At 45.1% G+C, this 72,089-nt stretch overlaps 2 protein-coding genes across 5 annotated transcripts; one reads left to right on the top strand and one right to left on the bottom strand.

Annotated features, from left to right (window-relative positions):
- The first annotated feature begins 24,382 nt into the window (after positions 1-24,382).
- LOC116988262 lies at positions 24,383-34,038 on the top strand. Its single transcript, XM_033044807.1, has 4 exons — positions 24,383-24,440; positions 26,554-27,327; positions 28,733-28,857; positions 33,891-34,038. Exons 1-4 carry the CDS (start codon positions 24,411-24,413, stop codon positions 33,964-33,966), a joined length of 1,005 nt encoding a protein of 334 aa, XP_032900698.1. The 5' UTR covers positions 24,383-24,410; the 3' UTR covers positions 33,967-34,038.
- A 3,035-nt stretch (positions 34,039-37,073) lies between these two features.
- rbbp4 (RB binding protein 4, chromatin remodeling factor) lies at positions 37,074-71,713 on the bottom strand. Of its 4 annotated transcripts, none has more exons than XM_033044803.1 (14): positions 71,581-71,713; positions 68,649-68,789; positions 68,595-68,596; positions 57,230-57,377; positions 55,468-55,613; positions 54,758-54,931; positions 51,658-51,773; positions 49,716-49,876; positions 47,680-47,806; positions 46,637-46,714; positions 45,777-45,853; positions 42,815-42,872; positions 40,184-40,294; positions 37,074-37,656 (listed from the first exon to the last, which is right to left on the bottom strand). In XM_033044803.1, the coding sequence occupies exons 2-14, from the start codon at positions 68,666-68,668 to the stop codon at positions 37,591-37,593; spliced, it is 1,284 nt and encodes a 427-aa protein (XP_032900694.1). In that variant the 5' UTR covers positions 68,669-68,789; positions 71,581-71,713; the 3' UTR covers positions 37,074-37,590. The 4 variants fall into 4 exon arrangements, with proteins under 4 accessions (XP_032900694.1, XP_032900695.1, XP_032900691.1 ...); XM_033044804.1 differs by lacking the exon at positions 71,581-71,713 and adding an exon at positions 69,284-69,840; XM_033044800.1 differs by lacking the exon at positions 68,595-68,596.
- Between the last annotated feature and the right edge of the window lie 376 nt (positions 71,714-72,089).

Genomic DNA, 72,089 nt, shown 5'->3' with positions numbered 1-72,089 from the left:
GAATCGGTAGTAAAGAAAGCAAACTCAATGCTAGCATTTATTTCAAGAGGGCTTGTATACAAAAGCAGGGATGTAATGCGGAGGCTCTATAAGGCACTGGTCAAGACCGCATTTGGAATATTGTGCGCAATTTTGTGCACCATATCTGAGAAAGGATGTGCTGGCTCTGGAGAGGGTCCAGAGGAGGTTTACAAGAATTCCCTGGAATGAGTAGGTTATCCTATGATGAGCGTTTGTCGGCACTGGGCCTGTACTCGCTGGAGATTAGAAGAATGAGGGGGACCTCATTGAAACATACAGAATAGTGAAAGGCTTGGATAGAGTGGATTTGGAGAGGATGTCTCCACTAGTGGGAGAGTCTAGGACCAGAGGTCACAGCTTCAGAATTAAAGGACGTTCTTTTAGGAAGATGAGGATAAATGTCTTTAGCCTGCGGGTGGTGAATCTGTGGAATTATTTGCCACAGAAGGCTGTGAAGGGCAATTAGTGGATATATTTAATGCAGAGATAGATAAATTCTTGATTAGTATGGGTGTCAGAGGTTATGAGAAGGCAAGCGAATGGGGTTAGGAGAGAGAGATAGATCAGCCATGATTGAATGGTAGTAGACTTAATGGGTCAAATGTCTTAATTCTACTCCTTATGACTTATGACAGCGTGAGAAGACATTTCTTCACCCAGAGGAGTGAATCCTGGGGGTCTGAGCACTGTTGCTTGCTGCATCTAGTCGAGACTGAGAGTGATAAATGTTTGAACATTAAATGAATGGATGCAGGACTGGAGCAGAAAAGCTGAGGGAGAGGGTTAGGAAGGGCCGAGGGGTAGAGTGGCTTCACCCCTCTGCTTCTTCCCCTGTCCTGATTATGCCACTATGTCATCAGAGTGACTGCTCCCCTGATCATTTGGATCAATATACGAGGAAATATCAGCAATTTCATTCCCCATTGACACATTTCCTTAGTGCTTCCGTTACTTGCTCCGACAGGGGGTACACACCTGGTGGCTTCAAACCAACTCAAACTGACACGGGAGCTTCAATAATTCTTGCTGCATCCCAGTTAACAAATTGACATCCAAGAGATGAAGATTGGCCTTTCCTTGCACCAACTAAGTCACGATTCAGTGCCCAGTTGTGAGCCGCCCCCAGCTGGTGGAAAGAGTGACACGTGGGACTTTTGGAGGTTTAACCCGGGATCAAGGTAACAATGTCACCAACTCCACGGGAGCAGTAATTCAGCTCTGACTGTCATCTCCATGTAGTGGCTGCCCAGGTATAGGCATGCAGGTGAGTTTGGTGGGAACTGCCCTCATCTCCTCACCTGATGCATGACCTGAACAAAAGGTAAATCATTCTCATTGTAGGTGCCAGTGGCAGCGAGCTGCGGTACAGACAAGAAAGCTTCCACAGCCCAGCTCACAGCTCCTACATAATGCAACCCGATGGAATGGGGATAGGCAGCAGGCCCGGCCAGGCAGCATCCATGGGGATAGGAGCAGCATCCATGGGGCTAGTCAGCATCCATGGGGCTAGTCAGCATCCATGGGGCTAGTCAGCATCCATGGGGCCAGTCAGCATCCATGGGGATAGGATGAACATTGAGATGAGATGAGAAGAACTTTTTTCACACAGAGAGTGGTGAATCTCTGGAACTCCCTGCCACAGAGGGTAGTCGAGGCCAGTTCATTGGCTATATTTAAGAGGGAGTTAGATGTGGCCCTTGTGGCTAAGGGGATCAGAGGGTATGGAGAGAAGGCAGGTACGGGATACTGAGTTGGATGATCAGCCATGATCATATTGAATGGCGGTGCAGGCTCGAAGGGCCGAATGGCCTACTCCTGCACCTAATTTCTATGTTTCTATGTTTCTATGTTTCATCAGGAATGGAAAAGCATTTTCCAGTTCTGACCAATATCACTGACAACAGCCTGATCTGCTGACAAACTCCAGTGACTTCTAGAAAGGTCTTTATTATCATGCTGTGAAAATCACCCAGAAAACACCGCACGGTACAGCATAGGAACAGGCCATTCGGCCCATCATGTCTATGCTGTCCATCAGGCCAAAGTAAAGTACAAATCTGCCTGTACATGGTATGTATCTTCATGTGGCTGAATAAATAAGAGAAATGTATAACATTACTCTTGTATCTACTTCCACCATTCCCAGCCACTGCACTCTCTGCAAAAACCTTGCCTCATAAACCTCCCTTAAACTTTCCACCTCTCACCTTAAACCTATGCCCTCTATTGTTTAACATTTTCACCCTTGGAAAAAGGTTCTGACAGTTTACCCTATTGATAGAATCACAGCATGGAAACAGGCCCTTCAGTCCAAATCATCCTTGCTGTCCAAGATGCCCCATCTACGCTGGTTCCATTTGCTTTCATTTGGCCCACATCCCTCCAAACCTCTCCTATCTGTGTACCTGACCAACTATTTATTTAATGTTTGTTATATACCTGCCTCAACCACAACCATATACCACCGACCTATGTGTGAAAATGTTGCCCTTCAGGTTCATATTAAATCTTTCCTCTCTCACCTTACACCAATTGCGCCTGTTTCTTGGGGAAAAGACCGTGAATTCACCCTAACTATTCCCCTCATGGTTGTATATATCTCTATAATATTACCCCTCAGGCTTCTGCACTCCATGGAATAAAATCCTAGCCTGCCCAATCTCTCTCTTTTAAACTTGAGTCTTGGCAACACCCTTGTCAATCTTCTCAGCACCCATTCCTTATTAATGTCACTTCCTAAAGCAGTAAACACAAGTGCAACCTCGCCAACATCCTCCACAACAGTAACAACGTTCCAACTTCTCTCCTCAATTCCCTGACTGATGCTTCTCTTAATTTAATAAACTTGTACCGGGTCTCCCATCAGCCTCCTTCTGCAAGAGTTGCAGTGTCACCAAGGGTGGTCGTGAGATTACACACCAGGCCCAGCCCAGCCTGGGCGGCAGAGAGAATTACAACCAATGACAATGCAAACACTCACTTCCTTTAACTCTTTATTCACTTGATGTAAACCTTGTGTTGATTCATGGCTTCAATAAAAACAGCCCTGAGATGCGTCCGACATCAGTCACGGGACGAGACAGTATTTTTGTGTACCTTTAATCAAATCTCTGCTGACAATCACACACATATGGGCCAGACGCGGGCAGGTGGGACTAGTGTAGATGGCGCATGTAGGTGAGTGTGCACAGGTTGGGCCGAAGGGCATGTTCGAAGCGCTGTGTGACTCTGTCTCTCTAAGTGTGGGTCTGTCTTATCTCTGATCACTGGGCAGTTCACAGCTGAAGTCGGAACTAGTCAATAACCACAGAATATCCGTGTGAAACATCAGGCTCGGCTCGGCTTCATTCATTCCCTGTAAACAACATCCCAACCCACCTCCCACCCCTCTCCCAGAGACATCCGTGGCAGTGAAGGGTCTTGAACCACTTGCTGCTCTGCTCCAGTTTTGCCCAGAGACCATGTTGACAGACACATCTACATCAGCGCCGGGAACCTAGGACAGAGGTGGGACCCCACACCGGGCTGGGACCCCCCCCCCCCCCCCCCCCCCCCACACACACACACTCTGGACATTGCAGGTGGACATGTCCCCTTCTGAGGGCCACACATCTCACACCAACCTCTGCAAGTGAGGGACCTCTCGCGGTTTGAAGCCGCCCACAAGGTCGTCAGGACCTTGGAATTCCTGTGTCTGACCCTGACACTGAGAAGCTGCCGGTACCAACTCTCTGATCACTCATCCGATGCCAACAGCCAATGTCAGAACTTTCAAGTTGCCTCACCTGAACTCTGTGACCTTTTTCTCTGCCTGGACCCTGAGTTGTTCCCTTCACTCTTTGACCTCTTATTCTTGCGGCCGGACAGACGCAGCCAACTCAGTGCCCTCAGTAACGAACTCGGCTTGGACTTTTTCTTCTGTTTCAACACGGCCTCCACGCCGGAGAGGTCATCCATGGCGCTGACCGTTCACCTGGAGCTGCTGGACTTTGTTCAGTCGCACACACAGCCGTACATGTAGAACAGGTCCAGGCGCAATCTGAAACACTTTCCACATCGGGTGGGTTGGTGAACGATCACAGTTTCAACAGTCACCGATCAACTTCTGACTTGCCCGGCAGCTCATAGTCGATGTCGCATTAAGGTCCACACAGTCCAGCACAACTCAGAGGTGACCTGTTCACCACACAACGTGGGCAATCGAAAATACCTGGAAAATTCCACTCCGCCTCCATTTAACAGCTCATCCTCACTGGAGAAACGGCAGGAATGTCAGCGGCGTTTGCTGACTCACTTTAATGGGACAGTGTTAGCTCTAACTCCACCCTGCAAACAGTCAGCTCTTCTGCCGCCTTTTACCAGACTCGGCCACGCTCCATAGTATTGGTTGGATTATTTCCTGATCTTCTACATGAGCTGGAGAGGTCCAGCCTGTTTCTCTGCTTTAGTGAAGCAGCCGCCTGACTGGCTGGCTGGCACTCCTCTCGCCTGAAACCTGACACCCGTCCACTGCGAGGTTATATAGATGTTCCCAGCCGTTGCCAAACAGCCTTTAGCAGTGAAATACTGAAACACTCAGTGGGCAGATAAGTCTGATATTTGTTGTGTGTGTCCAAGGTCCCTCTGAAAATCTACACTTCCCCCTAACCTTTGCCCTGTCAATGCATTTCTGTGCTCACATTGAAACATCGTGAGTAAGGAGCAGAAACAATGTCTATTTTCACACAGAGAGTGGTGAATCTCTGGAATTGTCTGCCACAGAAGGTAGTTGAGGCCAGTTCATTGGCTATATTTAAGAGGGAGTTAGATGTGGCCCTTGTGGTTAAAGGGATCAGGGGGTATGGAAAGAAGGCAGGTACAGGATACTGAGTTGGATGATCAGCAATGATCATATTGAATGGCGGTGCAGGCTCGAAGGGCCGAATGGCCTACTCCTGCACCTATTTTCTATGTTTCTATCCCTTCAACTCCACACATTCTTTCCTTTGTAATAAACTAAGTGCTAACTCCGACCCCCCCCCCCCCCCCCCCCCCCCTTCATGTGAAAGACAGGTTAATTCCGTGCACCTTGTGTCCAGATACCCAGTATACACCCCCCACCCTAACTGGTCTGTAATTCCCCGTTTTCTCTCTCGCTCCTTTCTTGAAAAGTGAGATAACATTAGCTATCCTCCAATCCACAGGAACTGATCCTGAATCTATTGAACATTGGAAAATGATCACCAATGCGTCCACTATTTCCACGAATTGAAGGCAACATCTCCAAGTTTGCGGATGACACTAAGCTGGGGGGCAGTGTTAGCTGTGAGGAGGATGCTAGGAGACTGCAAGGTGACTTGGATAGGCTGGGTGAGTGGGCAAATGTTTGGCAGATGCAGTATAATGTGGATAAATGTGAGGTTATCCATTTTGGTGGCAAAAACAGGAAAGCAGACTATTATCTAAATGGTGGCCGACTAGGAAAAGGGGAGATGCAGCGAGACCTGGGTGTCATGGTACACCAGTCATTGAAAGTGGGCATGCAGGTGCAGCAGGCAGTGAAGAAAGCGAATGGTATGTTAGCTTTCATAGCAAAAGGATTTGAGTATAGGAGCAGGGAGGTTCTACTGCAGTTGTACAGGGTCTTGGTGAGACCACACCTGGAGTATTGCGTACAGTTTTGGTCTCCAAATCTGAGGAAGGACATTATTGCCATAGAGGGAGTGCAGAGAAGGTTCACCAGACTGATTCCTGGGATGTCAGGACTGTCTTATGAAGAAAGACTGGATAGACTTGGTTTATACTCTCTAGAATTTAGGAGATTGAGAGGGGATCTTATAGAAACTTACAAAATTCTTAAGGGGTTGGACAGGCTAGATGCAGGAAGATTGCTCCCGATGTTGGGGAAGTCCAGGACAAGGGGTCACAGCTTAAGGATAAGGGGGAAATCCTTTAAAACCGAGATGAGAAGAACTTTTTTCACACAGAGAGTGGTGAATCTCTGGAACTCCCTGCCACAAAGGGTAGTCGAGGCCAGTTCATTGGCTATATTTAAGAGGGAGTTAGATGTGGCCCTTGTGGCTAGTGGGATCAGAGGGTATGGAGAGAAGGCAGGTACGGGATACTGAGTTGGATGATCAGCCATGAACATATTGAATGGCGGTGCAGGCTCGAAGGGCCGAATGGCCTACTCCTGCACCTAATTTCTATGTTTCTATGTTTCTATGTTTCCAGAGCCAACTCCCTGAGGACCCTGGGATGCAGTCCATCAGGCCCTGGGGATTTATCATCCTTCAGTCCCATTAGCCTACTCAATATTATTTCTCGCCTAATAGAAACATAGAAAATAGGTGCAGGAGTAGGCCATTCGGCCTGCACCGCCATTCAATATGATCATGGCTGATCATCCAACTCAGTATCCTGTACCCGCCTTCTCTCCATACCCCCCGATCCATTTAGCCACAAGGGCCACATCTAACTTCCTCTTAAATATAGCCAATTAACTGGCCTCAACTACCTTCTGTGGCAGAGAATTCCAGAGATTCACCACTCTGTGTGAAAAATGTTTTCCTCATATCGGTCCTAAAAGATTTCCCCCTTATCCTTAAACTGTGACCCCTTGTTCTGGACTTCCCCAACATCGGGAACAATCTTCCTGCATCAACCCCTTAAGAATTTTGTAAGTTTCTATAAGATCCCCCCTCAATCTTCTAAATTCTAGCGAGTACAAACCGAGTCTATCCAGTCTTTCTTCATATGAAAGTCCCGACATCCCAGGAATCAGTCTGGTGAACCTTCTCTGTACTCCCTCTATGGCAAGAATGTCCTTCCTCAGATTAGGAGACCAAAACTACGCAATACTCCAGGTGTGGTCTCACCAAGACCCTGTACAACTGTAGTAGAACCTCCCTGCTCCTATACTCAAATTCTTTTGCTATGAATGCTAACATACCAATTGCATTCTTCACTGCCTGCTGCACCTGCATGCCTACTTTTAATGACTGGTGTACCATGACACCCAGGTCTCGTTGCATCTCCCCTTTTCCTAATCAGCCACCATTCAGATAATAGTCTTCTTTCCTGTTTTTGCCACCAAAGTGGATAACCTCACATTTATCCACATTATACTGCATCTGCCATGCATTTGCCCACTCACCCAGCCTATCCAAGTCACCTTGCAGCCTCCTAGCATCCTCCTCACAGCTAACACTGCCCCCCAGCTTTGTGTCACCCGCAAACGTGGAGATGTTGCATTCAATTCCCTCGTCCAAATCATTAATATATATTGTAAATAGCTGGGTCCCAGCACTGAGCCTTGCGGTACCCCACTAGTCACTGCCTGCCATTGTGAAAAGGACCCGTTTACTCCTACTCTTTGCTTCCTGTCTGCCAGCCAGTTCTCTATCCACATCAATACTGAACCCCCAATACCGTGTGCTTTAAGTTTGTATACTAATCTCTTATGTGGGACCTTGTCTAAAGCCTTCTGAAAGTCCAGATATAACACATCCACTGGTTCTCCCTTATCCACTCTACTAGTTACATCCTCGAAAAATTCTATAAGATTCGTCAGACATGATTTACCTTTCACAAATCCATGCTGACTTTGTCCAATGATTTCACCACTTTCCAAATGTGCTGCTATCCCATCTTTAATAACTGATTCTAGCAGTTTCCCCACTACCGACGTTAGACTAACTAGTCTGTAATTCCCCGTTTTCTCTCTCCCTCCCTTTTTAAAAAGTGGGGTTACATTAGCTACCCTCCAATCCTCAGGAACTACTCCAGAATCTAAAGAGAAATTTTCTAATGAAAATTTATTTCAGTTCCTCTTAGATCCTCTGTCCTCCAGTACTTCTGGGAGATTGTTTGTGTCTTCCTTAGTGAAGACAGATCCGAAGTACCTATTCAACTCTTCTGCCATTTCCTTGTTCCCCATAATAATTTCACCTGTGTCTGCCTTCAAGGGACCCACATTTGACTTTGCTACTCTTTTTCCCTTAGCATGTCTAAAGAAGCTTTTACTGTCCTTCTTTATATTCCTGGCCAGCTTCTCTTCATACTTCATCTTTTCAGCCCGTATTGCCCGTTTTGTTTCCTTCTGTTGTCCTATGAAAGTTTCCCAATCCTCTGGCTTCCGGCTACTCTTTGCTGTGTTATATATATTTTCTTTTAGTTTTATTCTATCCCTAACTTCCCTAGTCAGCCACAGTTGCCTCCTACTCCCCTTAGAATCCTTCTTCCTTTTTGGAATGAAATGATCCTGCGTCTTCCGGATTATGCCCAGAAATTCCTGCCATTGCTGTTCCACCGTCATTCCTGCTAGGATCCATTTCCAGTCTACCTTGGCCAGCTCCCCTCTCATGCCTTCATAATCCTCTTTGTTCAGCAGCATCACTGCCACTTCTGATTTAACCTTCTCCTACTCAGGTTGGGTAACACCCCCCCCCCCCCCCCCCCCCCCTCCCCCACCACAACCTTGTTCACCTGACTGATCCTAAGCTAACCATGACGCACCCTGGGTCGGTACTGGCCAATACAATGATGAACCAAATGAAGACTGACACAAAATGCTGGAGTAACTCAGCGGGACAGGCAGCATCTCTGGAGAGAAGGAATTGGTGATGTTTTGGGTCGAGACCCTTCTTCAGACTGAGAGTCAGGGGAGAGGAAAACTAGAGATATGGAAGGGTAAGGTGTGAACCAAATGAAAGTGGCTGCAACCTGCGACACTCGGGCGACCAGAGTAATTGTCCTTAACCACGTTGGGACCCTGCATCTAATGTCCAACTCTGACACAACGTAGACCCAATCCCTTCATCAGCACCCACCCAAAAGCCTCACCCTAACCCCTATCACCCAACCATAACCTCTGACCATTAGGATCCTACCCTCCGTCCTATCCGCAATAGCAACCCCGATGTTGGCTTCAGTTTTCTGGACAGGCTGGGTGTGATCTCCCAGCAGCAGATGGGGTTCTCTGGGTGATAGAGGAATATAAAATCACCAGGGGTGTAGACAGGATAGACTGCAGGAAACTTCCCCAGATCAGAGGTCACAGATTTAGAGAATGAGGGTAGGGGGTAGAAGGGATCTGAATGGTCACATGGGGAGTGGTGGGAACACACTGGCAGAGGGGGTGGCGGAGGCAGCTTGTCTACATGAACATTTCAAACACTTAGACATGGAAAGTGACAGATGAGGTGCCGGAAAATGGGATTAATATGATGGATGCCCTGTGGATGGCATCGATGCAGTGGGCTGAATGGCCTCTATCCCTGCTGCATGACTGGCCAGGGTGTCAGCTTGCCCGATGGCAAGTGGGCCCCTGTTAAATGATAGCATTGTAGTTGTGGGTGGGCCCCCTTTGTCTCCTGGCAACCAATATTTTTAGACCCAGTCCGCCACTGTTGGTCGGCATGAACGATCTGGGCCGAATCGTCTGTGTCCTCGTTGTGTGACTCTATGACAGAGTCAAAACAAGAACTTTCCTGAGACGAGTCAAAACATCATAGGGCCATTTGCTCTGTTCACCATCAGCAGCTGACTGTAGCCCAACCCCAGTCACAGCTCCCCACAACAGCTGACTGAACCCCAGTCTCTGCTCCATCGAGGGGTTTTGGGTGGAATGTGGGCTTATTCAGGAGCAGTTCAGTTAAACAACTAAATACACATCAATTTTAAACTGTGTCAGGTGAGTTATTGTGTCAATGGCTGTATGACTATGAACCCAGATCTCATGCAGAGCAAAAGTCCCATTGAGCAGCTGTCAGAACATTGGTGGGGAGCTGGTCTGAGCCACATTTGGAGTATTGTGTGCAGTTTTGGTCTCCTAATTTAAGGAAGGACATTCTTGCTATTGAGGGAGTGCAGCGTAGGTTCACCAGGTTAATTCCCGGGATGGTGGGACTGTCATATGATGAAAGAATGGAGATGCTGGGCTTGTATTCACTGGAATTTAGAAGGATGAGAGGCAATCTTATAGAAACATATAAAACTAATAAGGGATTTGACACGCTAGAGGCAGGAAACATGTTCTCGATGTTGGGGGAGGCCAGAACCAGGGGCCACAGTTTAAGAATAAAGGAGGTACACAAAATTGCTGGAGGAATTCAGCGGGTGCAGCAGCATCTATGGAGCGAAGGAAATAGGCGACGTTTCGGGCCGAAACCCTTCTTCAGACTGATGGGGGGTGGGGAAAGAAAGAAGGAAAAAGGGAGGGGGAGGAGCCCGAGGGCGGGCGGATGGGAGGGTGGGAGGAGACAGCTAGAGGGTGAAGGAAGGGGAGGGGACAGCACAGGCTAGCCAAATTGGGGGAATTCAATGTTGATGCCATAAGGGCGCAAGGAACCCAGACGGAATATGAGGTGCTGTTCCTCCAATAAAGGGGTCGGCCATTTAGAACTGAGATGAGGAAAACGTTTTCACACAGAGAGTTGCGAATTTGCGGAATTCTCTGCCACAGAGGGCAGTGGAGGCCGATTCACTGGATGCATTCAAAAGAGAGTTAGATAGATCTCTTAGGGCTAGCGAAATCAAGGGGTATGGGGAGAAGGCAGGAACGGGGTACTGATTGTGGATGATCTGCCATGATCACAGTGAATGGCAGTGCTGGCTCGAAGGGTAGAATGGCCTCCTCCTGCACCTGGTGTCTATGTATCTGTAAGTACAACATTCAATTAGCTCAGGACTGCTCTAAACCTCCCTCTGCTCAACCCGCACACTTTCTTCCTCACAGCTCTCTGAGCTTCACCATGAAGATATTAGTCTCAATGGTGAACCCTTATCCTGCTGCAGACTCTCCCGCCCCAATCACCACGGCCATTCTGCTCAGAAGCTTCCATGTCTCTACCACTGCTGCACTCTTCAAAGCTCCCAGATAAAGACACTGGCAGTGGGTATGCAGTGGGTATGCAGTGGATATGCAGTGGGTATGCAGTGGGTATGCAGTAGATATGCAGTGGGTATGCAGTAGATATGCAGTAGATATGCAGTGGGTATGCAGTGGATATATATGCAGTGGATATGCAGTGGGTATGCAGTGGGTATGCAGTGGATATATATGCAGTGGATATGCAGTGGATATATATGCAGTGGATATGCAGTGGATATGCAGTGGGTATGCAGTGGGTATGCAGTGGGTATATATGCAGTGGATATGCAGTGGATATATATGCAGTGGATATGCAGTGGGTATGCAGTGGGTATGCAGTGGGTAAGTAGTGCACATTGTAGTGGACACTGGCAATGAACACCGGCTGTGGACAGTCTCCCAAGTGTACACACTGGCAGTGGGATTGCAGTGGACATTACCTCCCAGGTGCAGTCACTGACAGTGGGCACTATGGATCAGAGGGACACGGGGTGGACATGGGAACTGGGGGCTGAGCTGAAAGATGAGCCGTGATGTACTGAAGGATAGACTGGGCATGAGGGCTGAATGGCCTGGGCCTCTTTGCCTCAACCCTGCAGGAATGAAGGTTCTGGACCAGAGTAAGGAGTTGAGGCATCACTTTGACGGAGGCAGGCGGCCACGTGATTCACCCTGTGACGGCCTCATCAGTCTCTCCTTGCAGGGACCCAGCGCCCTGTGCTGCACATCAAACTGCAACGCCAACTTTGTCAACCATTGAACTGATGTTTGGAATGCTCATGTGAGGAACCCAGTCTGGAATGTGTGACTGGTTTAATCATTTATTACAGAAACAAGGAGCTGAGAGCCCTGGGAGTCAGGCACTGGAACAGCCTCCAGCAGTCAGAGCACCAATAAATATCAGCCCAACCCTTTCATTAAACTTAAAAACAGGATCATTCACTCTTTGTTTAGCATGCCTTGTTTAAACACGTCGCAGCAAACATATGAATCAGTAGCAGGCCACTCGGCCCCTCTAGTCTGTCCACCACTGATGCCAGCCCTTGTTTCCATCCTGATGGAAGTAGATAACATTCTGAGAGGTAAAGATATGGTCGACTCTCAGAACATTTTTCCCAGCCTAGAATTTACAAAGACACTCTTTTTCCCTCACTCTTTTGGACTCTATTCCTTGGAGCGCAGGAGGATAAGGGGTGATCTTAGAGAGGTGTATAAAACCATGAGGGGAATAGATTGGGTGAATGCACAGAATCTTTTATGCAGGATTGGGGAATGAAGAACCAGAGGACATGGGTTTAAGGTGAGGGTAAGATTTAATGGGAACCAAAGGGGAAATGTTTTCACACAGATGGCGGTGGGATGCTGGAGGAGGTAGTTGAGGTAGATACTCAACATTGGGACAGGTACTTGGATAGGAAAGATTTATGGGCCAAACGTGGGAAAATGGGACTAGCTTAAATAGAGCATCTTGGTCAGCATGGGTGAGTTGGGCTGAAGGGCCTGTTTCCATGCTGTACCTTGGTACACGTGACAATAAACTAAACTAAACGATATTCCAAAGACGTACAGGTTTGTAGATTAATTGGCTTGGTGTATATGTAAATTGTCCCGAGTATGTGTAGGATAGTGTTAATGTGTGGGGATCGCTGGTCGGTGCGGACTCGGTGGGCCGAAGGGCCTGTTTCCGTGCTGTACTTCTAAACTAAAACTAAACTAAACCATATCTCACACTCTCTCTCCCACTCACTCATGGGATCTGTCCAGTGTAGTCAGTATTTCCTGGTCTCAGTTCCTCTGTCTCATCTGTCTTCAATTAACCAGTTCTAGCTGATTATCGAATTGTCGAACCGCATGGTCACTCCGTAATGCTGTGCTGTCAGTTGCTGCACAATGGTCTGTGGTGATTGTAGCTGCCGTTATTTCAGTGACTGTGATCTCCACTGATGTAGGGGAGCGTTTCTTGTCTTTGGGTCGATGTTCTGGCCTCTGAATGCCAACAGAAATTATGGAAGAAATCATCCAGTCAAGAGAACCCTGTGAGAAACCTTTTCCGAGTTTTATTGCTCTGTTCCACAGCCGTATCCTGAACTGCCTTGTCTATCTACAGCGGTCTGGACAATCACCTTACGTGCAACCTCTCGTCTCCCTACAGCATCCTGGCCACTCCTCAGTCCACAGAGGGTGTTCCCATCTCTGTTCAGCTTCAGACACAAAGTGGATTTATTACATTTGCACTCTGAGGTTTCTCGAGGGCAGTAACATGTCGATATCTAGTTAAATACTGATTTATCTTCACATCAACTCTGCTTCAACATAAAGGGCAAAACTAAAATATATTTCCTTTAAAATTGATCCATGCTGAAAATAAATTCAGAAGAGGAAACGGAGGTACCATCGCTGGTAAAATCCATCAAAGGCAATCAATGATTTGTTGTATTTTGTCTTGAGAGAATGTTGACCAGAGCTTATCAGAATATCAGAACATTTCAGAATTAGAACATGGAACAATCCAAAGCAGCCCTTCTGTCCACAATGTCCATGTTGAACATGATGGCATCTTAAACGATTCTCCTCTGCCCACATGTGATCCATATTCCTCCCTTCCCTGCATATCCATGTGTCTATCTAAAAGCCTCTTCAACCACTATCCTATCTGCCTCCATCACCACCCCTGGCAGCACGTTCCATACACCTTCCACTCTCTGTTAAATAAACCTGCCCCCCCCCCCCCCCCCCCCCCCCACACACATCTTCCCTTTGCAACTTTGATCTTGATAGGATCACAATCTGCAACTCTCCGTCATACACCTTCCTTTCTTTCTTATCTTTGGCCTTTGCTCCAACCATCTGCCTATCAACCCCGCACCTGTGTCTACCTATTTATTACCTGCCACGCTCTGTCCTGCCTCTCCCCTTTTCCCCCCAACAATTAGCCTGAATGTCTCGACCCAAAACGTCACCGATCCATGTTCTCTAGATATTCTGCCTGACCCGTTGAGTTACTCCAGCACTCTGTGTTTTTTTGTGTCTTAACCAGCATCTGCAGCTCTTGGTTCATACCCTGGGTGATTTTACCTGCAGCTGCCCCAGCATTTGTGCTGTCCCTCTAACCATATTAACCTGCAGGAGTGTTCTTTATCACAATTACATCACAGACCTGCTATGGTGGGATCATCAAAATCCCATAACGAGACATCAAGCTCTTCTCTCATCCGAGTTCACCAGGAACAGAACAATGAATTCACTGACCCAGAGAGTTGTTGAATAGAAGCACAATAGTTACAGTAACCAGCTCATTGTATACAGCACATCAAGGCATCCGACCCGATCATTCCCTGCAGCTTACATTTCTTCAGCAGCTACAAAATGATATTACAGGAAGTAAATATTGGATCTCTGGAGATTCCTTCACAACCAGTGAAGTGCCAGAGAGCTCGACACACAATTATCTTTGATGCAGAGTGACTATTGTAATATGATCAGTGCACCACATAATGTGACAAATGGCCAATTAACAGATTTTCTGATGATAGATGAAGGATAAATGTTTGCAGAGACACCAGGGAGAACACATTGCTCTTTTTGCAATACCTTGGATCCATCAGCAGGAGTAAACTGGCTGCAATCGTGCCCTGGAGCACAGGAAACCCTCAGGAGAATTTGAAGGGATCATCGCATTTAAACTTCATTTGGAGGTGGACATGAAAAGGTGTGGTCTTCAGGGCTGCTGACCAATGCTGGACAGTGGTCTTCCTCTCTTGGACCTGACGTGGTCGTTCAAATCCCTGTCATAAAGTTTCTAGGGTTTATGGGTTGGATTTCAACGCCTTCACATGCAGCTTCCAGGTAGACAACATTGACCAACCATAATGACACAAGGAGTTCTAGATGCTGGAACATTGAACAAAGAACAAAGAACTCAAAGAATGAGGAACAGTCAGAATCTATGGCGAGAATGGACTGATGGACTTTGGCATTTAGACCATTCTTCAGGCTGGAACCCTTCAGATTCTTATGAGCCCTAATGACCTCTTATGACCTAAATATCATCTGCCCATTTCCCTCCACTGATGCTGCCTGACTCTCTGATTTCCTTCAGCACTTTGCTTTTTCCCCTCATTAAGCTGCAAGATATATAAAGGCATTATCTGGAAAACTTGAGAAAGGTGATGAATGAATTAAACATCCCATATCTCACAAGACTGGAAATGATTCAACCCAAGCATTCTTGGTGTTAAGGGCTGCTTACAAGACAAAGGAAGCCCATCACACAGACCTGCCTGTCACCATCAACTCCATCTACACTTCACTCTGCCTCAGGAGATCAGACAACATAATCAAGGACCTTTCACCACCAGATTCAGGAACAGACCTCTCATATGTTAGGGATGAATTCCTGATCTTCCATTCTACTTTGTTGCAGCCCATGCACTTTTTTTATCTACACTTTCTCTGCAGCTGTAACACTGCACCCACTTCCAACGCTGCTTCCTGCAAAGACTCTAGACCCTACTCCCCCATCTACAGTCGATCTGCGCCCAAGATGGAAATATGTCAGCCTCAATAACAATCAGCACGGGAGCACCTCAAGGCTGCGTGCTCAGCCCCTGCTGTACTCACTCTATACTCATGACTGCGTAGCCGGTCAAAGTGCGAACTCCATCATCAAGTTCGTTGACGACACCACTGTTGTGGGACGTATCACTGATGGGGATGAGTCAGAGGACAGAGGAGAGATCGAGCAACTGTCCATATGGTGCCAGCGCAATAACCTGGCCCTCAACACCAACAAAACCAAGGAACTGATTGTGGACTTCGAAAGGAGTAGGATGGGAACCCACAGTCCCATCCTGCAACAACTAGGTTCAGCAATAGCTACTTCCCCACAGCCATCAGGTTATTAAACCTGGCTCGGACAAAACTCTGATTATTGGTGGCCCATTATCTGCTATTTGCACTTTATCAGTTTATTTGTTTATGTGTGTATGTATATATATTGTGGTATATGGACACACTGATCTGTTTTATAGTAAATGCCTACTATGTTCTGTGTGCTGAAGCAAAGCAAGAATTTCATTGTCCTATACAGGGACACATGACAATAAACTCACGAACTTGAACTTGAACTTGAGATGAGGTGTTCCATACCAGGATGTCCAAGATGTCCTCATTCTTTAGAGAACGGGGGTTCCCTTCTCCCATCATGGACGAGGCCCTCACTCATGTCTCCTCGGTACCCCGCAGCTCCGCCCTTGCTCTCCCTCCCCTTAGACGCAACAGACAGAGTCCCCCTAGTCCTCACCTTCCACCTCATCAGCCGACGCATACAACACATAATCCTCCAACATTTCTGCAACCAAAGGGATCCCACCACTAGCCACATTTTCCCATCTCCACCCCTTTCCGCTTTCCACAGAGAATGTTCCCTCCGTAACTCCCTGGTTAACTCATCTCTTCCCACCCAAACCACCCCCTCCCCTGGTACCTTCCCCTGCAGAAGATGTAACACCTGTCCCTAAGCCTCCTCCTCGACTCTGTCCAGGGACCTCAACAGTCCTTTCAGTTTAGGCAGAGGTTTACTTGCACCTCCTTCAACCTCATCTACTCTATCCAGAGATGCTGCATGTCCCACTGAGTTAGTCCAGCTATTTGTGCCTTTCTTCGGTTTAAACCAGCATCTGCAGTTCCTTCCCACACACTATACCCGGCACTCGATTCACTTTCTCTTTTACCCAACCTACCTGTTGTACTCTTGTGTGGTTTGACGTTGGCGAACACACAATGTTTTTTACTGTATCTCGGTACTTGTGACAATACCAAGCAAAAACCAATAAGCCAAATGTCCCGTGAGAAAACACTGAATGTAGCCAGACCACGTCAGGTGCAGAGGCAGTTCTGACATGACTCGGACGTTTATCTGACATGGATTTTCCAAAGTTAAGCATGGTGTGGCTTCTGTATGTAAGTGTCTTTCCTAAATTTGCATCTATTTTGTTGGAATTAGTTAATGGGATCAGGTGGAATCAGTAGCCAGTAATATGAGGGCATGTAACAAACTCAACCTAAATCAGTGAATAAATGTCTTCTGCAAATCTCATGCCACTGATTTACCTGCATATTATTTAGTCTTAGAGTTACAGACCAACCCAAACTTAATCGAGTTCAATCTTGTTGTGCTACACAGAGAGAAATACCAGGCGCTATCCAGGGACTGGCCTCAGGGAAGGCTGGGAACATGACTGAGTTAGCACAGGAAACTGGGAGATCTCGCAGCCCGTCTGGGATTCAAAATATACTGCCTCGCAGAAAGCCAAAGTTACCTAAAGCCGACTGGATAGAAAATTGGTTTCATGGATAGAGGCAGAGGATGGTGGACTGGAGTGGCTGTGATTAGTGGCATGCCTGAGGGTTCGGTGCTGGGCCCATCACTGCTTGCCAAATATATCAATGATTTGGATGAGAACGTACATGGCATGATTAGTAAGTTTGCAGATGACACAAAAGTGGGTGGCATTGTAGATAGTGAAGATGGGTTCTAAATTGCAGCAGGATCTTGATCAGTTGGGCAGGTGGGCCGAGGAATGGTTGATGGAGTTTAATAGGTAGCTGCCCAGGTTAGAGAATATTAGTATAAGGAGAAGAGTACAAACCTGTCAGTGGCTCAGGGGAGACTTGATAGAAGTATAGTAAATCATAGATTGGGTGGGCAATCAGAATCATTTTCCCAGGGTGGAGATGTCAAATACTACAACCGTAGATTTAAGGTGAGAGTAGCAAACTTTTCAAGACACTTTCTTACACAGAATGGTAGTGCTGGAATGTGCTTCCAGAGGGGATGGTAGAAACAGATATGACAACAACTTTGAAGAGGCACTTAGACACATGAACAGGTGGGGATAGACCACATACAGGTAGTTTGGTATCATGTACAGCACAACCATGATGGGTAGAAGGGCCTGTTCTTGTGCTGTACTGTCCTATGTTAAGTGTTGTAGATTGGCTATTGTATGTTAGCCAATTAATAATAATAATAATGGATGGGATTTATATAGCGCCTTTCTAATAGTCAAGGCGCTTTACATCGCATTATTCATTTATTCCTCAGTCACACTCGGTGGTGGTAAGCTACTTCTGTAGCCACAGCTGCCCTGGGGCAGACTGACGGAAGCGTGGCTGCCAATCTGCGCCTACGGCCCCTCCGACCACCACCAGTCACTCACACACATTCACACACAGGCAAAGGTGGGTGAAGTGTCTTGCCCAAGGACACAACGACAGTATGCACTCCAAGCGGGATTCGAACCGGCTACCTTCCGGTTGCCAGCCGAACACTTAGCCCATTGTGCCATCTGTCGCCCAATTAGAATGCTTAGTAATTATAACTCCGCCTAATTATAACATTCATTGTGTAAGAACTTGCCGACTGTCTGGCAGTAGCTGTAGCAGTGTGAACGTGTGATGAACTGCTGTGTAGTTAATGACCTGAACAATAAACTTGCTTGTGTTTCAACCTGTGTGAGTTTGAGCTCTTTACAAGTGTGATTTAACTGAATACTGTAAATGATTTCCACAATCATGCAGATCGAACAATGCCTTGTGAATGTTGGTTGGCCCTCTGTTGAAGCAAGAGATGGGGGGCGATGAGACCATGCTGACATGGGCTGGAAGTGTAAAGGGATGTGGGTGGGGTGCAGCTGGAGTCTGTGTACTGCCAATGGCATTCGTAGTGATAGATACCCACAGACCAGTATGAACTTGATGGGCTGAAGGGCCTGTTTCCTCACTCGCAGGAGATTGTTAGTGGGATCAACAATGGTAAAACTGAGACTTGGAAGTCGCAGCATTTTTATTGGGGGTGGTCTTTGCCAGGAACTTCTGTGAAACTAATCTTACTTGTCAGTGTCGGAAGGTAGTCTAAACGTTACGTATATCCAAAGATACCATTTCAAACACAGTTCACTGGCAAATACACGAAACAACTATCAGTGAAATTATAGTGAAATAACAGCTGCCTGCATGTCCAGCCTGCATGTCCTGCCTGCATGTCCAGCCTGCATGTCCAGCCTGCATCCCCAGCCTGCGTGTCCAGCGATATGTGGTAGCTCACAGTATCAATGGGAAATGTTACAGGGACTGCCAATCAGCTGCTGTCACGAGACCAGGTTTATACAACATTCTGTCATATCAAAGGGTTCCAGCTGTTTCCCTGAACAAGAACTTGAACAGCCAGTTAACGTGCCTTTAGCAATGGACAAGGAAGGAGAAACGTCATTTACAGCTTTGCTCAGATGTTGGAGCGAGTTTTAACGAAGATCCAAGCAGTTGGGCTTGTATCTCAAAACAGCAGGAACACAGAGGTCCTCAGCAACAGCTGGAATACAGAGGTCCTCAGTAACAGCAGGAACACAGAGGTCCTCAGCAACAGCTGGAATACAGAGGTAACAGCTGGAACACAGAGGTCCTCAGTAACAGCTGGAACACAGAGGTCCTCAACAACAGCTGGAATACAGAGGTCCTCAGCAACAGCTGGAATACAGAGGTCCTCAGCAACAGCTGGAATACAGAGGTCCTCAGCAACAGCTGGAATACAGAGGTCCTCAGCAACAGCTGGAATACAGAGGTCCTCAGTAACAGCTGGAATACAGAGGTAACAGCTGGAATACAGAGGTCCTTAGCAACAGGTTGCTGCCCTTCTCAAGTGACTGGGAGGCCAAGGACAGAAGTTCGCAGTGACCCCCTCACAGCAAGGCTTGAGGTTGAGGCAGATTGAGGAAAGGTTGGGCACAATGAAGATTGTTGTTAGTGAGAGCAGGACGTAATGGTCAGTGAGTGGAGACCGGTCTTGAAGCACGTTGACCCGGGAGCGGGGCTTGGCTGCACTAGGAGAGGTCTCGAACTGCAACATCTGCATTGCTGTTCACTCGAGATGCTGCCTATCCCGCTGAGTTATTCCAGCATGTTGTGTCTATCTTCATGGTCACCACAGTTCCCAACTGCTTTGAGTTGGCAGCTTCTTGCATCCGGAGAAACACAACCAAGATTGCAATCTCACGTAAATACTGCAATAGACCCAACTCCCTTTCCTTTCAAACACTGTGCACCACCCAAAGCCCACCCTCGATGGCCACGGGACCACTTACGGTGGGCTCACTCGTTCTCTGGGTGAGAACCTGCTCCACACTCTCCACAACCTGAATCACAACCTCCACCACTGGGTCCCCAGTCAGAACATCAGTCACTCCCTAACACAGATTTGATCTTCGAGAGCCTCATGAAAAAACATTGATGTATTTTCAGCAAGGTTTCACCTGATCCTCCTACTCAGGTAGTTAATTATAAAATTCAAAGCTCTGAATGCTATTGGACTTCAAAGGAAAGTGGGGAGGTTTCTGAACCAACATGTACAGCATGAGAACGCCCTGCAGAAACGCCACAATATGTCCTGCCGTGATCACACAGGGAATGATCTTTTATAACAAGGAGTTCTCTGCCTCCGTGCAGTGTGGGAAGCAACTGAAGCAGGGATCAGGTGAAGAATGTTTCAGGTTATGTTGTGAACCTTCAGACTGTGCACTGTTTGTTTTGAACACAACAGATACCTGCAGAGTGTAGCACAACATGCCTGGACATAGATCCACTCGTTCCTCCTTCACCATCGACCTGCTCCATGGTAACGGCCCCAGCCTGCCACACCTTGTTGTATATATCTTTCAAATGACCTTACAATCCAATTACAGTTGACGTTTAACAAACGAGAAACAAAGACTGGGTAAACTGAACAATTAAACTTTGATGCAGTTGCAATAACTATATTCTCTCCAATGGAATTAAAGATGCTGTAAAACTGAGGCTTGTAGCGGCACCTGCTGGTGCTGGCAGGTAGTCGAACCCTGCGGTCGGGTGCCTCGGGGATCTGTTTTGTTGGTTGTGTGAGACACATTGTTAGTTTAACCGTTTTACGAATAAAACTTAAATTAAACAATCGACTCTCGTCTCCATCCGCCAAATTGGTGACCCCGACGCGTCCATCCGAAGATTGGACGACGAGATGCAAGATAATTATCTTCCCGCCGGCACTTTCAGCGCCCATCAGAACGCTGTCAGCCTGAAACTGCCCACGTTTTGGCCCGATCAACCTCAGGTGTGGTTCGCCCACGTTGAGGCGCAGTTTCATCTGCACCACATCGTTGCAGATCAGACGAGATACTTCCACGTGGTGGGAGCCCTGCGGAGTTTGCCTCCCGTCTACTACCTTACCTGCGAGATCCACCCGCAACCGCCAAGTACGACGCCTCAAGGCCCTCCTTTTGCACATTTCTGGACTCAGCCTCCGGGGTTGCGTTTCGCGAGCTTTCTGGGCGATGCCTCTTCAGTCACTCGAGACCACGTTGTGGCTGGATCTGTTTTGTTGGTTGTGTGTGTGGAGACGCATTGTCAGTTTAACCGTTTTACGAATAAAACAATCGATTCTCGTCTCCATCCGCCAAAGGCTTCTACTTTCTATCAAGGCCAGAGATTGGTGATGAGTAAGATGTTTAATAATGGTTCCCCGTCGCTGACATAAACACCCGCCCACAGCACCATGGCCCTATAGTAGGTATGTTAGAAAACTTACCTTCAGCGGCGCTTTAATTCTGCCACTGGCCGTGTGCGCAATTTTGGAACATTTGAGGGGGGGGCGGGGTTAAAACGGGGTTTTTTTCCCGACTTGGTCCTGGGTTATACTTGTTGGAGTGCAAGATGTTGCTAAAGAATCGTTCCTACGGCCGTTCTGTGTGTTTTTTTTAAAAATTCACCCGACAAGTTAATCGCTGGAATGATTTTAAAATCAGCTTCTGAAGCCGTCAACGCCGACAACTGGGATGGATTTTATGGAGGACCAGGTAAAAGAAAGCAGTTTATTTTAATGTATAAAAGTGTTTCTTAAGATGTATTTAATTCACATTTTAAGTTGCGAAACGGTGATTTAGTCCCCGAACGAACCGGCAGTGTATTTGCTGCCGATATGGGGGACTAAATTCACCGCAGCCTGAACGTTCCAAATGGTCCCGCTCCAGAAAATCCCACTCGCAAGCTGATTTAAATGGCCATTAATTTACAGGTATTAAACATTAAATTCCTTCCCTTTGGCCTATAAACCCATGACAATGAGATTTAAAAATTATGTTATATTCTGAATTCTTGTGTGAATGTTATTTGGACACTTAGGCTATTTAAAAATGGGGTGGGGGGGGGGTGATGTTGGGGGTGGGGGTGATGTGGGGGGGGGTGATGTGGGGGGGGTGATGGGGTGATGGGTGGGGTGATGGGGTGGGGTGATGGGGTGGGGGAGGGTGATGGGGTGGGGGTGATGTGGGGGGGGTGATGGGGTGGGGTGATGGGGTGGGGGGGGTGATGTGGGGGGGGGGGTGTGGAGTGGGGGCACCAGACGGGGAAAGAGAGAGAAGCAGAGAAGGGAGCGTGGGGAAGGAGATTGAAGAGTGATGTTTCTTCAGAAGGTAAACAAAAGTGCTGGAGAAACTCAGCGGGTGCAGCAGCATCTATGGAGCGAAGGAAATAGGCAATGTTTCGTGTCGACACCCTTCTTCAGACTCTGAAGAAACATCTGAAGAAGGGTTTCGGCCCGAAACGTCACCCATCCATTCCTTCCTTCTCTCCACAGATGCTGCCCGTCCCGCTGAGTTACTCCAGCACTTGGTGACTATTTCGGTTTAAACCAGCATCTGCAGTTCCTTTCTACACAGAGATTGAAGAGACTGAAAGCGGGCACAGAGTCGATGGGCCGAATGGCTCCTTGTACACGAGGCAAACGTAAGCAATGTGAACAAGGGATTAAAGTTTTGTTGTTTTCAAGCCTCTGGGAACTGATTTAATCATGAATTTATTGACCATTTAAACATTAAAACCGGCGCCCTTCACTCCCACTGCCCTCTGGTGGCCAACCGTTAGCGGTGCAAACGGGCTGACCAGTGATCTAATTGAGATTTCTGTTCAAAAGGGAACTGCAGATGCTGGAATATCGAAGGTACACAAAATTGCTGGGGAAACTCAGCGGGTGCAGCAGCATCTATGGAGCGAAGGAAATAGGCAACGTTTCGGGCCGAACCGTCGCCTATTTCCTTCGCTCCATAGATGCTGCTGCACCCGCTGAGTTTCCCCAGCAATTTTGTGTAATTGAGATTTCTCCCACGTTTGGCCACCACTGACCATCACGCTAAACACTGCCGGGTCGCCTGTTCCAATTGAGTTTGCTTCGTTTATTGTCACGTGTACCGAGGTACAGTAAAGAGCTTTTGTTGCGGGCCCTTGAGGAGCAGCATGAAGCATCTTCCTGAAGCACTGCCCTCATTTGGTGATTGTAGTCACAATGCTGTGGTCTAGGTCTTGCTACATACAAATGGAGAGGCGGTTGGCAATGGTTGTGCCCAGGACCCTGCCCGTGGAGCTCATCGCTTATGTCCTGGGCTGAGGAGAAGGACTTGCTTTAGTTGCCACCACAAGCATTGGCTGCATTCTATTCCAGGTGCCTACTGACATCAGGGAATAAGACGCACTCCAAATCTTGGAGTGTCAATGCCTCATTCAGTCAAAGCGTGTCAAGGGTTGCACACACGGAGGGAGCCATCTGTCACTCTCTGCCACCTGTCCCCGCACTCATCAACCCCCGTCACCCCGTTACCGGCACAGACGCTGACATTAGCTCCACAAACCAGAGCCAGCACCTGGACGTCGAGCGGTTGGGCAAACGATTTCGTGTCACATGGATGTTCTTGGTCAAATTTGGTCTGCTTACACTACGTGAAAGATGATATGTAGATACGTGCGGTGGAATAAGATGCCACATTTAGCTCCCAGCAGCCTGCTGATGGGGGGGGGGGGGGGGGGGGGGGGGGGGGGTCACGGCAGTGAGGGAAGCTTCTACACAAAGGTGTCACTGAGGCTGCTTGAGAACGTGAGTTAGCGAAGATAGTGCAGACACGCCGATCAAGTATAAACGCAGCGATTGGACGCACAATCCTTCAATTTGAGGGAACACTGATCACCGTCTATGTCTCTCTACATCACCGACTATATCTCTCGTTTCCCTTTCCCCCGACTCTCAGTCTAAAGAAGGTTCCATCACCTATTCCTTTTCTCTAGAGATGATATCTGCCCGCCGAGTTACTCCAGCATTTTGTGTTTATCTCGGGTCCACATTTAAATCGATTGTTCAACTGACCAATCCCCAGCACCTCGAAAACAAATTATAAATGTGACTAGTAATTTGAATTAAATGCAAGAATATAAATATTTCTCTGCATCTTATTTCAAATACAACGAACTAATACAAATTAACCATGCCTCAAAGGTTCTGACGTTAATATTCATTATTTATTTATTTTGACAAACATTCCAGCGCCCAAATTATCTTGAGCTAAGATCTAAGTTGGGTGCAATCCTTGTGCAGTATCAGTGGCAGCTGTTGCTGTAAACTGATCGGCCTCACAGATCAATCCACTGACTATTCTTAACAGTCAAGACATGATCTACATCTTACATGAAGCACCGCCAGTATTTGCACAACATGGTAAGATCATTGGGTAAGCTGCTGCACCCGCTGAGTTTCTCCAGCTTTTTTGTGTACTTATGGTAAGATCATTGCTTTGTCTCGCTGCACACAATTATAAACATCGAGGATAGTTTTCAACAAAATGTTTATTTGTCATTTTTATATTCGCAGTCAGATATTTTTCTGTTGATAATAATGTAAGGTTTGTTATTCTGCAACGACAGAAATCGCTCACTTTGAAAAAGCCAGCTGGAATTTGAAGTAAAGTCTGGAAAGTAACCAGGTCTCAATGGATTCCCAACCTGCAGACCTTAGTGGATGGGGTTTCATATTTCTCCTGGTAAATTTAGTTGCTTTATAGTTTTATACGGAACTCAATGAAAAAGAAATAGGAAGGTCTTTGGTGATGAAGTCCCGTTGAACAAAGCGTGAAACGTCGAGTCTATCGTTCCATCGTTCCACAGAGGCGGGAGACTTGGCTGTGATTTCAAATAAATATTTTACTTGTCTTCACTTAATTAGGTGCAGACATTGACAAAGGGTTCAAAAACGTGAACAAAAGTCAGATATTGTAGATTGAAAAAACTCAGCTGTCAGCAAGTTCAAAGTGGAAAAGTCGAGAACAAATGTTACAGAGAAGGGAGTGACTGAGGTAGTTGTTGTCCCAAGGCAGTGCCCGGACCCAGCCTTCCGAATGTTTGTCCGAAGTTGGACTCGGGTCCTAATGGCACAATTTCCAAATCTGCACGAGACAAAAGCTGGAGGCCGGGGAAAAGCAGTCAAATTCAGGGAGACGTTGGCAGACTGGTGAAACGGGGCAATAGTGGATGAAATGTAATACTGCGCTCTCTCCTCTGTGAGGAATTCTGACCTCTGAGGTGCTGGTGGGGAGACCAGGAAAACAAGGTGAAATCATTCTAACAGGGTACGAAGCAGAGAGATTGGGCGAACGAGAGCAGGGGGGTCTGGGGTACAAGAGCAGGTAGATCTGAGGTACATGAGCAAGGGGGGTCTGGGGTACAAGAGCAGGTAGATCTGGGGTACATGAGCAGGGAGGTCTGGGGTACATGAGCAGGTAGATCTGGGGTACATGAGCAGGTAGATCTGGGGTACATGAGCAGGGAGGTCTGGGGTACATGAGCAGGTAGATCTGGGGTACATGAGCAGGTAGATCTGGGGGACAGGAGCAGGGAGATCTGGGGTACAAGAGCAGGTAGATCTGGGTGACAGGAGCAGGGAGATCTGGGTGACAGGAGCAGGTAGATATGGGGTACATAAGCAAGGGGGGTCTGGGGTACAAGAGCAGGTAGATCTGGGGGACAGTAGCAGGTAGATCTGGGGTACAGGAGCAGAGAGATCTGGGGTACAGGAGCAGGGAGATCTGGGGTACAGGAGCAGGGAGATCTGGGGGACAGGAGCAGGGAGATCTGGGGTACAGGAGCAGGTAGATCTGAGGTATAGGAGCAGGGAAGTCAGATTCAATACTTCGCCGAATACTCTATTGAACTTCTGCAGGTGTACGAGAGAGAGCTTCCTGCTTGGTTGCACCACAGGCTGGTTCGGTAACTCGAACGACCAAGAAGAAAGGAGACTACAGCGAGTGGTGGACACTCTCCGGTCCAGTCACTCGCATCTCACTGCTACCATCCACCGGGAAGGAGGTACAGGAGCCTGAATACCGTGACCTCCAGGTTCTTCCCAGCAACCATCAGGCTCTTGAACTCTGCACAACACTAACCTCAGCCCTAAAGTAACGATCTAACATGGACTTTGTATACAGTTACACGACATACATCACTGTGCATGTTTGTTACCCAGTATAATTGATCATTAGTGGTTAGTGTATATTTATTTGCATTATTGCGTAATGGGCCTGTAAAGCTGCGGAATTTCATTGAAGATAGACACAAAAAGCTGGAGTAACTAACTCAGCCGGACAGGCAGCATCTCTGGAGAGAAGGAACGGGTGAGGTTTTGGTCGAGACCCTTCCTACACAAGAATTCCATTGGTCCATTCTCAGTCTATGTGGCAATGAAACACTTGAATAATATGGATTTTGATCGGATTTTTTTGCCATCAAGCAATTACATAATTGATATTGTTAGTAACGTCTTCCTTCGTTGGCTGCAGGATACAAGGGGTGAACTGCCTGCCGAGTCGCCTGTGGACATTCCAGCTGTTGATTCACTGCAGCAAGTAGGGGAACACTTCCAATGGTGTCTTTACTGCTTGGAGGAACTCCTGGACGAGAGGGAGAAGCTCATCCGAGAACTGATCTTCCTGAAGGAACCGATGCATCAAGAAATCTGTGAGCTGCGGGTAAAACTGGTGGCGATTTATCGGAGTAAATCACAGGCAGAGATTAAATGTGAAAACTACAAGGAAGAAATTATGTTCATGAAAAGAAAACTGTTTGAAATGACAAAGGCCCACATGACCTATAAACAGGTAGCGGACAGCACTCGGCAAGGCCTTGTCCAAATGACATTAGAACATGAAGCCGAAGAATCGAGATCACAAACTCTCTCCGACCAACTGGCTGCGTTTAAACATCAGTGCCGTGAGGAAATAAAACTTGTAATCCACCAACTGGAAAATACCAGAAACATTGACAACATTCTGCCCCTGTGGAGGAGCCGGCAAACAAACGAATTCCAGAACCTTTTAGCCGAGCAGAGGCAATGGTTGGAGAAATATCATGAACCCAAACTGGAAAAGTTGTTGAGCTGGAATAAATCGAGGGCGGCCTCCCTACGGCTCGCTCAGCGGGAGGTGGGCAGCCTGCGGGGCCAAGTGTGGCAATTGCAGCAACAGGTGACAAGCCTGAATAATCAGAAGCTGCTCATTGAGCAGAAGCTGCTGAGAGCACACAGTGTGTGGGCTGAGGACGCTGCCCGTTACCAGGTACAGAGCCGGGTTATGTGGAATAGGCAGGCAGGGAGAAACTGTTGAGTAAGATCTCTGTTCACCCAGAGATTGTGAATCTGTGGAATTCTCTGCCACAGAAGGCAGTGGAGGCCAATTCACTGGATGTTTTTCAAGAGTTAGATTTAGCTCTTAGGGCTAAGGGAATCAAGGGATATGGGGGAAAGCAGGAACAGGGTACTGATTTTGGATGATCAGCCACGATCATATTGAATGGCAGAGCTGGCTTGAAGGGCCGAATGGCCTACGCCTACGCCTGCACCTATTTTCTATGTTTCTATTGTTTTCCACCAGGGGCCACTCAGGGAGAGAGTTTGTTTATTAAATCCCAGCTACCGAAATTAATCTAAAAATCAGAAAAATATCTGAGGTTTCTGACAATTAATGATTATCTAATGTGTGCAGAGAAAAAGAAACAGCGAGCAGAGCAACATACACAGGAAGGCAAGTGCCCGCGGTGTGGAAGATATGAGCTGGTTCTGCATCATCGGGCAGAGGTTGACATCGGTATTCGCAGGGCTCTGGGGGAGAAGGAGAAGGTGGGACAGATGAAGAATCAGCATGAACATGCTGACCACATGGTCATCTTCATCTGAGATTCTCGATCAGTAACGACAGTCACATTATAAACTTCCTTGTGCTGAATCAGTCCTATGCAGGATTTAAGGGGCGGATTGTCAGCCACAGGTCGTGGTCTACATCAGCACTGATGTCACGGGAACAGAGATGATGTATCGCAAAGATCATTTAGGGAACTGGGTGGAAAGTTGAAAAGCAGAACTCGAGGGTAAAACATCGGGCGACGCCACACGGTGGTGAGCGAAGGGGGGTCTGAGCTGCCGGTGCAGCAGGCAAAGACCTGAATGTCCAGCTACAATTCTGTATCCACAGGTCCACAACAGTGAGCGGAGTGTGGTCTGCATCCTAACAACTTCTCAACTGAAAGCTGTAATCAGATTCAGATCGGAATAATGGATATCACATTTGCTTTAGGCTTGCTTTGATTTTTGTTTATCCGACTTCAACCATGTCCACAGCCCTGCTCCGCTCCATCCTTGCCCTTTGCCCACAACAAGCTTCTCTTCCACCTCTGGTCAACTTCTCTTCCTTGCTTGAAACTTGCTCCTCTCATACCTCAGCTTTTAACACTTGGCACGTCTTCCCCCCCACCGCCCACCCCACCCCACCCCACCAACTCCCCTCTTCCCCCCCCCCCCCCCCCACCAAGCCCGTGGGTTGGTTTCTATTAAAATGCAACTTGTTTTGATAATTCTCAAGGAATTTTCTGAACATGTTTCCTTTCTGTGTCAAACTGCAGTATATTATCAAAGCAAGCTCAAACTATTGAAATCTTTTTTTCAATTATAATTTATGAATTCATCAGATACAGAAAAGAGAACTCGAAGCCAAAGCCAGGATTCTGGAGACAGACCTTAGCGTACAGAAAACAAAGAATGATGACATCAGATGCATGAAGCAGAACATAGCAGAAGAATTAGCTGCTTACAAGTGAGTACCAAACCTCAAATGGGGTTGCAAGCTGGATCAATGTCAAGTCAATGCCGGCTAAAAAGGCGGAAAGTCTTTGCCAACAGGGTTAAATGTTCATACATTTGATGGTTTTCAACACTTCAAAGTGTGTAATCACAACACGGAATTGAAGCAACATTCCTTTATCAGAAACGTTAACACTACAATGTTTGACACCTCATTATCATTCAGCTTCCCAACGCTTAGTTTACTTTTTAAATTAGAGACACAACATGGAAACAGGCCCTTCGGCCCACCAAATCCACACCGGCTATCAGTCAACCATTGACAATAGTTCTATGTTATCCCACTTTATCAACCACTCCCGATGCGCTACGGCCTTTGGGATGCGGGAGGAAAGCAGAGTAATCGGTGGAAACCCACGTGGTCACAGAGAGAACCTGCAAACTCCACACAAACAGCACCCAAGGTCGGGACTGAACCCGGGTCTCTGGAGCTGAGGCAGCAGTTTCTGGCCTTTCTAACCATTTGAGTTCCCTCAAAGCTATGTCTAATTCCATATGTAAACCTTACATATGCGTCCTTTTTCTTTTCCCTCGTCATCGAAGGTTCTCTCGCCATGTCACTCTCCATCCAGGGACATGCTGCTCCTGAATTCTGATCAACTGATCTTTAAACGACTCCCACATGCTTCACTCCCCAGCATATGGGATCCTGTGATTTATAAAGAGAAGCACAGACATGCAGGCTATGCTGCAGACAAACAAGTTCTGCTGCAGTCAGAACGGTGCGTCTCTTATGTGGCTGGCAGGAGGGATCCCAAGTACTTGCTGCTTAGACCAGTGGATGCAGATTCAACTGCCACCTTCCAGTGGGTAATTGGAAATAAATTACAGTGAGGAGTAGGGCTGGGTCTGGTTCGGTGACAAAGGTGTCGGTGCACTGAGTAAAGGCACCATGCTAAAGAATGCGGCATTCCTGATTTAATATGAAAGTTGTGGCTTAACGGAAAGTGGTAACAAATTCAATTCTCCTTTACCACATTGGGTAATACAGGAGGCACAAGGAACAGATGCTGGAATGTTAAGCATACCACAAGTGCTGGAGGAACTCAGCAGGCCAGGCAGCATCTGTGGAAGAGATGGACAGACTACATTTCAAGTCGTGAGCCTTCTTCAGACCAAAGATCCTACAGCTCGTTATAGGATCTTTGCTTCAGACTGCAATGGGGAGAATGCTGGAAGAGAGATGGGCGCAGGACAAAGCCTGGCAAGTGATAGGGGGATACAGATGGAGGGGGAAGGGTGGTGTATGTGACAAAGGCTAGAGGTGAAAAGGAGACAAATGTGCATCAGATAAGAAGTGAAATGTAAAGCCAGAGGGAAAGATGTAGGTGGAAGGGGAAAGAGGGGCGGGATAGTGAGAGAAATGGGTGCGCACCAGGGTGAGAGGGTCATGGAAAGAGGGAAAGGGTAGGAGGAGTATCACTTCAAACTTAAGAATCCAATGTTCATATACTGTTGCATTGTAAAACAGGGTACAGTCGGAGCATTCCCCCAGGGTGGAAATGTGAAGAACTATAGGGCATAGCTTTAAGACAAGTGTCACATAGTTTGAAGGAACACAAAAATGCTTGAGAAACTCAGCGGGTGCAGCAGCATCTATGGAGCGAAGGAAATAGGCAGTTTCGGGCCAAAACCCTTGTTCAGTTCCTTCTTAATCACAAAGTTTGAAGATGTGCAGGTTAAGTTTTTTCTCCCACAGGTGCCTGGAAAGTGCTGTCAGTCGTGGTGGTGACACAATAGTGTTATCACAGCAGACAATAGGTGCAGGAGGAGGCCATTCTGTCCTTCAAGCCAGCACCACCATTCACTGTGATCATGGTTGATCATCCACAGTCAGTACCCATTTCCTGCTTTCTCCCCATATCCCCTGACTCTGCTATCTTTATCTCTAACTCTCTTGAAAGCATCCAGAGAATTGGCCTCCACTGCCTTCTGAGGCAGAGAATTCCACAAATTCACAACTCTCTGGGTGAAAAAGTTTTTGCTCATCTCCGTTCTAAATGGTCTACCCCTTATTCTTAAACTGTGGCCCCTGGTTCGGGACTCCCCCAACATCAGGAACACGTTTCCTGCCTCTAGCATGCCCAATCCCTTAATAATCATATGTTTCAATAAGATCCTCTCTCATCATTCTAAATTCCAGTGTATACATGCCCAGCCACTCCATTCTATCAACATACGACTGTCCCGCCATCCCGGGAATTAACCTCGTGAACCTACGCTGCACTCCTTCAAGAGCAAGAATGTCCTTCCTCAAAATTTGGAGACCAAAACTGCACACAATACTCCAGGTGTGGTCTCACTTCGGCTCTGTACAACTGCAGAAGGACCTCTTTGCTCCTATACTCAACTCCTCTTGCTATGAAGGCTAACATGCCATTAGCTTTCTACACTGCCTGCTGTACCTGCATGCTTACTTTCATTGAGTGATGAACAAGGACCCCCAGATCTCTTTGTACTTCCCCTTTTCCCAACTTGACGCCATTTAGATAGTAATCTGCCTTCCTGTTTTTGATACAAAAGTGGATAACCTCACATTTATCCACATTAAACTGCATCTGCCATGCATCCGCCCACTCACCCAACCTGTCCAAGTCACCCTGCATCCTCATAGCATCCTCCTCACAGTTCACACTGCCACCCATCTGCAAATTTGCTAATATTACGTAATCCCTTCATCTAAATCATTGATGTATATTTTAAATAGCTGCGGTCCCAGCACCGAGCCTTGCGGTACCCCACTGGTCACTGCCTGCCATTCTGAAAGGGACCCGTTAATCCCTATTCTTTGTTTCCTGTCTGCCAACCAATTTTCTATCCACGTCAGTACCCTACCCCAATACCATGTGCTCTAATTTTGCCCACTAATATCCTATGTGGGACCTTATCAAATGCTTTCTGAAAGTCCAGGTACACTACATCCACTGGTTCTCCCTTGTCCATTTTCCCAGTTACATCCTCAAAAAAATTCCAGATTAGTCAAGCATGATTTCCCCTTCATAAATCCATGCTGACTCAGACCAATCCTGTTACTGCTATCCAAATGTGCTGCTATTTCATCTTTTATAATTGACTCCAACATCTTTCCCACCACCGATGTCAGGCTAACTGGTCTATAATTCCCTTTTTCTCTCCCGCATTTCTTAAAAAGTGGGATAACATTAGCTACTCTCCAATCCACAGGAATTGATCCTGAATCTATAGAACATTGGAAAATGATAACCAATGCATCCACAATTTCTAGATCCACTTCCTTAAGTAGCCTGGGATGCAGACCATCAGACCCTGGGGATTTATCAGCCTTCAGTCCCATCAGTCTACCCAACACCATTTCCTGCCCAATGTGAATTTCCTTCAGTTCCTCCGTCACCCCAGATCCTCTGGCAACTAGTACATCAGGAAGATTATTTGTGTCTTCCCTAGTGAAGGCGAATCCAAAGTACCTGTTCAACTCATCTGCCATTTCTTTGTTCCCCATAATAAATTCACCTGTTTCAATCTTCAAGGGTCCAACTTTGGTCTTAACTAATTTTTTCCTCTTCATATACCTAAATAAGCTTTTACTATCCTCCTTTTATATTCTTGGCTAGCTTACCTCATATTTTCTCCCCATATTGCCTTTTTAGTTATCTTCTGTTGTTCTTTAAACATTGTCCAATCCTCTTGCTTCCCGCTCATCTTTGCTATGTTATACTTCTTCTTTTATTTTTATACTGTCCTTGACTTCCCTTGTCAGCCAGTCACCCCTTACTTCCCTTTAAATCTTTCTTCCTCTTTGGAATGAACTGATCCTGCACCTTCTGTATTATTCCCAGAAATACCTGTCATTGTTGTTCCACTGTCATTCCTGCTAGGGTATCTTTCCAGTCAACTTTGGCCAGCTCCTCCCTCACGGCCCCATAGTCCCCTTTGTTCAATGTTAATACCAACACTTCCAATTTCCCTTCTCCCTCTCAAATTATAGAAGCCTATCAATAAGCACATGGATCTACAGAGACCAATGGCAGAGTAGGAGGCTGCTTTGTCGAGTCCCCATGCTGGCCACCTTGTTCTCCCAGTGGGTAGTCACTTCAATTCCCCTCCCCCTTCCCTCTTGTCTTCCACCACTGCCACGGTGATGCCAAATGCAAATTAGAGCAATAGCACCGCATATTCCAACTCAATAATCTACAACCTGATGGCACGACCATCAAATTCTCTAATTTCAGGTAACCTGCTCCCCCGGTTCCTCTATCCACAGATACTCCCACACATATCCTTCTTCCCCATCCACTCCCTCCATCAGGCCTCTCCTTCCACTGATCCTACCTGCCCGCCCCATCTATGTGGTCCCACCTACGTCATCTCACCTACCTGCCTCACCTGACCTACGTGGTCCCACCTGCCCACCCCACCTCAGCTACATGTCCTATTCTCCACCCCAGGTGATTCTACCTGCAGCCCTGGTTATCTCCACCAATGTCTGTCTGTTATCATCCCTCTCCCGCACCTGACCCCCAACCACCAATCCTTACCCCCTCCTCAGCTTAATCCTGCCTCTTGCCAGCTCCACCCCTCTCCCTTCACCTCTTTATACTAGCTCTCCACCTTCAGTTTCAATCCAGAGAAATGGTTTTGACCCAAAACATTATCTGTCCATTCCCACCATATTGCTGCCCGACACCTTGAATTCCTCCAGCCCTTTGGTTTTTGACCATCAAACATGAAGTGACATCTACACCAATCCTCTGGATGCCTGCCCCATTAGACATTACCCAACACACTGCACTAACATTGAATCTGGAGTGCTTTATTGCTAAATTGCAGGAATATTAAAACCAAATAATGATTAGTTCCACTGTAATTTTGTGTACATTCAGAACCAATTTGGCTGCTTGACATTAATTTAGCTGGTGCAGGATGCGATTAGACGCCTTGATTTCTCAGCGTCTACATTCCTTGGAAAGGAAAGAAACTTGAACCTGCTGACAATATGTTTTATTGCAGGGAAAGCCTGACGATGTGTGGACATATTATTGAATCTCCGGACATGATAGATCAGAAGAATCCAAATCCAAAATGAACCAGAAAGTTTCAAGACATTTCTTCATATGTATTGGCACATCTCCCTTTTCCCATTAAAGTATGAAAAAACTATTTAGGGTTCAATAATTCAGGTTCCCAAGGACACTTGTTTGTTTCATTGCTAGGAGGTAGCAAGACACTTTTATTTCTCACCCCTAACCAGCTGAGAACAGTTAGGAGTTAACCAGTTAGAAGGAACATTTGCAATGATCCAGTGGTTTGCCCCTCTCAGCTATGCCCTCTAGTATTTAATCATATTAATTTAACTTCACCAGTTACGTAGTGGGATTTTAACTCATCTGTGTCCACGGGCAAGGCTTTTGAACTCCATCCAGTAATGAGGCTGCTACACTCAGTCTCCATGTTAGAAAAAGTAACTTTCAAATCAAAACTTTTCCATTTGGAGTAATATCCAATTAAAAGCATTGTTGGATAACCCTCCCACTCATGTTTTATCCTTTGGATGGATTGCAGAGCAGATTTAAAAGGTAGATACTGGGACTGACCATACTAAATGATGAGAGCAGTTTGCACATAGAAAGATTAGGCAAATTAGTTTTATAAATATTAGTTAGCAAAGGTGTGTGGACTTCACAGATTAAGCCAGCATTTATTGCCCATCCCTACCTGCCCATGAGAAGGTGGTGAGCTGCCTTCTTGAATCACTGCAGACTATGAGGGGTGGATACACCAACAGTGCTTTTAGGGAGGATTACAGAGCTACATTTAGATGTTCAAGACAACCAACCACAGGTACCACCGACAATTACATGGATAGGCCAGGGTTGGAGGGATATGGACCAAACTCAGGCAGGTAGGACAAATTTAGCTGGGACATGTTGGTCAGTGTGGGCAAGTTGGGCCGAAGGGCCTGTTTCCACACTGTATCACTTTATGAAAGAGGTTTGGTAGAGTAAACTATTAACATCCTCACAGGTAAGTGAATCCAAAACTAGGAGGTACATTCTTATAATTTCTTCAGTGACGGGCATAGTGACAATATGGAGTTCTCTTACAAAATCTGTTAAATCAAGGGTTGATTAAAAATGTTAAGACTGATCTTGACCAATAATGATTGTAGGAGTTTCAAACCAATACTAGATAGAGTTATAATGCACATCTCAGCCAAAATCTGGTGAAAGATTTTGATAGCAGATTCAGTAGTTTTGAAAAATTACACAATAGTTAAAAAGTCATGCTCTAGTGATTTAAAATCAGATAGAACATACAAGTATAACACAGGAACAGCCCACAATGTCCATGCCAAACATGATGCCAATCAAACAATCTTCCCTGCTTCAACTTGATTAACATGCATCCATTCCCTGCATATCCACGTGCCTATCTAAAAGCCTCAAACACCATTATCTATCGTATCTGCCCTCACCACCACCACCATCTACCACTCTGTGTAAAAAAACCTGCCCCATCCGATTTAAACTTTGCCCCTCTCAGCTATGCCCTCTAGTCTTTGACATTTCCTACCTGGGGAAAGAGGTTTTGACTACCTAAGCCTCAAAGTTTTACAAACTTCTATCAGGTCTCCCCTCAACCTCTGATATTCCAGAGAAAATAATCCCAAATTTGTCCAACCTCCTTATAGTTATACCCTCTAATCCAGACAGCATTTTGGTGAACCTTCTGCACTCTCCCAAAGCCTCCACACGCTTCCGGTAATGGGACGAGCTGAACTGCACACAATATTTAAATGTGGGTAAAGCAATATGATATACAGCTGCAACATGACTTTCTAGATTTGCCCCTCAATAACCTGAGATTGATACAATCAGCCCCAGATAATTTATCCACTTTAATGCTCTTCCTACACATGTTCCTTCTTGATCTCAAACTGCCCTAGCCTATTAGTCTACCCACACTGCCCTTGGTAAAGTGGCACCGAGACTATAACTTCTGACTAAGCATAAATCCCCTTCTTTGTAGTTACCCTTGTTTCTAATATATATATGAAAAGTTTGTTCGCTCGTGTGTCAGACGACGTTCTGCCAGTGCCACATCTGTGCCTCTGCGGAGATTGTGCGCAGTGCATGCATCTCTGCTGCAGGTCAGTAGGTAGGTGGGCCATTGTCTGTCCCTCTCCACAGTTGCACATGTCAGTCACATATGAAAAGTCATAACATTTTTAAAATCTGACTTGCCAATGACATTTCATGACCCCTTTTTGCCATTCCCGACAGCAACGGTTCCCAATTTGCACACTCCTGACCTCCTGCCTAATAATGTTGCAATTTGCCTTACCCTCATTTAGAACTTTCCTAATGGATCCAGACTATCTTAAACTGATGGAGCTGTGATCACTGTTCCCAAAGCGCTCTTCCACTGAAACAATCACCCTGACCATACTGTTTCAGGAAACCCTCTGGATACACTTAACAAATTCTACCCCTTCATAGAGTAATACAGCATGGAAACAGGCCCTTCGGTCCAATTCGTCCATATCGACCAAGATGCTCATCTAAGCTAGTCCCATTTGCCTGCATTTGGCCCATATTCCTCCAATTATTTTCTATCCATGTACATCCAAGTCTCTTTTAAATGCTAGTATGGTACCTGCCTTTGGCACCTCATTCCATATATCCAACACTCTCAAGTGAAAGCCTTTGAAGTGTGTCTAAGTCCAATTGCACTAAGTACCAGACGATATTGAGGATGTTAAAGATGCCTATGACACCCCTCTTGCTTTTGCATCTTTCCGTAACCTGTCTAGTCTCAACCCGATTCCTTCTCTCCAGAGATGCTGCCTTTCCCGCTGAGTTACTCCAGCATTGTGTCCATCTTCTGTTCCTCCAAACATCTATGCCAGCTGAACAATACTGTATACTATTCTGATAACTGAAAAAGGATACATGTTTACAAAGCTGAAACCCACATGTAAAAAAGTTGAAGCACAATACCCATCATTCCCAACAGGTCCTAGATGAATTATCAATCTGGTCACCCACACTATATTCCCTTGCCTCCTATCCCAGTTTAGAATGTAACTGTAAAATGCAAAACAGAAGGGAAGTAAAACGCCCCATAAACAGGACATTGATCCAACGGGTCACCATTAGATTAATCCGTAGCTGAGGAATTGCACTCCAGGAGTTTTTCTTTAGAACATATTTTACTCAATCCAATGCATGAACACAGAAAGATCACTACATCAAAACAAGCTGTAGAACACATGCAAAAAACTTGCATTTAATATTTTGTGTAGAAAAACATATCATTTTTATTGGGATTGATGCACATTATATTTAGCAAGACTCTCTCACAGAGAATATTCAATTGGTTTAACTGACTTGTATCTGCGAAGAAACAATGCAAACACTGCAGCATCCAGGTGCAAGCCTTTAAATACGTATTGTACACAACAGTCTGCGTTACTCAGTCAAGTAGAAATGCAGACAAAGCACGTTACTCAAATGGTTGCAAAATGGGACATTAGGCTTGTGGGGGAGAAGCAAACATTTTTTTTTAAAAAAGGTCCTTACTGGAGGACATACTTTTATCCAAACTCCTGCATTTGGAGATGGTAGTTACATACCGACAGCTTCTCCCAAAACATCATTAGCAGAATAGCATGTTTGTATAGAAAAAAGTGTTTGAAAGCAAGAAGCAACTACGAGCCTTGGCCTTCTGGGTCAGGGACTCCCTCTGGATCTTCATCATTGTAAATATTCTCAGCCTGTTGGAAAACAATCTTGTTTAAGCAGCACTAAAATCATGAAAGCAGTAATACAAAATGTCCCCAACTAATGAAACACATTGCTGCGAAAAACATCTACATTGTTCCAGTTTGCCACGAGACTTGAACTGTCAGAAGGACAGGCCCAATGGCCAGTATCGCCAAGCCTTGCCCTAAGTAGCACCACATCCTCCACTACGTTGTCTATACTCCTGACGGTCTTCTGTTTTCAGTTACTTATTACTGCCACAATTCCCTTATCACCTTTATCGAGCACTTGATATTCTTTGATATCCAGTATTACCTGGAATTGCCATCCTTCCCTTTCATCATGAAGGGAACATGCTGGCTCAGAAATCTCATGGTCTCACTTCTGAATGGCTCCCACTTGTCGGAATGACATTTATTTTAACCCATGTCTGCCAGCTTCTGTAATGATATTGGAATAGGTCTTTCCCCAATTCAGGACTATCCTTATTCCTCTCCATTACTACATTGAAACTTAGATATCTATGAAATGCTTCATCTGCTTGTCCAGCATCATTTAGATGTGATTGACCCTAATTCCTATGATGCTGGTATGATTCCAGAACTTAACCTCACTGTACGAAATGACCTAGAAACATAGAAAATAGGTGCAGGAGAAGGCCATTCGAGCTAGCACCACCATTCAATATGATCATGGCTGATCATCCAAAATCCATTCCTGCTTTTTCCCCATTTCTATTGCTTAATTTACTGTGAAAAAAGCTTGTGCTTGACAGGCAAGAGATGCATGTATCAGATGTATTAGCAGTTTGTGTTTTTGGCAAACAGAACTCCCACGTATAATAATCATATTATTTGCTTTAACGTCAAGGAAAGCCTTCCCTTTGGAATGGGATCGTCATTTCAGTAAGAAACATGATCATTGGACACTAGTTTAGTTTATTGTCAAGTGTACTGAGGTACAGTGAAAAACTAATTCTGGGATCCAATCAAATGAACTGGATTTATGGATTTTATCAACACAAAACAAGAACCTGCTCATGGACCTTCGACAGGAACTGGGGGCCGAGTTATTCCCAGTCCAGAGTTGTGGAGAGTGGAGAGAGGGCGCTTTGGGAACAGCCAGGGCCAGACTCGACAAGGATAAGGTGAAGCCTTCAGCAACAGGACGCAGTTCATGTTCCTGTCCAAGTGTCTTTTAAACATCTCCATTGCACCCACCACGACACAACATCCTTTGTGTGAAGACATTTCCTGTCAAGTCTCTTTTAAATCTTTCACCTCCCACCTTAAATCTCTGCCGTCTATTTTTGGATACGCCTACTCCTAGAAAAATACTATGATCATCCACCTTATCTCTGCTTGTAACTATTTTATAAACCTCCATAAGGTCATCCCTCAGTCTCCCACACTCCGGGGAAAAATGTCCCATAACAAGCCATGTAGTCCTGATAACATCCTCATCAATCTTTTTTACACCCTTTCCAGCTTAACAACATCCCTCCTACAGCAGGGCTTCCAGAAAGGCACACTGAACCCCAAATGTGGTCCCACTAATGCCTTATACAGCTGTAGAACGACACTCCAACTCCTGTACTCAGCAAGAGTGCTAAACGCCTACTTCATCACCTTGTGTCACCACTTTCAGGGAACTGTACACCTGTACTCCTAGATATCTCTGCTCTACAACACTCTTCACTGCTCTACCATTTACTCATTTACTATGTTATCCTTATCCTGTTTTGACTTACCAAAATGCATCGCCTCACACTTAACTTACATTTGCCATTCCTTGGCCCACTTCCCTTATTGATCCAGATCCTTTCGTAAACTTAAAAAGCGTTCCCCACTACAACACCAATTTATATGTGCGTGCATATACATGGTTAATAAATTTGTATGAATTTCTATAAATTTAGCATGCAAATTTACTAACCATGTATCCATTAAAAGTAGGATTAAAAAGGCAATGACAAAAAAGTGCTCATCCAAAAAGCAGATGGTGTAGAAGTTGCTGCCTGAAAAACTCATCAAATTTAAAAACCCACATGAGCAGCTAAAGAGATACAGCCTGCTAGGTGACAGCCCAAGAATCAGTAAGTAGGACTGGGGTGAGGCTAATGGGTGATCACCAAACAAAATGCCCACATACTGCGCTCGTGACTTTTTAGATTCAGGTGTTTTTATTTTAGTTTTAGAGATACAGTCCAGAAACAAGTCCTTCGGCCCATCGAGTCCACACCAACCAGTGATCCCCACACACTAACACTATCCTACACATACTAGGGACAATTTACATTTAAGCCACGCTAATTAACCTACAAACCTGAACTGCTTTGGAGTGCGGGAGGAAACCAAAGATCTCGGAGAAACCCCACATGGTCACGGGAAGAACGTACACACTCTATACAGACAGCACCCGTAGTCGGGATCGAACCTGGGTCTCTGGCACAGTAAAGGCTGCAAGGCAGCAAGTCTACCGCTATGCCACAGTGCCGCCCAGACAAGAGACATAAAGGAGTGAAGCATCAATACTCACCATCTGCCACACTTGCATAATGTTGTCTTCAGATACAGAGCAAATTACCCAAGGTTCATTTGGGTTCCAAGAAAAGTCTGAAATTTTAGCTGTGTGCCCACCATGAATGAACTAAAACACAAAGACAGATTACGTTTCATTTAATACACTGAGAAAAATCAGTATACAGTGCCCTCCATAATGTTTGGGACAAAGACCTGTCATTTATTTATTTGCCTCTGTACTCCACCATTTGAGATTTGTAATAGAAAAAAAAAAAATCACCTGTGGTTAAAGTGCACATTGTCAGATTTTATGAAAGGGTGTTTTTTTATAAATTTTGGTTTCACCATGTAGAAATTACAGCAGTGTTTATAACGGACTGGCAGGCCAAGGAAGACCTCGGCAGCTGAAGAATTCTCTCTATAATACAGAAAAATCCCCAAACACCTGTCCGACAGATCAGAACCACTCATCGGGAGTCAGGTGTGGATTTGTCAATGACCACAGTCATCAGAAGATTTCATGAACAGGAATACAGGGGCTACACTGCAGGATGCAAACCACTGATTAGCCGCAAAAAATAGGATGACCAGGTTAGTTTGCCAAGAAGTACTTAAAAGAGCAACCACTGTTCTGGAAACAGGTCTTGTGGATAGATGAGATGAAGATTAACTTATATCAGTGTGATGGCAAGAGCAAAGTATGGAGGAGAGTAGGAACTGCCCAAGATCCAAAGCATACCACCTCATCTGTGAAACACGGGGCATGTGTGGCTGCTGAAGGTACTGGTTCACTTATCTTCATTGATGATACAACTGCTGATGGTAGTAACATAATGAATTCTGAAGTGTATAGACACATCCTATCTGCTCAAGTTCAAACAAATGCCTCAAAACTCAGTGGCCAGCGGTTCATTCCACATCAAGACAATGATCCCAAACATACTGCTAAAGCAAAAAAGGAGTTCTTCAAAGCTAGAAAATGGTCAATTCTTGAGTGGCCAATCACAAGATCTGAACCCAATTGTGCATGCCTTTTATATGCTGAAAAGAAAACTGAAGGGAAGGGGACTAGCCCCCAAAGCAAGCATAAGCTAAATATGGCTGCAATACAGGCCTGGCAGAGCATCACCAGAGAAGACACCCAGCAACTGGTGATGTCTGAAGAAGGGTCTCGACCCGAAATGTTGCCTATTTCCTTCGTCCAGAGATGCTGCCTCACCCGCTGAGTTTCTCCAGCATTTTTGTCTATCTATGTCCATGAATTGCAGACTTTAAGCTGTCATTGCATGCAAAGGATATGCAACAAAATACTAAGCATGACTACTTTCATTTACATGACATTGCTGTGTCCCAAACATTATGGTGCCCTGAAATGGGGGGACTATGTATAAACACAGCTGTAATTTCTACATGGTGAAACCAAAATGTATAAAAAATACCCTTTAATAAAAGCTGACAATGTGCACTTTAACCACATGCGATTTCTTTCCTATTACAAATCTCAAATTGTGGAGTACAGAGGCAAATAAATAAATGATGGGTCTTTGTCCCAAACATTATGGAGGACACTGTATAAAAACACAGATCAGTCTTTTAAGACAGATATTTTCTGCTCCTTGTTTATTTTGTTTTACCATTCCCTTACTTAGATGTTCGAGCAACATACCTGGGGGACTGTGAGGGATAGGCTGGTGCTGGCTTATCACGGACTTGCATTAGGGATAACTAACCCTAACCCTAATGCATGCCCCCTTCACCCAGTGACCTCTTCTAAAACAATAACGCTATGCCCAATAAAAGAAAGCAGTGCCTCTGCCTAAGTAAGTTTCAAGCTTTAAAATATTGTTACGTACAATCCAAGCGACTACTTGAATAGGTTGAGAACCAAAGACCTTCTCACCAGCTCGTGTAAATCCAATGAACAAACCATGTAAAATATTTCCATACAACGAAGAGAAACAGAGGACAGGTTTCCATTCAGTTCACATCTTTAATTTAACAAGGGATTTGCTCGCAGTTAGCTGCACATTGTGGAGAAGGTCCCATTGTGGTGAGTTGACAAACATCCTGAGTCTACTTCATCCCTAGGAGGTTCTCGTCCTTGCCTCACCTTCCTCACCTTCAGACAGGTTTAGGTGAGAGCACCCTCAGACAAGGGAATAAAAAATACAAGGTAGGAATGTACCAGGACATCTAGGTACTGATCCTAGAAACAAGGAACTGTAGATACTGGTTTACAAAATAAAATACACAAAGTGTTGGAGTAACTCAGCAGGTCAGGCATTATCCTTGGAGAACATGGATGGATGACGTTTCGAGTTGGGACCTTTCTTCAGACTTATGTTTTGGGTCAGGACCCTTCGAGACATAGTCTGAGTTACTCCTGCACTTTGTGTCTTTTTTTCATGTAGTGATCATGTTGAAGCACCAACTCTTAGACACTTTGAAGAATAGGAACCTCAGTTCTGATGAGCTCCAGAATCAGACAGCCTGATTGTCCAGATTTTCACATAACAGAGGCACTTGCTACCAATTTAAACAACTGTTCCCGTTGCAGTCCACCACTCATATGGGTATAATTCTTGCAGGAGAATTAGAGATGGTTACAGAAAATCAAAAAGATTGTGCTGATAAATTTGAGACTGACCAACAGTTCTGGAGGACCATCTTCAGCATCTTCTGGTGACTGTTCCTCTCCAATTTTACTAAAAACAAAAATAAACACATTAATATTAACAGTACAAGGAGACAAAACCTATAGTGTAGCAAAGAACTGCAGATGCTGGTTTGAAGGTAGACACAAAAGGCTGGAGTAACTCAGCGGGTCAGGCAGCATCTCTGGAGAGAAGGAATGGGTGGCGTTTTGGGTCGAGATCCTTCTTTAGACTGATGTCAGGGGAGGGGGCGGGACAAAGATAGAATGTAGTCAGAGACAATAAAGGCCCTGTCCCACTTACGTGCCCTTGGCACGCAAATTACGCGACCTCGTCGTCGCGTTGAGTCGCACGGACATCGTGTGGCCGTGCGGGGCCGGTCCCACTGAGAAGCGTGGAGGGGTATGGAGTTGTGCGCGATATCTCGCGCCGTACCGAAATTTTGTAGCAAACGAAATCTTCGCACGCCAACGGCCTGTCGCTTAACTGACGGCCAAAGTGGGACAGGCCCAAGACCCTGGCGCGACGCAACGTCTCACCTCCAACAGCAGCAGAAGCAGGTAAACGATCATCGAACTTAGCCTGGGGCTCACGGCCATTGCGGTGCGGACCCGCTCCCACTTCTACTCCCAGAGCGGGGCCAAGAAAATTGAAGGTAGACACAAAATGCTGGAGTAACTCAGCAAGACCGGCAGCATCTCTGGAGAGAAGGAATGGATGACGTTTCGGGTCAAGACCCTTCTTTCAGACTGAAGGGTCTCGACCCGAAACATCACCCATTGCTTCTCTCCAGAGAAGCTGCTGGTCCCGCTGAGTTACTCCTGCATTTTGTGTCCATCTTCAAATGATGTCACACGCTCCAGACGGCTGTGCGGACGCATGAAGTCGCGCGGGACCTTCGCGCCTCAACGCGACCATGAGGTCGCGTAATTAGCGTGCCAAGGACAGGTAAGTGGGACAGGGGCTTAAGACTAGTGGGAGAACTGGGTAGGGGGAGGGGATAGAGAGGGAAAGCAAGGGCTATCTGAAGTTGGAGAAGTCAATGTTCATACCGCTGGGGTGTCAACTACCCAAGCAAAATATGAAGTGCTGTTCCTCCAATTTGCGCTGGGCCCCACTCTGACAATGGAGGCCCAGGATGGAAAGGTCAGATTGGAAATGGAAGGGGGAGTTTAAGTGCTGAGCCACCGGGAGATCAGGCAGGTTAAGACGGACTGAGTGGAAGTGTTCAGTGAAACGATCGCAGAGCCAAAATGATTCGGCGTTCGTTTCACTGAACACCTCCGCTCAGTCCGTCTTAACCCACCTGATCTCCTGGTCGCTCAGCGAGACCAAGCGCAGACTCGGTGATCGTTTGAGTTGACGAGGGGTCCCACTCTCTATATTTAATCTTTTCCTCCTTATGTATTTATAAAATCTCTTGGGATTATCCTTAGTGCTATCTGCCAGAGCTCTCTCCTGGCCCCTTTTGCCCTTCTGATTTCTTTTTACTTTGCTCCTTAGTACCCCAAACTCCTCCAGCGATACACTTGACCCCAGCTGCCTATACTTGTCTCAGGTGTCCTTCTTATTCTTGACCAATGCCTCAATTTCTCTCGTCAGCCAAGCCTCCTTGCATTTGCCTGCTTTGCCCTTCACTCTAACAGGGACATGCATATCCTGAGCTTTTGTCAGCACACTTTTAAAAACATCCCACTTCCCCTCAGACAACCTGCTCCAATCAATTTGAGCGAGACTTTCACTCACACCCTCAAAGTTTGCCTTTCCCCAAGTTAGCATTTTAACACGTGGGCCCTTAATCTTAAACCTAATCGAACAGTGGTCACTGGTCCAAAAAGGCTCCTCCACGAACACTTCATTCACTTGCCCTTCCAAATTTCCCAAGACTAGATCAAGTGTTGCTCTCTCACTTGTGGGGCCCTCTACGTATTGCTGGAGAAAACTCTGCTTAACACCTTTGTGAAATTGCACCCCATCTAAACCTTTATATTGATTTTCCCAGTCAATATTGGGAAAGTTAACTCATCCACACCACCCAAGATGTCTTCCTGAGTTAGCCTTTTTCTGCTTTGGCCCATATCTCTCTGTAAATTCACTATCCACACATCTGTCTAAATGCTTTTTAAAATATTGTATCTGCCTTGACAGTTTATTCTATATATTGACCACCCTCTGTGAAAATCTGCCTCTTAAGGCTCTTTTGAATCTTAAGTCCTCTCATCTTAAATCTAAGTCCATTAGTTTTACTCCTCAACCCAAAGAATGAATGACCACTCAACTTGTCTATATCTCTTTATTTTGTATAAGATGTATGATCAACAAGGTCCCCCATCACTTCCCATGCTCCAGTCCCAACCCATGCTCCAGTCCCTTCGAGCTCAAGCCCTCCAGTCATGACTCGTCCATCTCACTGAATCGGCTCGCCAAACAACCACTCTTACACTCCCACCAGTAGATGGCTCGAGCACCAGTCAGATGTAGAAATGCAGAAAATACGGGCAGGAGTAGGCCATTCATTCAGCCATGGTCATCCAAAATCAGTACCCCGTTCCTGCTTTCTCCCCATATACTTTGATTCCATTAGACCTAAGAGCTATATCTAAGTGAAAACATCCAGTGAAGTGGCCTCCACCACCTTCGGTAGAGTGTAAGAGTGTCATGAGACATAGCAATAGGTGCGGAAAGACATGCCTACGCAGACTGAGATACAAATTCACTACTTGCTCTATTAAAATATCATTACCTTATTGAAGGGAAATAGATCTGTATTCACTTCCGGGAGAACAAAAAGCAAGCACTGTCCTCACCAGCATGACATTGTCAGCTGGAGTTATGCAAGGAACTTCCAGTTTCTCAAAACTAATATAAAAATCATTCAGTGGGATGAAGTTTGTGATTTGAACTGAGAACTGAGTTATAACTCAAGAGCAGTGTCACACAAAGAGAAACTCCTACCTCAAATCCCACACATTCAGTCTGCGATCTGTTCCACTTGATGCCAGGATAGTTTCATTGTGAGGAGACCACTGAACCTGATGGTATTAACAGAAATCACAGCATGGATAAATTCATTATTTAAAAACTAGATTGTAATCCAATTTTCCTAAAAGGCCAGCGTTGTTTTAATTGGAGTTCAGGGAGGATATACAAATAAATCCATGATTTTACAAATGCAAGTAATGCTTGTTCCTAATAACTTCATTTCAGCCCATATTCCTCACCACATGTACACAGTGCAAAGTTGCCTTTGAACACCACAACATGCCAAGATTATAACGTGCCATATTAGTCACATTGAATGCTGGCTTGAAGGGACGTATGGCCCACATTTTACACCTATTGTCTATTCAGGATGTAAATGACCATGAACACCTGAGAGGCCAAACTTTAAAGGGACTTCTGCCTGAAGCTATAGTTGCCAGTAACCTTTTACTTCAGAGATACAGCGTAGAAACAGGCCCTTCGGCCCACCGAGTCTGTGCCAACCAGCGATCCCCGTACACCAGCACTAAACTACACACCAGGGACAATTTACAATTTTTTACCAAAGCCAATTAACCTACAATCCTGTAAGTCTTTGGAGTGTGGGAGGAAACTGGAGCACCCGGAGAAATCCCACGCGGTCACAGGGAGAATGTAAAAACTCCGTACAGACAGCACCCATCGTCAGGATCGAAGCTGGGTCTCTGGTGCTGTAAAGCAGCAACTCTTACCGCCGCACTGCCCGAACCCCACCATATTGACGATATGTGTTCTTGGGTAATATATTTTACTATATAGGGTGTGCAAGGTAACGGTAACAGCAACAGCTTTACCTGGAAAATCTCGTCCTTGTGAGATTCAAAGGAATGCAGTTTCAGTTTCAGATTTCTTAAATCCCACAATGCAACAGTCTGCAAAACAAGGCAATACATTTTAGATGACCATAAACCACAACAATATAGCCCAAAATTAAATACAGGATATTTGTGAACAGAAATAATAAAATGACCAAAAGTAGTGCTTCAAGCTATTCATAAAAAGTGTAACTAATAGATAAAGTTTGTTTTGAAGTAGTAGCAGGGGGTCACCTGGCAAGATGCCACAATAATGTTGCCATCAGAAGTGAAGGCATGGAATTAAAATGACATGAAACAAATGGATGTAAAAGGTCACTTTTCAAACATGAAAATCCATGTGGGCACTCTCCAGAATTACTGCATTTATGAATAACTTGCACAAGCAATCTACAACTCTTCAAGTTTATATATTACTGTTGACGTGGGAAAAGATAAATGAATAAAACAATATGTTTTTTTATATAGCAGTCATATATACAAATCACCTGCTCCTTCATTTGCTAATTTAAGAAATCTGGTTGGTATGGATCAGAGGACATGGTAGAGGCCGGATTACTTGAAACATTTAAGACATTTGGACTAGATACATGGATTGGGACTGTTTAGGGGATATGGGCTAACTGCAGGCAAATGGAACTAGCTTAGGAAGGCACCTTGATCGGCACGTAAAGTTAGGCTGAAGAGCCGTGTTGCACTATGAACATAATGGTGTTCATTTACTCCTTCAAAATGACACCTTTCTTCATAAATCACATTTTACCAAAACTTGTGTACAAACCCCTTCACCCGATTACTCACTTTCCCCCATTACCGTTGGGGAATAATGAACAATTTGATGCACTTTTATTTACCCATCAAACAGAAAGGAAATCTGCATTTGGTAAATTCATTGATGCATAACCAATTCACCATCTAAACAAATTTGAGAGTTATTAGTACAGAAAATATAAAATGTTTCATCTCGCTATCCTGTGGACTTTAAGTACTAAATAAAGCCAGTATGACCTTTAAAATCCCACCTTATCAGCAGAACCAGTTGCCAAGATGAATTCACTATAAGGATTGAAGGAGAGACAATTTACTTCTGCGGTGTGTGCATCAACTGAATGACTTGGTTTGGATGTGTTGTTAGATCTGGTATCCCAACTGGAGACAAACAAAAAATTGAAAGCCAAGTCAAATTTTATATTTTCTCCCAAATAGCAGAGCATGAAACTATAAATGTCCATTTATCTACAGGGCTAGCAACTTGAAACATGATACACAGAAAAGACCCTAAGCCCTTGGCTGAAGACAAAATTAAACACGGGTTTTTTTTAATGTTTATTAACTGCAGCATTATCAGATTTCTGTCAATTATTTTAGGTGAGCAATTAATGCTGCTGGCACAAACTTTATGGGCAAATACTTACCTCACTAAAACGTTTCAAATGTAGACAGAATTTTGGTTTTGACGGAGACAGGTGAATTCATAATGGGAGACAAAGAAATGGCAGAACAGTTAAACAAGTACTTTGGTTCTGTCTTCAGAGGAAGATACAAACAATCTCCCAGAAATCTAGTGGGGACCGAGGATCTAGTGGAAGGGAAGAACTGAAGGGAATCCACATTAATCAGGAAATGGTGTAAGGTAAATCTATGGGACTGAAGGCAAATAAATCCCCAGGGCCTGATGGTCTGCATCCCAGAGTACTCAAGGAGGTGGCCCTACAAATTGTGGATGCATTGGTGATCAGTTCCTGTGGACTGGAGGCAAGCCAATGTAACCCCACTTTTTAAGAAAGGAGGCAGAGAAAATGGAGAATTATAAACCCAGTTAGCCATATATCAGTAGTGGGGATGATGCTTGAGTCGATTGTTAAAGATGTTACAACTGCACGTCTGGAAAGCAGTGAGATGATCGGTCAAAGTCAACATGGATTTATGAAAGGGAAATCATGCTTGACTAATTTTCTGGAATTTAAGAACAGTTTAAGAATAAGGGGTAGGCCATTTAGGACTGAGATGAAGAAAAAACTTTTTCACCCAAAGAGTTGTGAATCTGTGGAATTGTCTGCCACAGAAGGCAGTGGAGGCCAATTCACTGGATGTTTTCAAGAGGGAGATAGATTTAGCTCTTAGGGCTAAAGGAATCAAGGGATATAGGGAAAAAGCAGGAACCGGGTACAGATTTTAGATGATCAGCCATCGAAGGGCTTACTCCTGCACCTATTTTTCTGTTTCTAAAAGCTGACAAAACAAAACTGGTTGATTGGCAATGACCTCAAAGAACAAATGCACGCTCAAATATTGGTAAATAATGAACTGCATTTCACTCTAGTCAGCCACTGTAATTTTAGTTGCCCTTCTGCTGGGTCTCACTAAATAGTATCCTACACAATCACTTCAGTTACAAGATAACCTATTGGTTTATTCATTCAAGGACAATGTTAGATTTGGTTATTCCCCAACTTTGTTTTTCATTTTCTGTCAACTTGTAGGAAATACCAATTGACTAAAGTGTAGCCAACAGTTTGCAAAACGACAATGCCAAGACAGTCTTGAGAAAAGAAACAGAGCAATGGATTCAAGTGTGTGATTCAAATTGGGCCAGGAGCATTATCAAAAATGTCCTCTTTTCCTTATTCAGAGAGGCAAACTGTGCATCAAATGTGGCTCAGAATAAATTATAGCGAGAGATATAGAAGATAGGAATAGAAACATACAAATAATTATATTTTAATTATTAGATTAACCTTTACTGTACAATACATCAAAATGCCTCAATGTTAATGAATAATCAAGCTATTTTCTAAGCTTAAGGCATACGAATCCGCCAGACCCGATGGCCTTCAGCTGGCGACTCTTCACATATGTTACCTGAGGAATTCCAGCATTTACTATTTTATTTCAGATTTTCAGCATTGCAGTACTTTGCCTTCTTTTAATGTGCACTATAGCTACTGTAATTTATTTAAAATTGTCAATCAACAAGAAATAATAAAACAGTTGCACCATTAATATTTTTAATCTGACAATTTTATTTTAAATGACTCGTAAAAGTTGATGAACTTACATCATTAGTTTTTGATCATCTGCCACAGAACCAAACAGAGACTCATGTAGCAAGTGCCATGACACATCTTCTACCACTGCAGTGTGACCAGTGAAGATGGTTTTTGCATCAACTATTTTTCCTTCCTTAGGCACAGCACTGATGTCCCATAAACAGATGGTCTAAAGATAATAAAAAAAACAGCAACAAGTTAAACCTACAACGTGATAAACAATACGTACAACATTGATAACCAATACTTCAAACATCTACTTCAGTCAGAAGGGTCCCCACTCGAAATGTCACCTATCCATGTTCTCCACAGATGCCGACTGACCAGCTGAGTTACTCCAATATTTTGTGTCCTTTTTTATAAACTAACATCTGCAGTTCCTTTTGTCTAGATCTACTTCTTCAGACATTTGAGGTGATTTGGCATGTAACAGAAAAATCTATTGAAGCGTACAGCGGAGAGCACACTAACTGGTTGCATCACGGCCTGATTAGGAAATTCAAACGCTCACGAAGAATATGTTACTTGGCACTGACTTCCCCACCGTTGAAGGCAGTCCCTCAAGAAGGCAGCTAACATCAAAGCCCCACGATATTCTGCCCAGGATCTTCTCACTGATACAATTGGGAAGAAGGTACAGGAGCCCTTGACCTCCAAGAACTGCTTCTTATCAACTATTAGGCTCTTGAACCATTCTGCATAATTCTAACCATAATCCAACCTCGGCACCGAACCATAATGTACTTTGCACTACTATGTCTGCTCCATATAATTTGATCTTTGACTTTAAGCTGGTCAAGTTTACTTTGAATAACTGATAATTTATTGTAGTCTTACTGTTGCAGTTAATGTGCCTGTAAGGTTGCACCAAGTAAGAATGTGATTGTTCCAGTCATATGACAAATAAACACTCTTGATTTAGTGACAACAATGATTTAAACTACATTTTTGCTCTATGTATGATGTTACATACAAACTTATATTCTTCAATCTCATTAAAGAAACAGAACACTAAATGATAAATGGCATTAAAGTAAGCAGCTGACTCATCCCAGAGTCAGCTGCTTATTTTCACCCAGAGGGTTGTCAGTCTGTGGTAGTCTCTGCCTCAGAAGGCAGTGGAAGCCAATTCTCTGGATGCTTTCAAGAGAGAGTTAGATAGGGGTCTTAAAGATAGTGGAGTCAAGGGATATGGGGAGAAGGCAGGAATGGGGTTGTGGATGATCATCCATGATCATAGTGAATGACGGTGCTAGCTCGAAGGGCCAAATGGCCTACTCCTGCACCTATTGTTCATTGCACTGTGCAGATATTCAAGAATCAATTCTTTTAGCAGCAAACTATAAGTCACATTTAAGAACCAAAATTAAGATGCATGGTCAGTAAATAACATGTTAATATATTCGTGGCTCCTCACATTAAATACTTCTGTAATTGCCGAATTGTGTAATAAAAGAGCAACATTATTTAGGTAGAAATTATTAGCTAACAAGAATTAAGTCATTGAATTATATGGAATATACAACACAAACAATTATTGAAGCATATTTATATCATTAGTATGAAGCACCCTGTAGTAGCAGTTGAAATTGAAAGATACAGCATGGAAACACCGAATCCTGCCAACACTTTCACACTAGTTATCCCATCTTTGCATCCACTCCCTACAAACAAGAGGTTAATTTACAGCGAGCAACAAACCCACACATCGTTGGGATGTGGGAGGAAGCCAGAGCACCCAGAGGAAACCCAGTCACAGGGAGAACGGGCAAACTGTACTGACAGCATCCAAGGTCAGGATCGAACCCAGGACTCTGACGCTATGAGGCAGTGGCTCTACCAGCTGCTGCACCGTGCCACCCCATTACTAACAGCTATTCAAAGTAATATTATAAATTGATTACACCTTTTGCTCTCCATAAATCACCAAAGTGACAACGTAATACTTACATGATCATCTGAAGCACTAAGTAAATGGCCACTAAGATTCGGATTCCAAGAGAGCCCGTAGCCTTCCTTCTGATGTCCTCGCAACCGAAGATCTGGGTTGCATTCACCAGAGGGATCTATGTGGTAATAAAGCACAAATATTCTCCTAATAAACAAATCAAACACTAATCAAAGCATACAATTCTAATGTACGAGTCCATAACTTATGTAAGAAGGAACTGCAAATGCTGGTTTAAACCGAAGATGGACACAAAAAGCTGGAGTCACTCAGCGGGACAGGCAGCATCTCTGGAGGGAAGGGTCTCATCCCGAAACGACACTCATTCCTTCTCTTCAGAGATGCTGCCTGTCCCGCTGAGTGACTCCAGCTTTTTGTGTCCATCTCCGGTTTAAACCAGCATTTGCAGTTCCTTCTTACATAAGTTATGGACTTCGTACACTCGTTACTCAAGCTTTGTATCTATCTTAGCTTTTAACTTATTGAAATAAAGTTTATTTACAAGCGCAAATATCTTCAAGTTCTAATATCTGTAAATGTTAAAATTGTGCTAACTTTACGGAGAACAGCAAAGATGGATTGCTTCTGAGTTCTAATAAATAAAAGAAACAGAATATTATGAGCAAGGCCCGCCTTTACTGCCTGTCAAAAGGTGGCGGCCATAGAACACCTTGAACCACTGCAGCTCTTCTAGTTATTCTGTTGTTGGGTAGATGGTTGCATGATTTAGACCTGGCGACAATGAAATACAAGCAATATATTTTCGAGTCAGGATGGTGTACAACTTGGGGAGCAACCAGCAAGTAGTAATGTGCTCATGTATCTGCTGCCCATGTCCCCCTTGTTCCATGAAGCAATGTCACAAGATCCACAATACATTCTGTCAATGGTGCACACTGCAATTATTGGGTTTAGTTGGGGTAGGCAATTAAATTTTAGGTTGGTGGTTGAAGGGTCCGTGAAGTGCACTAATTTGAGCTTCGAGTGCTGTTGCAGCTGCACATATCCCGTTCATTGAAAACCATTGCGTCACACCCCGAGTGGTGCTATGATGATGGTGGCCACGAGTCACTCGCTGATGGATACCCAACCTTTCAAATATTATCGTTACACAGTATTTATCCTTTGATCCAATTGATTCATGACCATCGGCACAACCGCACCAGAATGTTAATGGCGGGGAACCAGACAAAGGCAATGCCAGTTAAATTCTCGTTTTGGTGATGGTCACTGCTGACCAAGTTCATGGCACAGATGATATTTGCCAATAATCAGCCCATGCTAGGTGTGACAGCATACAAGCACGGACTACTTCATATGTGGTGGAGTTGAGAACTGAATTGAACATTGTGCTCCCAGTCAGCATCCTTGTGTCTAATCTGAAGCTGCGGTAGGTTCATCTTTGATCACTGCTGTGAGCAACTCATGTCCTGGGGCCAAAATGACTGACCTCGGATATCAAGCATTTTCCTTTGTGCAAAGTCCGACTCTGATCACAGGAACATTTCCCCATGCGCTCATTTTACTAGGAGAGTTTGAGTCAAGACTGTGCTGAGGTCTGGAGTTGAATGGTCCTTGAGAAATACTCAAACCATAACAGACGGGTTTGTCCTCCCAGAGGAACAATTGCAATGAACAACTCTGGTATACGGACTTTAGCGCACAAATAATTGTAGCATGCAACAAAAGCTTTTCACTGTACCTCAATACACATGGCAAGAAACAACTAACTTTTGTGTACGATTCTGAGAGTATGATCGTGTGACGCTATGGATTGATCAATTTGTAGTGCAGCTATCCAATTTAAATATAATTTCCAGAGGCAAACCTTTAAGATAAAGTGGGCTGGGAATTACTTTACCATGGTCAAATTCCATGTGAGAGTCTGCTTGGTTATATTCTTTCTCCTTTTGAAAACTACAGCAATGATACAACCAAGTGGCTTGTTATGCTACTTTGGACATCATTCAGGCATCCATCGTATATTCTTGCTGGTCATATGATGGCCAGCAAGAATGGCTAATGAATTCCCCTCAGGGATACATGTCAACCAGATGAAATTAACAGCAATCTATATTCATTGTGTTCAGCAATCAGGAAGTTGAAGAGAAATATTACATATTCTGTTGTGCTGCTGCAAGTAAGAATTTTTTTGTTCTATCTGGGTAATATGACAATAAAACACAGTCGACGCATGAAGATACAACTGTGTTTAAAAGGTGTTTGGAAAGATACCTGGATAGGAAAAGCTTAGAGGGACGGGCCTAATGCAGGCAAATTGGATTACTGTCAAAATGGATATATGGCTGAAAGGGCCCGTTTCTGGATCTCTGGATCGTTATTCCAATTGCCTGGATTACCAGTTTGGAAACTAAATCACTATATCATGTCTGTACCCATTGCCAGGTTGTCATGGGCTATGGAGAAAAGGCAGGAGGATGCAGTTGAGAGACTAGGATAAATCAGGCTTGATTGGATGGCAGAGTAGACTCATCTAATCTAATCTAATCTAATCTAATGGGCAGAATGGCCTGATTCTGCTCTGATGACATGAACTGATGATCAAATATGATAAGGAAAACTGTACACAGAATTACTGTATAATGAGAGTCTACATCTTTAGACTCAGCCTGAAGTGCATATCAGGGTGGAATGACGCACGGCTGAAAGGCCATAAACATTTGACATCTAACTTGTTCCAACAGTGCCCTGTATTTTTTCTGATATTAGCAAAATGGAACACTTTCTACTAGTTTTTAGAAACATAGAAAATAGGTGCAGGTGTAGGCCATTCAGCCCTTCGAGCCTGCACCGCCATTCAATATGATCATGGCTGATCATCCAACTCAGTATCCTGTACCTATCTTCTCTCCATACCCTCTGATCCCTTTAGCCACAAGGGCCACATCTGACTCCCTCTTAAATATAGCCAATGAACTGGCCTCAACCACCTTCTGTGGCAGAGAATTCCACAGATTCACCACTCTCTGTGTAAATGTGTCCAGTGAATTTGTCCAGTTTTTACTGGACAAATCAAAAAAGAGTTTCATAAAAACTGACAACGTTAAAAGGCATCAAAGCCCCAAAGGTTATACTGTTTACCTGGTTTGGAAGGATGTTTCGTATAATCAAAGACCAACACATCACTGGAGGGAGTCTTTGTGGCAATGATACAAGGGTTCTGAGGCATGTAGCGAGCACGATTTACTTCCCCTTCATGATTTATTTTTATTTCGATTTCGATTTTTCCACTAACAGAACCAAATCCACCAAATTCTGCAAAAGAAACAGGTTATAAACAGAAAAGACTTGCATTGTCAGTATATTAAACCCAACAGATAGTAACTTAAAGATCTCTTTAAATTAATAATGATACTATCTTAAGCATCACTTGATATCCCATAGTTTCAAGTGCCTTTTCACTGCATCTTGGCAAATATTAGGCGAAGACAAGATTAGACTAAGTTGACCTTGCCATTCCTCGACTTACATTTGAACTTGGCAGCAGTGAAATGCCAACATGGGAAACATCACTCACAAACTGACCAAACGCACCAATGGAAAAGTTGCAGTCAACCCTTTTAATTGGGTTCTTATGACTTAACACATATAATACATGGACTTTGGCTACATTTGTTAGTTGAATAGTTGTGCAAAGGAACTAAATTGGTGGGAAACCTCTTCATCTTATTCTGTTAAGAGCATAATTGCAGGTTTTTCAATGTCACAACTCCAAACTCGATAAACACTGTCAGGACTATTTATACACACCAGAAATGACACACTTTGAAAAAGGAAAACAAAAATCATACCTCCCTTCTCACTATCATAATGTGAAGCATCAAACTGAGCATCATCGTTTGGTAGTTGAACACTGGCAATGACTAAATGGTTTTGTTCATCAGATGTATGGGTTCCCAGGACCAACCTGTGAACACTGTAGTCCTTCCCCTCAGGTCTGTAGATCAGTAAATTTTACATGACAGATTATCCAGCAAATTTGAGTCTTTTTAAATACAGAAAAATGTCCCATAAAATAAAAATTCACATGTACCCATACCACCCCTACTTTCAACCAGTTTTGCTAGCTTCAAAGTGACTTGGGCAGCTGTAAAATAGTTAAACACACAACCCTCATCAACTTCCATAGATTCTATCACTTATCTACATACAAAGGACAACTTACAGCAGCCAATTAACCTACCAGCCTGCATGTTTTTGATATATCGGAGGAATCATCCCTCCGGGGATGATAATACGTTTTATCGTATCTTATTAAGGAGAATGACAAGGGGTCAGGAATAGAACCCAGTAAAAATAAAGAACTGCAGATAATAGAAATCTGAAAAAAAAAAATAATCCAGATGATCCTGGAAAAACTTAGCAGGTCAGACTGCATCTGTAGGAAGGGAAACAGCTAAAGTTGCAGGTCAAGGACCACTCATCAGAAGTGGGAAAGGGTCAAAGGAAGCTTGTTAACCTGCAGGTAGCGTGGGGCAGGAAGCGCAGGGTAGAACTAGTGAGATCATGGAGATGACCTGTAGACAATGTTAACTGGTCTCACACTCACTTGACCTTATATATAGTTCTTTGGTCCATGTTTAGACCAAAGGCATGTAAGATTGGCACCAGGAAGTCCTGGTAAAAGCCAAAAAGACTGAGTGTAAGAATCAGGAAGTGATGTTACATACAGCTTTACAAATCTTGTTGCCCATATTTGGAGTATGGCGTGCAATTCTGGTTGCCGCATTAGAGGAAGGATGTGGAGGTTTTGGAGAGGGTACAGAAGAGGTTTACCAGGATGCTGCCTGAATTAGAGGATCCCAGCTGTAAGGAGCGATTGGACAAACTTGGATTGTTTTCACTGGAGTGTTTGAGAGCTAGGGAGTGGATATTATGAGAAGTATATTTAGGTAGACGGTCTGAATTTTATTCCACCCAGGCAGTGCATAGCTTTAAGGTGTGAGGAAAAAAAGTTAAAGGGGTTATGCAAAGTTTTCTTCTTTAGCACAGAGCAGTAGCTGCTGTCAGGGATGCGGGTGGAAGCAGCTACAATAGTGGAGTTTAAGAGGATTTTTGACAGGCACATGAATATGCAGGGAATGGAAGGATATGGATCATGTTCAGACTGAAGGGATTAGTGTAATTTGACACCGTATCTGGCAGTGACATTGTTCTATGTTCATCTGTCTATTACTGGGCTTTTGAAAGGTTTTTATCATTTCCCTCAAGTTCTCCAATTCATTTGCCGAACTGCTTATTGGGAACAAATTACTGGTGAGAGTACACATTCTACAAGCAACTGCAGATGCTGGACAAAATGTTGGAGTAACTCAGCGGGTCAAGCAGCACCCTTGGAGAGCATGGATAGGTGACATTTTGGGATGGGGCCCATCTAAAGAAGGGCCCCAACCTGAAATATCACATGCATTTTGCCTGATCTGTTGAGTTACTCCAGCATACCTACCATATCCTTCGAGAAAGTGGAATCTAAAGATACATAGTGCACATGTTTATTTAATAAACAATGTTTAATACCAAATGACAGTTATTCCTCTTAAGCCACATCCATACCTGGAAACATCAGGTAGCCACTGTGCAGTCAGACTTGGCCATTCCAGAGCATGAGTCATAACCAGGTCATATAAGAAGGGAGTATTTTTCTTCCAGATCTTGTACTCTTCATTAATGACACGTTCTTCCACAGCATCATCAAAAGCTGCTGTAAATGCACAACTAGTCATTAACAGCAAACAAAATTTGAACACACAAACAATATCACTTATGTTGCTGCTATTCTACCACTGGACCACAATTTATTTCATACCAAATAGAAATTGTTTTACATAATAAAAGCAGTCACTGAAATTTACATTTTCGTCTCTTGGCTACATTATATAACTCCCATTAGACACATTAGAAAACTGCACATCTCCATTTGCTCATTAAACAGCAGTGTTTCCTCTAAATAATTTAGGATACCATGAGGGACACAGGCACAAGCAAGTGGATCTAGCTAAAGTGAAAGGATTGCAACTTGGTCAGTATGAACACGTTGGGCCAAAAGGTCTGTTTCCATGCTGTATAAGTCTGTGATTCTTTGAGTTTTGATGTTGGCCAAAGCAACAGTGAAAGGATAGAAAATAGTCAGCTAAATGAATAACATTTAAATGTTAAAAAAATAAACTGGCCTGCTGTTCATCAATGTCTGAACATGGTGGTGAGGCAGATGCCTGGAGCAGATCATCCAGTCAATACCTTGATTAAGAATTAACTGCATATAAAAACTGGGAGCAAAAGTGTTTAATTTCTTTGCTTCCATTTTTTTTTTAAATATACAGTTAATTTGGATTTGGAAACCTCCCTCAAAACGGCATTTGCAAAACAAATGTTTCCAATCCACTGCACCAAGATGGACATTTGCAGAAAAGAGAGCCACAATTTATTCGGAAATATGCACGCCCAGAAATTTGACGTTTTTGACCCTCTCCACCATTGTCCCAGGATTGTGGGTCCTCATCCTTCCTCTAACAAAGTCCACAATCAGTTCCTTGGTTTTACTGATGTTGAGAGTCAGGTTTGTTGTGTTGGCATCATTTGGTCAATCGGTCGATCTCATTCCTATCCTCTGACACGTCACCATCTGTAATTCGTCCAACAACAGTCGTGTCGTCGGCAAACTTGAAGATGGAGTTCACACTATGTCTGGCTACACAGTCATGGGTATAGAGTTAGTAAAGCAGGGAGCTGAGCACACAGCCTTGAGGTGCTCCCGTTCTGATTGTTGCTGAGGATGAAGCTAGTCACCGATAGCCAACCAAAAAAAGCCCCCTTTATTGCCACTCTTCGCCTTCTGCCATCCAGCCAACCTGATATCCATGCTAATATCTGCCCTTTGATACCGTGGGTTCTCATCTTCCTTAGCAACCTTCCGTGTCGTGCCTTATCAAGGGCTTTTTGAAAATCTAGGAAAACAACATCTACTGACTCTCCTTTGTCTGTCCTGCTATTGCCAGCCAAGACCCCTTCACAAAACCATGCTGACTTTGACCTATTTTATCATGAACTTCTAATAATAATAATAATAATGGATGGGATTTATATAGTGCCTTTCTAATACTCAAGGCGCTTTACATCGCATTATTCATTCACTCCTCAGTCACACTCGGTGGTGGTAAGCTACTTCTGTAGCCACAGCTGCCCTGGGGCAGACTGACGGAAGCGTGGCTGCCAATCTGCGCCTACGGCCCCTCCGACCACCACCAATCACTCACACACATTCACACACAGGCAAAGGTGGGTGAAGTGTCTTGCCCAAGGACACAACGACAGTATGCACTCCAAGCGGGATTCGAACCGGCTACCTTCCGGTTGCCAGCCGAACACTTAGCCCATTGTGCCATCTGTCGTCCCGATAAATATAAAATTCTAAGTACTCTGTAACCTCATCCTTTGTTAAGGACTCAATAATTTTACAAACCACCGAAGTTAGACTAACCAGCCTATAGTTTCCACTATTCTGCTTTGCTCGATTGTGCAGCGGGGTCATATTTGCAATTTTCAAATCATCTGGAATCTCATGACTCTAGTGATTCTTGAAACATCACTGCCCAATCTGCCCAACCGAGTCCTTCACTTTCCACCGTGCTGACAGAACAGAAGCATCTGGGAAATCCAAGGGTGGAGGAGTCTGCTTCATGACCAATAACAATTGGTGCAACCCTGGAAATATCAAGATGCTTTCCCGTTCCTGCTCGCCGGACCTGGAGTACCTGACGATCTCATGCCGCCCATTCTACCTTCCCCGGGAGTTCGGCTCAGTGATCGTAACAGCTGTCTACATTCCACCGCAGGCGGACACCGACATGGCACTATCGGCCCTACACGATGTGCTATGTCGACATCAAAACAAGTACCCGGATGCGGCTATGGTGGTGGCTGGAGATTTTAATAAATCAAATCTCAAGAAGGTCATGCCGAACTTCTACCAACACATCACGTGTGCCACCAGGAGGGAGAGAACTTTGGACCACTGCTACACACCGTTCAGGAAAGGCTACAAGGCCGTTTCACTCCCTCCCCTAGGAAAATTTGACCACGCTGCCATTTTCCCGTTGCCGGAGTATAAACAGAGGATAGTTCGGGAAGCGGTAGAGACGAGGGACGTAAAGCGGTGGTCCGACCAGTCAGAGGCCATGCTGCAAGATGCACTGAGTGATGTCGATTGGAATATGTTCGAAGCAAGTTCCAGTGACGTCAGTGAGTTCGCGGAAGCAGTCACGGACTTCATCGCAACAGTAACCGACAACATCGTCCCCACGGCAAGGGTAAGCACCTTTCCGAACCAAAAACCCTGGGTAGACAGGTCTGTTCGTGTGGCCCTGAATGCTCGCACCGCTGCCTACAACTCGGGCCTGGCATCAGGAAACATGGACGTCTACAAGGCAGAGTCCTACCGACTGCGAAGGGCGGTGAAGGACGCAAAGAGAAGGTACAGAGACAAGATGGAGTTACAGATGGAGCAGCAAGACACCAGAAGCCTGTGGCAGGGGCTACGGATTGTAACCAACTACCGGAGCACCCCTCCCTCATCCGCAAGTGCCGGCACCTCCCTAGCTGATGACCTGAACTCCTTTTACGCTCGTTTCGAGAGGGGCAACACCACTCCAGGTCTGCCAACTATCGACAATACCGCCAGCGGGCTGGCTACCGAAGCTGAAGGGAGGAATGTGCACACATTCTCGCTGTCCGAGCACGACGTGAGGAGGGCTCTGACACGGGTGAACACGAGAAAAGCTGCAGGCCCCGATGGCATCTCGGGGCGAGTACTCAAGTCCTGTGATACGCAGCTAGCTCCAGTGCTCACTACATTATTCAACCTCTCCCTGGACAAGTCCGTGGTCCCTGCCTGCTTAAAAAAATCCATCATTGTACCGGTACCAAAAAATGCCTCCCCAGCCTGTCTGAATGACTACCGTCCGGTGGCCCTTACCTCGGTAGTCATGAAATGCTTTGAGAGGCTGGTGAAGAAACACATCTGCGCCTTCCTCCCTCGGAACATGGACCCGTTGCAGTTCGCATACCGTCCGAACAGATCCACGGACGATGCGGTCTCCCAGGTCTTGCACACCGCTCTCTCCCATCTGGACAGCCAGAAGGGGGGCTACGTGAGGATGCTGTTCATAGACTACAGTTCAGCCTTCAACACGATAGTCCCCACCAGACTGGCCGGGAAGCTAATGGAATTGGGGCTCAACACCTCCCTGTGTGCCTGGGTCCTGGACTTTCTCACCACCAGGCCCCAGGTAGTCAAGATGGGAGGGAATACATCAAAGTCCCTCACCCTGAGCACAGGATCGCCCCAGGGTTGCGTCCTCAGCCCCCTATTGTACTCCCTGTACACAAATGATTGTGTGGCTAGGTTCAGCTCCAACTCATTAATTAAGTTTGCTGATGACACTGTGGTGGTGGGCCTGATCTCAGGCAACGACGAGAAGGCCTAGCGGGAGGAGGTGGCTGGTCTAGCACTCTGGTGCCAGGATAACAGCCTCCTCTTGAACATCAAAAAAACGAAGGAGCTGATCATGGACTTTAGATGGGCACATCATCCGAGGACGTACACTCCATTGAGGATAAATGGGGATCCTGTGGATAGGGTGAACTGTTTTAAATATCTGGGAGTCCACATCTCCGAGGATATGACATGGGCATCACACGCCTCAGCACTCGTGAGTAAGGCAAGGCAGCGCCTTTACCACCTCAGGCAATTGAGGAAATTCAGAGTGTCTCCGAGGATCCTCCAGTGCTTCTACGCAGCGGCGGTGGAAAGCATCTTGTCCGGGAACATTACCATCTGGTTTGGGAATTGCTCTGCCAAGGACAAGAAGGCTCTGCAGAGAGTAGTGCGTTCGGCCGAACGCACTATGGGAACTTCACTTGCCCCCCCTGCAGGAACTATACATCAGGAGGTGCTACTCCAGAGCCAACAATATCATGAGAGACCCCTTCCACCCCTGCAACGGACTGTTCCAGCTGCTACGGTCAGGCAAACGCCTCCGTTGCCATGCGGTGAGAACGGAGAGGTTGAGAAGGAGTTTCTTCCCAGAGGCCATTCGGACTGTAAACGCCTATCTCACCAGGGACTAATTCTACTGAACGTTTTTCCTTCCATTATTTATTATGTAAAAGAATATGTGTGTTATGATTGTGTTTATAGTTTGTTTGGTTGTTTGTCTTTTGCACAAAAGTCCGCAAGCATTGCCACTTTCATTTCACTGCACATCTCGTATGTGTATGTGACAAATAAACTTGACTTGACTGTCAATGCCTCCAGTTTCTAAAGCCACCTCTTTCAGAACCCTAGTGTGCAGTTCATCTGGTCCAGGTGACTCATCCACCTCCAGCCCTTTCTGCTTACCAAGCACCTTCTCCCTAGTATTTGCCACTCCACTAACTTCCACACCCCGACTCTCTTGAATTTCAGGCATGTTGCTGGTGTCCTCCACTATGGAGACTGATGCAAAAAAGTTATTCAACTCCTCTACCATTTCTTTATTCCCCATTATCACTTTGCCAACATTTTCCAACAGCCCAATGACCACTCTTGCCTCTTTCTTACTATTTATATAACTGAAGAAATTCATGCTATTCGCTTTTATATTATTAGCTAGCCTACCTTCATATCTCCCCAATTGTCTTTTTAGTTACCTTCTCTTGTTCTTTAAAAGTTTCTCAATCCTTGGGCTTCCCACCAATCTTTGCAATATGCATTCTCTTTTAGTTTTCTACTGTCCTTGATTTTTCTTGTCAGCCACAGTCACCTCTTTCTCCCCCTAGAATCCATCTTCCTCTTAGGAATGAAAAGATCCTGCATCTTCCCAATTATTCCTGTCATTGCTGTTCCACCTTCATCCCCGCTAAGGTCCCTTTCCAGTCAACTTTGGCCCTCCCTCATGCCGCTATAGTCCCCTTTGCTCAGACACATCCAATTTCACCTTCTCCCTCTCAAATTGCAGATTAAAACATTGTGGTCTCTACTTCCTAGTGTTTCCTTTACCTCGAGTTTCCTTTTAAAATATTTAAAAGTCATTTGGACAGGTACATTAAAAGAAAAGGCTTGGAGGGATATGGGCCAAACGAGCAAATGGGGCTAGCTTTGATAGACATCCTTGGGCCTTAAGGCCTGCATCTGTGCACACTGTACATCTGAATTACTGTAACATTTTATTTTACATACAAGCTCCTAAAGTGCAATACCTCACACGTGTCTGAATTAAATTTGCCATTGCTCTGCTTTAGCTGATATGGTGCTGTATCTTTTAGCAACATTCCTCATTGTCCATTGCTACACCAATCTGTGTCGTCTGCAAACTTACTGATTGGTCCACCTATATTTTGTCCAAAACTGTTACAAATATAACAAACGGAGGTTCCAGCACTTCAATCTACAGAACACCACTGGTTACAGACAACCTGATAGAATAGCACCCCCGCCACCTCCATCCTCATTCTTCCATGGCCAAGGCAATTTTGAATCCAATCTACCAAATCCAGAGCTGCCATGTTTTGTCAGAGCATTTCAGTATTCTAGTACCTGAAATTCAGTATTTTTATGCGGTGCCATTTTGCTGAAAAAAATGTCGTTTTTTAATGTACGGTCATACCCATGTAAGAGTACAAGAATGCATAACTTTGCTACCAATTGACATGTCTTCTTCGCACCTTACTTAACAGTGCATTCATTGCCATCTCTTTGTATACTTCTGTATATGGCTGCTTCCTGCTTTTAGCACCAGTTGATGATGTTGAGGCCATTTTGGAAGCCTCCCTCACTCTCTCCTCCTTCCTCGCTTTCCCACCCCCTCCCTCCCTCTTTCCCACCCCCTCCCTCCCTCTTTCCTTCCTTTTTTTCTCCCTCCCCCTCTTATTCCCTCCCTCCTTCTTCGTCCCCAAACAGTCTGTGATCCATAGCGCTATGTGTAAAGGCAATAGCGCTCCAGCTGGTAGCGCTATAATTAGAACCCATAGCGCTAAACTGACAGCACTGTGGGACAGGCAGATCAAAGTTTACAAAAATAATCAGCCAGATCTTGAAATTTAAAATACTAATAGATTTAACCTGCTATATTTTTTAGAGTTAAAGTATGACGTTTTATATCCTTGCATTTTTTAAGCAGCAAGATGAAACAGGATATCGGACCAATTTAAAAAAAATCTGTATTTTACAAAGCAAATCTGTACATCTGTATTCTTATCACATTCCCTTACAAAATATGGAAAATCCTTACTATTTGCAGCTCTGCAAGTCTCTGTGGATCCCGTATGCCTTAATCTTCTGGATCAGATATCATGAGGGGTCTTGATGAAAGCATTACTAAAGTCCATGTATACAACATCCACTGTCCTATCATCAATCATCTTCATCACCCCTCAAAACAACTCAATCACGTTGATAAAAAATGACACCCCTGCACAAATGAATGCTGACTACCCCTAATAACCCCATGTTTTTTTTCCCCCCAAACGCAAGTAAATCCTATCCCTAAAAATTCCTTCCAGGAGTTCAATGCCACATGCACCAGATATGAACAGAAATAGCTAAATTTTCACTTCCTATTACTGTGCAGACGACAACAACATATAGTAAACTAAAACATTCTTCAATAGCTTCCCTACCACTGATGAGGCTCATTGGCCTCTAATTTCCTGGATAATCCCTATTTCTCTTCTTAAACAAATAAACAGGCTATTTTCCATTCTTCAGGGATCTGGCTATTCTCCAGTCCTTTGCGATCTCACCTACCACTAGAGAGGATACACTCTGCCAAGGCCCCAGCAATCTCCTTTCTTGCATCCCTCAATAACTTGGGACGAGGATCCCATCAAGCCCTGGAGACTTATACACCTTAATGACAGGAGTCCAGCTCATGAAGATAACTGGGAATAGTATAGGTAGGCATCAGGTTCAGCATGGACAGGTGGGGGGGGGGGGGGGGGGGGGGGGGCTTTCTTGAGCGCTAGTGTGGGTGTTGTGGGCTGAAGGGACTGGTATCCAGAGGGCTAGTATGGACAATGTGGGCTGAATGGATTCTTGAGCTGGCAGCTCAGTCACTCAAGCCAGTTATGCTGGCAGCTCACTTACTCACGGCTAGTGGGCCGGCTATTCCTTGAAATTCCATTTCAAGCAGGGTGCAAGGCCACCAAATTCAAGTGCAGTTTCTTACCACTTCAAGCAGGGTGCAAGGCCACCAAATTCAAGTGCAGTTTCATACCATTTCAAGCAGGGTGCAAGGCCACTAAAGGCAACGAGTCGTGACCTCTCCCTCCTCCATCTTGCAGAGGCTGAGCCACGCCCACACTTCTGGGTTTTGTAGTCCCTCCCCACTTCCACCAGAAGGGGCGTGACCTTCATGGCGTGATTTACAGGAGAGAGAATCTTAACATTTATTAAACACTAATAACTATTTTATTTTTCATCGATGGGAAAAATCCTCGGCACGTGATGAGCTGAGGGGGACTCTGAGTAAGATGGCCAAAAATCACAGCCTTACGTGGCAGCGTTTTTTCTAAAATCAATATAAAGTGCAAACAGGAAGTAGTCAAGAATAGGCTTTTAATTATATAGAAGGCAAGGCAACTTTAATTAGGCAAGGCAACTTTAATTAGGCAACACAGCTTTAGCATTTCCAAACCAAAGGCAACACAGCTTTAGCATTTCCAAACCAAAGGCAACACAGCTTTAGCATTTCCAAACCAAAGGCAACACAGCATTAGCATTTCCAAACTATATTTTCAAACCACATTAAGGGATCTGACAGGTCAGTAAAACCACTCACAGTTTAGTAGACATGTGTTCAGTGTTATTCACAGCTCAGACTGAGTGATCCTCTCACTCCCCCATCTTGCAGAGACTGACTGAGGCACTCAACACTTCCGGGTTTTATAGTCCCTCCGGAAGGGTCGTGGCCTTCAGGAGAGAGAATCTCAACATTTTTTAAATACTAATAACTCTTTTATTTTTGGGAATGGGAAAAATCCTCTTGTCCTGCGCAGCAGAGGGGGATTCTGAGTAAGATGGCCAAAAATCACAGCCGTAAGTGGCAGTGCTTTTTCTAAAATCAATATACAGAACAGGAAGTGGTCAAGATCAGACTTTTAGTAATATAGATACCTGATTCTTAGAACTGAAGAAGCAGAGGGTAATTAATTAAAACTATTGCAATATTTGTCCATATCTTGAAGTCATGTCAACTGTGTAAAATTCTGGCCACATCCATTTCAAGGTATTGCATCTTTGGCCTAAAGAGAACGCCAATAATCCCAGAACATAATGACTTCATATCAAAAATTATAAAAAGGTTTAAATCCACTAGCATGTAGGAAGTTAAGGTCTGTTCTAATCATGGCAAATTATTTTTTTTTTCTGTCAGAAAGGTCCAGAATAAGTGGACTCGATAAAACTTTCTTGTTTGTAGATAGGTGCTCTCTTACATTACTAGGTTGTAAAGCACCACTTCTCCACACAAAGGGAGTAGAAATCTAGAACCTTTGGGGATTAGACAAGATTGTAAAATTGGTTAGGCAAGGGTAGATTTAAATTATAAAGCCAGATGAATTCAAGATACACCAGCAATTATCCAATCCAGTAACAGAAAAGTATAGCCTCCAAGCTCCAAGTTTTTAAAGAACAAAAAGTCATGGTTACTATCACCAAAGTGAACTCCAATGGACACTCCCTCCACCTGACCAGCTGCATTCCCCAAAATAAAGATCCAGTTATGTTCCTTCCCTCATTCATCTATTTACATATCAGGCTTCTGAACAGTCCTTCCTGCGCTAGGGTACTGTCAGATTCATTTCTACCCCATTGCTGACATTGGACTTTGGCTATGGAACTGATGCTCAACAATACTGAGAACTATATTCTGCTCTCTGTATCTTCACATCTATTGTGAGTTTGACTATTGTAATTATGTAAAGTTTTACCTGATCTGTTTAGATGGCATACAAAACAAAGTCTTGGCACACGTGACAATAACACTAAACTTAAAGGTAGTTCTTTGCTACCTTTAAGTTAAGTTAAGTTATGACAATAAAGGTATTCAATTCAATTCAATTCAATTCTGCTATGAAGCTCGTTTTCATATCACCAATTGGATTTAACACGACTAATGAAATACTATTTGCAAGCCTAATTGTTTATAATACAACAGACAATAGGTGCAGGAGTAGGCCATTTGGCCCTTTGAGCCAGCACCCGCCATTCAATATGATAATTGGCTGAATACAATTCCAATCTAGAACTATATATCGAGACGTTACTTTTGAAATTGGCAACTGGGGTAGAAAGTATAAAGGGAAAACATTTTTTCCTTGCAAACTCCCTGCTGCAATCAACGCCATTATTCCTCAAGATATAGGCGGCTAGTTTTACCACAGGTAGCTACTGAAATTGACAAGCACTTGCTTCCATTGTCACTTGTACAATGATACTCTATTACACAAAGCAACAGACAGCCTTTATCATTTTGCTGGCAGTATCATAAACAAAAAAAAACTTGGTTCACTAGTCAGGTACTTTCCCCAGCAACCACAAGAGAAACAACACCTGCCCTTATACCTTCTCCCTCAACTCCATCCAGGGACCCCATCAGTCCTTCCAGGCAAGACAGATTCATATGCACCTTCTCTAACCTCATCTACTGCATCCGGTATCCCGATGCAGGCTCCTGTACATTGACGAGTCCAAGTGCAGACTTGGCGACAGCTTCACTGAACACTTGGTCTGCCAAGTGCGACTGGATCTCCCAGTTGCTGCCCATGTCATTCCCACTCTGATATTTCTGCCTGGGCCTCCTCTATTGCCAGAGGCCAAACACAAATTGTAGGAACAGCACCTCATATTTAGCTTACAACCCAGCGGAATGAAAATTGAATTCTGTTACATTATTTAACTTCTATATACACTCCCCTCCCCATTGCACTATAACAAAAATAAATAAATAAATAGAATATATACTAAAAAGACCCGTGGATAAAATAACAGTTATTATGAGACCAAAGCTTTCTAGCCCATAACCTCCTGTTCCCCATTGACACAATAGTTATAATGCAACATTCTATAATGCTAGGTTCCTTAGGAATGCAACTATCGCGCTATAGCACTGCTATCTGTACTGCATTAAAAAGCTCTCCTGCACATGTTTTTAAAATTCTGCCCCCGCTGAGTCTTTAACGCTAGATTGTTAATTAATTGTTTCCCTGGATTGTTAGTTTTATTGAAGGCCTTGTTGATAAATTGACCAAATTGTCAGCTAACTTGGATAGACTTGGAATCTCCATATATACAAATCATTTTTAAGATAAAAAGGACATTTACCAACATTTTACAATTGAAAATTTCTGAAGAGAACATATTTAAAACCCTACCAACCCATCTCTTTCTCAATTTAACAAATCAAATCAGAGAGGGCCATACAACAAATTTACAAACCACTTAGATTTATGGGGATAGATATAAAAATCTGGAGTAACTCTGCAGGACAGGCAGCATTTCTGGAGAGAAGGAATGGGTGACGTTTCAGGTCTAGACCCTTCTTCTGAAGAACCAGAAAAGTTACCCATTCCTTCTCTCCAGAGATGCTCCAGTCTCGCTGAATTACTCCAGCTTTTTGTGTCTATCTTCGGTTTAAACCAGCATCTGCTGTTCCTTTTTACTAATTTTAAGGGGAGATGCACATCATAGTATAATATATACAATATAAACCATTTAAAGTACATTTAATGCACAGTTGCACATTTTACAATGCTTAAATCAAGTAATCAATGTCATGAGGTGAATTATAGATGTGTATCGGGGCTTTGACTGGAATGGGGCTAGTGTGGACATTTCACATGATAGCCACTACAAGGCCACAATTTAATGGAGTCTCCCATGCACTTCTCTAATTCATCTCCTGACAGTCTGTTATTGTGTATAATATATACAAGGTACTTTTTTTTCCTCGTTTCCATTCATGACAAATGGCTGGCGTTGTGTCGAGATGAGTGGACTGCACTGGTGAGGCGGCCGTCAGTAATGATGAACAGTGGGTGTGTGACGTCACAGGTGTAACATCATAATGGGCATCTGATGCTAGAGGTGTAAAATTAAAGGAAAATAATCTGAACATTCTGGCAATAGTACATGCAGTTTATAGGGATACAAATTTACAAATTTGCACTGCAATGGATTCTCATATCCCCTTAAAATAGAGTGTTGCTGAGCCCGGTATCCACTGCCAGAACCCAAAATGCCATTGCCATTCAGTCCATTATTCATGCTCAGGTTTTCATTTCTTTGGAGGAAGTAAGTTGTGGAAATGTGGAGGAAACCAGGGATTATATCTCAGTTAAAGAAACGAGAATGGTTGAAATGGTATTCCTTTCCACATTCCTCAAGGCACCTGCTGATAGTTTAAATAGAGGAGCACTAATAGCAGCAACATGTCACTCTTCCAACTGAGGAAGAAGACAAATAAAAGTGGGGAGACAGAAGTTCACTTTGAGTGGGGAGACAGAGCCTACTCACATTTTCATATTTTAGTTAATCACAATAAGAAGTGAAATGAAAATAAAGGTGATAGTTACCTGCATTGAAATCTTGGGACGCAACTTTAATTACAAAAAGGCAAGTTCTACTTTAATAAACAGACTAATACAAGTTTTGACAGTGAATATATTTTCAACTACCCGCTAATTAGCCAGACTCTGGTGTAAGAAAAAAATGACTAACAATGGTCTAAAAGGACACAAGAGCCAATGAGTGCCCATTTCCCAATTTTGTCTCAAACAAAATCCAAACCAACAGTATGAGCATCATATAGTCATAGTACTCTATGAGCACTAAGCAACTATCTCTTAAACAATGAGATGGTCCCAGCCTCTACTATCTTCTCTGGCAGCTTGTTCCATACATCCACTACATTTGCTGAACAATTGCATGATAGAACAACTGGAATGTAACCATTCCCCCAATACAAACCAAAACTGTTCCAGAGATGGGGCAGTTGAAGTTCCAACCTAGTTCCACACAACCTGGCCCATGCTCTTCCCCTACATCTTCCGTGATGCCTCCTCCAACTGCAGCCATCCTTACAAACGCCATCCATTCCCACATATCTCCAACCCACTCCATGCAAATATCAACTAATTCCACACTGCATCACCTCCAACCCCATATCACTGGCCCCCCCAAGTACACTTCACCCAACATAATGCCCCAATCCTCACTTTGCCCTACTCCCACTACATACACCAACTTCTCCAAACCTACCCCACTATTCCTTATACTCGCCCCTTCACCAAACTGTTATTCCTGCACCCATCTATCCTCACCTTCCCCATACTTCACTTCACCCAACATGGTCCCAATACCATACTCCCACACCGATATCCTCCACCATATCCCTAACAGCACACCTCCACCCTACATTCCTACCTTCTACCTCCTTATCCTATCCTCAACTTTTCACTTCCTACCTTACCCACGTTCACCCCAATGCACCCACATACTGCCTGATGCCCTGCAGAAACAGCATCCCCATTAGACAGTCAATAGCAACCTTCTTCAAACCTCCACCACTGAATGCCACAGAACACCCACCTACCCTAACCACCCAATAGCATCCCTATGCTCAAACACACTGCTCAAGAACCATCACCACAGTATACCTCAACACACCAATCTCTCCCCCAGCTCCACTGATCAGCTGTCCAGTTCCCAGCCATATCCCACCTTGCTCTTTCCCCAGCCCATCCTACCCTGGCCCTTCCCCAGTCCAGCCCCAGCCTTAACCCACCGTCTCCATACCTCTACATCGACCTCTACTCAACACCCCAGTGCCAATCTTCCTAACCCCACTTTCTGCAACCCCACTCCCTCCTATCCCTCCATCCTGCGACCGCACTGCTTCCACCACTCTCCCTCCAAGTCCTGCCCCCTCTCCTTCCTCCCAATTCTACCCCACCCCTCCACCCACATTCACCCACCCCCTCTTCCCACTCACGTCTCTCCAGCTGTTCATCTCCCCCTCCACTATCCCGCCCCCCCTCCTCCTCACTATCCCGCCCCCCCTCCTCCTCGCTATCCCGCCCCCCCCTCCTCCTCGCTATCCCGCCCCCCCCTCCTCGCTATCCCTCTCCTCCTCGTTATCCCGCCCCCCCCTCCTCCTCGCTATCCCGCACCCCCCCCCTCCTATCCCGCCCCCTTCCTCCTCACTATCCCGCCCCCCCCTCCTCCTCACTATCCCACCCCCCTCCTCCTCACTATCCCGCTCCCCCCCCTCCTCACTATCCCGCCCCCCCTCCTCCTCGCTATCCCGCCCCCCCTCCTCCTCGCTATCCCGCCCCCCCTCCTCCTCGCTAATCCCGCCCCCCCCCCTCCTCCTCGCTATCCCCGCCCCCCCCCCCTCCTCCTCGCTATCCCGCCCCCCCCCCTTCCTCCTCGCTATCCAGCCCCCCCCCCCCTCCTCCTCGCTATCCCGCCCCCCCCCTCCTCCTCGCTATCCCGCCCCCCCTCCTCCTCGCTATCCCGCCCCCCCCTCCTCCTCGCTATCCCGCCCCCCCCTCCTCCTCGCTATCCCGCCCCCCTCCTCCTCGCTATCCCGCCCCCCCCTCCTCCTCGCTATCCCGCCCCCTCTTCCCCGCCACCAGGGACCCTCCGCGCCACCACCGCCTGAGCTGGGCCCACCCGCGCTGCTTCCTCAAGGACCAGGCCCGGCCGGTTCCCGCCCCCGGCGCCGCTGCCCACTCAGCCGGAGCTTCGCTCCTCTGACGGTGCCGGGAGTGCGGGAACCCCGGCGGGTGGAGAGCGCCGTGCGGGTGGAGCGGGGCCACGGGCCGGACAGTGCGGGTGGAGCAGAGCCGAGCCAGGCGGGGCCGATTACCTTCTTTATCCGCCATGCCTGCCGCCTTTGTGTCGGCGCCAGCTGCGCGTGCGCGGTCCTTTCGCGCGCCAACTGAACGTCAGGGCCTTGGGTGGCGGTGCGGCCAATCAGGGGGTGGCGCCCTGACCACCTGCCGGGGGCTGAAGCCGGCCTGGGCGGCGCCATGTTGAGCGTCAGCCTGGCTCCAACCAAAGATCCCATAGCGAAGCAAGATAGACCACACCTTCTAAATGCAACGTGCTGACGTGTAGTACGCTACGCAACGGAGCGGAACGTGGGCCTTTTTTTTCATCCATTTCAGTAACCCGACCCGACTCGACGTGTAATCCAAAGATTATAGAGCAGAGCTCCTCTATAATCTTTGGTGTAATCAACGTTGTGGGGGAACAGTTTGTCAGGGCTGCCAACATTGGGTGAGAGTTGGGAGTGAGAAATAGCGAGGGTCCAAGCCCGAGGGAGCGTACCGACCAAGGGGGAGGGGAGGGGGAGGGGTGTCGGTGTCCCCCCTC

Source organism: Amblyraja radiata, chromosome 27, assembly GCF_010909765.2.
Source record: "Amblyraja radiata isolate CabotCenter1 chromosome 27, sAmbRad1.1.pri, whole genome shotgun sequence".
NCBI classification, from domain to species: domain Eukaryota; kingdom Metazoa; phylum Chordata; class Chondrichthyes; order Rajiformes; family Rajidae; genus Amblyraja; species Amblyraja radiata.
Note: the sequence above shows the minus strand (reverse complement) of the source record. Positions and strands in the feature narration are given on the sequence as shown.

Coding starts and splice junctions, on each gene's coding strand:
- LOC116988262 (XM_033044807.1), top strand. CDS start 24,411: ATGAAGCACCGCCAGTATTTGCACAACATG. Junction 27,328..28,732: donor AGGACGCTGCCCGTTACCAG/GTACAGAGCCGG, acceptor TGAATTCATCAG/ATACAGAAAAGAGAACTCGA. Junction 28,858..33,890: donor GAAGAATTAGCTGCTTACAA/GTGAGTACCAAA, acceptor GTTTTATTGCAG/GGAAAGCCTGACGATGTGTG.
- rbbp4 (XM_033044800.1), bottom strand. Junction 57,378..68,648: donor ATGGAAACGAGGAAAAAAAA/GTACCTTGTATA, acceptor GTGCATTTACAG/CAGCTTTTGATGATGCTGTG. Junction 37,657..40,183: donor TTATGCAAGTGTGGCAGATG/GTGAGTATTGAT, acceptor GTTTTCCAACAG/GCTGAGAATATTTACAATGA.